The sequence below is a fragment of the Lactuca serriola genome, chromosome 4 (assembly GCF_051521515.1).
Source record: "Lactuca serriola cultivar US96UC23 chromosome 4, Lser_US96UC23_V15, whole genome shotgun sequence".
NCBI classification, from domain to species: Eukaryota; Viridiplantae; Streptophyta; class Magnoliopsida; order Asterales; family Asteraceae; genus Lactuca; species Lactuca serriola.
Genome location: NC_136411.1, coordinates 353,978,194 through 354,050,282, shown reverse-complemented (window position 1 = coordinate 354,050,282; position 72,089 = coordinate 353,978,194).

Below are 72,089 nucleotides of genomic sequence, written 5' to 3'. Positions count from 1 at the left end.
CAGACTACAATTGAACACATCAACTTAGTCCAGGCTTGGCCAAGCGCTTTAGGGGTGTCATCACTAAATCATCGAGGGGATAAACTTCGACTCAAATGCTCACTTGTACCAACTCATCAAATCACAGACAACAATATGTTTTATAACACCAAGTTACTGGTGTGTTTACATATGTCAATGTGCAACCGACTTGCAAACTACAACTCACGTGTCTCCGTTTCAAGAATATAAGATATTATCTTCTTGCTAATCACTCCTGATCAAATCCATGAAGTGATTCAAGTGAGCGTGGGTTTAATCCAATACTCAAATCTTATTTCAGGAGAACTCGTGAACACTGCAGCAGACTTTTGCTATGTCTAAAATGCTTTAGACAATCTATAGTCGGATTCATGACAGTCTTACCTCATTACCTACTTCAAAAGTATGACTGGCTGTGGATGGTTTGAATAATCTTATTATTTGGGAAGTCAAAACATGCAAAGTGAAACACAAGAATAATACTAATCCTATATGGCCCCAAACTTTTGAGTATAAATAAAACACCTTTATTTAATCACCATATTGATTACTCATTATTCATTGTATAATGTTTCGGATAATCAACTTATTAATTGAATTATAACAATAGTTGTCCCATGTTCCAAGAATGCACACTATGTTTACCTATGGTCCATACTTTGTGAAATATATCAATTGAACACATTTCCAATGATACTCATTTCACAACTCTTAATCCTTGTCATAAGTGTAAGAATACCAAATTCTTGTCACTATTAGAATATGTTAGATACTAACATTTTATGCAACGATCCTTTTTTAATGTCATAGCACCAAAGCCAACAAGACTTTTCCAATGATATTACAAAGTTCTCTATTGGAGATCGTTACAAGACAATTCCATAGATATGAAGTCTCAAATACAAATTACATTCCTTTGAACATCCTTCTTGCATAAAAGTTTCTAATCTAGACATAGATTCTCGATATCCAACTCCCAATATGGAAACATTTCCATATTTTCCATATGAAAAATCATTATTAATAGAATCATATCTAATCATAGTAATGTCATTATGGTCCATTCGTTACTATACTTCCAACTGCCCACAAATGACCAATCCTTGGTGAACCATAGATTGTCCTCGACTAACCAATTCAATTGCCCACAAGTGACCAATCCTTGCCGAACCTTAAATTGTCCTCGATAGTTATTTAATTATTTTAGTCATTTCTGCTTCTAGTCCTTTTTCCCTCTTAATGCCATAGGAATTTGGAAAGTTTAGAACACAGTCAAATATTACAACATATGCAATCGATCCTATACCAGAAGCATATGGGACACAATTCATGAAAATCGTGATACTTTACCAGTTTTTTGCTATAATATTGACATATATAGAATTCTTTTAAGTTGAACCTTTTCAACATAACATCCATATATTTCCTTTGACTAAGTTTAGTTAAAATTTCTCGATCCAATATTTTAGGTTTTTTTTTAAATTAAGTATAATATTCTCTCCGTTAATTATAGCAAAACAACTTTTCAACCCCTGGACTTTGCAAAGTGAAACATTTTTTTCTATAATTAATATTGTTAACTTGCATTACTTAAAATAATAATCATGCTCCGACTAACATGATAATTATATCCATACCAGCATAACATTTATGCTTCCATTAGCTTCAACATGTATTCAGAAAACAGTTGGACTTCTAGAAATCAATACTTACAACTGGACCACTTGCAACAAGACGACTTAGAAGAGGGAGTAAGAGACACCAAAATGTCTAAGATCCTTTTAGGAATACTTAGCCACGTTTTTGGACCCTTAGGGGTCCTTATATAGTTGAGGCTACTAGGGTTTTCAACTTGGAAACCCTAATCCAGTTGCTTAAGCCCTAAGTAGCCCAAAGATCCTTCCAGAAGTCCCCTTGGACGATTTCTATATGGACTCCCATATAGAATCCATCCCTTGCTTCCTAATGGATCTTAAGCCCAACTCTATAACTATCTTATAATTACAGTATCAGACCCCTTAATTTAATTAATCTCTTTTGACCATAAAATTAATTCTTGATCAATATTAATTACACAATATGATTTCTCCTTTAATATATTATTCATATAATATATTAATGAATCATAATTAATCCTCTTTCTCCTTAAGTCATCCTATCAGTTGCTATGGTGAAGGCAACCTGAAAGGACCGTGCTCATATTCGGGTCAAGTACGTACCAAAATAGTTATAGCCTTAGAAACCTAATCCAACAGTTAAAACTTTAAAAAAATTATGAGAAACTCCTGAGATGGAGATATAATTTTCCATAGTGGTGTTTTTGAATTCAGTTCCATGATTACTATGTAATTTCCTCACTTTGTGATCAAAGAGAACGTGCCGCTGCTTAATGAGGGCAGTCGTTTCTTCAACGACATGACACTTCTTTCTTAAAATGACTACCGATGTAAACCTTGAAAGTTTCTCCACAATGACGAGAGTGTATTTATTTCCAGCCCTTGACTTAAACCGGAACTGGTCCAAACAAATCCATGTGAAGAAGAATAAGAGGTTTGACAATAGAAGAACAGGACTTTGGCTTGAAGGAAGACTTGGTTTTCTTCCTTTTTCACACATTGAGCACAACTTATCTTTAAAAAACTGCATTTTAGGAAATCCTCTAATATGCTAATTCCCTACAATCTTTGAAATGTTCTTGAAGTTCAGATGCGATAGCGTCATGTGCCACAACCTATTTCAATAAGACAGAGCACGAGAGAAGAAACAACAACTAAGACTGTTGTCAGCAGAAATCATATCTAGAACATAGATGTCATTTTGTCGATTTGAAATAAGAACGTAACACTCTTTTGATCAACAACCTTTCCTTCTCTCTTGTTAAAGAGAACTTCATAGGTAGCGTCACACACTTGGCTGATAGATATAAGGTTATGCTAATGACCTTTCACATAAGAGACATTCTTGAAAGCAATAGAGTTACACTTGATGGATCCATATCCCTTTTGTAGCTCCCTTTCCATTATCTCTATATATAATAGTCGGACCATCGTTCTTTATGAAATCTTCCAGGAGAGACTTGAATCCTATCATATGTCTTGAGTAGCTGCTATCTAAATACCAAATATGCTCTTTACTTTGAAACTGAGATATATATACAGTAAGCCCTGACAAAAAGAAACAAAAAATATACACAATATACACTGACCCATTTGCAATAATCACTCAAGAAAAATATATTATGACAGTCATCAGGGAGAGAGTTCAGTGAGTTTCCCTTTTTGATCCACTTATTGTTACGAATCATGATGTTGTTAGTGTGAAAGAGGTTCTTTTCAAAAGTGCACTCATTGACTTTATAAAAATCATCAAGGCATTGATAATAAAATTTAATTCCATAATTCTTTCCTTTAACATTAGATTTTGATTTCTTTACAACTGTTGAATCTGAAGAACTTTGATTTTTTCATTTAGTTCCAGAACAAGAAATGTCATCGATGGTATGCTAATGATGCACTAAAGAGTCATCAGAAGGAGAAGACTTTGATTTATGTATAGGTTAAAAATTGCTAATTGAGCACCGAGGAAACATGCTAAGAATTTCGTTTACAGAATGAATTTCACCATTACATATAGGAACCTTTAGTAAATTCTTAGTGGATGGAAGAACATACTCACGCTAAGAGGGTTGGTGAGAAGGATCAAGAGCAGATAATTTAGAAACACATTTAGTTATGCCATTAGAATCAATAGAGCAATGAGTATCAATTAAACTTTGATTTATAAATAAGAACTCACAAGTCTACTCTTAAAATAATCTTTTAAAAAATCATCTTTATAGAAGGTTTGTTTAGTTTCAACAATTTCGGTTAAGGAAACAACACCTTCTATATCACCTCCAATAATTTTCTCACATCGATATAGGATATGAAAATTATAATTCTTGTGACATTGAAGTGAGAAGAGTCCTAGTTTTTCAAAATAAGTTGAATACTTTTAGCATAATCAACAACTTTTTCTTTTTCAGTGCGAAGAAAATTATTGGTCAAAGATATGCATGTGTTTTCCCTTTGTAATACATAAAAAGATTTTTTGATAAAAGAAGGTTTTTCTTTGAGTTTCTTAAACTCATGACTGAGTACATATTTATCTTTATTTGAGACAAATAATTCAAAACTTAAGTGATCGATTGTCTCATTTATTTTAATATTATCAACAAAGAAGAAATTAACTAGATTCTTTACCTGATACGCTAAGGTATCGTCTCATTCCGTCTTGAAGTCACTATCAGCGTGAGAAGGATCATCGCCGAGGGTCCCGACGTTGTCATGTGAAACGTCAGTGTGAGATTCAAAAATCTTTGCCATGAGACACTTATCTTCATTATCTGGGGAGTTTTTCTTTTTTAAAAGTAGATGATAAAGTGATCATCATCTCTTGAGTGGTTGAGTAGTTTTGAACCAAACGATAGATAGAAAAAGGAAGTGAGTTTCCAATAGCAGTTATCACCTTTACATCGAGACTTATCATCCTTTTTTTTTCCTTGTTATATTTGGGAACAGATTTTCCGTTCAACTTACTACCAGATGCACCATAATTGGATGATTTATGCATGGCAGCGATAGGATCTTTATCGATGACGTTGAGCATATCAAAGTCCATAAAATCGAGAGTTTACATGACCTTTGATTTCTTGGTAGAGAAGTTTTCTTTTTCAAACAGAGGGGTCTTATTTCAGGCGGTTTATTTTGGAGTAAAAGAGGTCATCATAATTACTTTGAGTATATCAAAAACCTGCTCTAATACTAATTAAAGGTTTTATCAATCGGATGCACTTCAAGTATTAAGAACAAATGTAAACTAATCTAAGAAAACTAAAGAATATAAAGTAAATAACACAATGAGTTCTCCAAATTGTTCTTTCACCAAGAAAGGGTTTTGTCTTCACCAAGAAGATGGGTTGTCACAAATACGATTGACAAAAATCCTAACTGACAACATTAGGTTTTACCCTAATGTTGTATATATACTAATTTATAAGAGTATATCCCTTGATTGAACAGATTGTGTGTAATCTATACTAATAACCGATCTTATCACAAAGATTCCTGATATGTGATCTATTATATACTTATATATTTCATTACCAAATATACAAAAGACTACATCGAATAACTATGCTATACAATGACGCTTATAAGCTCCATATGTTGGCGTTGTCGATGTAGAATACATGCTGACGCTGATGGATGTGTAGAGTGTTTGACTCATCAGATTATAAGGTGTTACCTTATAGATCAAGTATGGCCTTGATCTGTTCAGGGCTAGCTTTTATTCCTCTCTTGGGGTATGACAACCCAAAATTTTTATTTGTATAAACTCCGCAATTAAGCAATCCAAAAAATTAGCCAAATTTATTTCAAAACATTTTTGGCCGGATTTAATCTCGTTGGAATATTTTAAATAATATTCGTCTAGATAACCAAAAATAAGGAAGTATAAATTTAGAGTTACCGTGTTTGACGTAAGTCGCGAAACTCCAAAAATTTGGAGTTTATGGGAGAAAACTCAGAGTTTAGATTGTAAACCCCAATGACTATATATATGGCACTTAGCCATTTTCCCTCATTTTCTTCCAATTCAAGCTAGAGAAAACCCGATTTCCCTCCTAAGGATCTTCAAGTTTTTGTCCCAAACGTAAGTACTTCTATCCTAGAGTGTTTTAAGGCTTGTTACACTTCCTTATATCAAGAAATCACCCAAGAAACACCAAGAACAAGGTGTTTATGGTTCAAGGTGTTCTTGGACCGTAAACTCTAAAATGGGTGTCAAAGTGTGCCCTAGTTCACCTAATCCTTGACAACTAGCATAGATCCTTTCCTTGATAATTTTAGCACTTGAAAACACCAAAAATCCCTCAGGAACATGAGTTTACGGTTTGGGGACCTCCCAAAACTGTAAACACCTCCCAAAGGGTGTTTTGATACCTTTAACACCTTTTATGGCTTGTATATGGGACTAGAACTTTGCATGCTTAACCTAGAACCACCAAAACACAAGAGAAATGGACAAACATGGATTTACGGCCGTAGATCCATGTGTTTATGACCGTAAACACCCAAGGGAGTGGTCCAAGGACCGTAAACTCCATAAAGTGTCCATTTTGAGCCCTAGTCACTTCCATAGCCCTTGATTCGAGTCTAGCATAATTCCTTGAGTGAGATAAGACCTTTAAACACCCCATGGCACCACTACCATGAGTTTACGCTCGTAAACTCACGGGGGTTAGGGTCCAGAAACCGTAAACACCCCTAAGGGCCATCATTTGAAGAGTAAACTCCAATATGAGTCCATACACTCTTCATATGCAACCCTTGGTACTCCTAGCACTAGTAGCAAAGTGTTTTCATATATTAGGACATCTTTAATTGCTTAATTAGTTATTAAATGACTAATTAGATACATAAATGCATCATTGCTTGTTAAATAGGACCCGAGTGTGTGTTCAAGTCCCCAATTGACACATAGCATCCTATACCGTCCGTTCATCCGAATCACCCAAGTCAAGTGAGTTCATACCCCTGAATCATCCTTTTAAATGTTTTTAAAATGCTTTCATCGGGGGTAATACAAGTTAAACTGTAGAGTTATTATATCAATCACATGTGATTAATAACTGTATATCAAAATAGATTTTGCTTGTTAAGCTGCTTTATTCAGCTAAAGGTTTTTGACTCTCGTTTTCAAATCTCGTTTAAGGCATGAATATCACTTTTTAGATTATTATAGATTTTCCAAAGATTTTCAAATCTTGTTTTATAAACTGACATCAAGTCATAAGTTCTTACTGATAGATTTTCCAAAGGTTTTACCAAAAGTTCTTTTATGCTTGTATATTGTAAAGTGCATGCCTATATATGTATAGTTATATAAGCAATGTTTGAAGGACTTAGGAAGGCTAACTTTTCTTAAATTCCTTTTCCTTGTTTTCATGTGGTTTAGAGTATCGGTTATCCGTCCGAAGGTCGTCTAAACATTGGTTATATATCATGTATACATATGTAGTCATAAAAGTTCTCTCAGCTAGTTCATCTCCGTTTGGTAGCAAATGCATCCTTCAATTATTCATATGGCTAGAACACTAATAACTATTATAGGAACAGTTACGAGATTTTGTTTACTCTCTCTCACTCTCTCTCACTCACTCTCTCTCTCTCTCTCACTCTCTCTCTCACCCTCACTCTCTCTGTCTCTCTCTCTACTACGAAGAATTACTTAGGAGTCAGTTCATTTGTGAGTCTATACTATTATTATAATACTCTAAATAGAATGTGACACACTATTTCCCGATACGACGCTTCATAGCGCCATCGCCATGTAACCAGAGTCTCCTGGAGGGAGAGCTGACATCATGTTTATAGATCTATATGGGAGAGACACACCTGCATCCTAACTGCTAGCTACAGTCCGAGCCGGTAAGGCCCATGTGTGACATAATGTTACTAACTCTACGCGTGTAACACCCGTAGATCTGGGCTAGTCAATTTAGAGGCAATAGGGGTCGAAAACGACTTTTCCACAAAAGATTATTAAGAATAAATAACCTCAACCAAGTTTTAGTATATGTTACAAGGTTTCCGTACATATAAAGAGCGTCGAAATTCGAGTTATAACAAAAAAGTTATGACCCGTCGAAGTTTCGCGACGGAACCGACACGATACCAGGAGGCCTAAATAGTGAATTTATGATAGAGCGAGATTTAGCCTTAGCGATCTAAACGAAAGTTGTAGTATATATTAAACCGAAAGTGTGCATAAAAAGCACATCCATATCTGACTTCGTATGAGGAAGTTATGATTTTTCTAAGATTTAGCATAGCAGTGCACAGCCCGAAATCTAAATTTTAGATCGGTCGATTTTTAGCCAAAATAATCTAAACGATAAATGAAGATTTCGTTATTAGGAGTTAAAGGATAAAATGACAGTCGAAAACGGAGCTAGTATGCGAAAGATATGGACGAAGCTTAGTCCCTACTCTTCGAGCGTTGCGAATTCGATACAGTTTTGTAAATTTGAGATAGAGTGAGAATTAGCCAACGGGATCTAAATGAAAGATGTAGTACTCGTAAATACCAACGTGTGGATATAAAGAACGTTGATAATAGAGCTCGTATGCAAAACTTATGGACGAAGCTTAGTCCCTACTTTTCGAGCGCGGCGAATTCGATACAGTTTTGTAAGTCCGAGATAGAATGAGAATTAGCCAACGAGGTCTAAATGAGAGTTGAATATCTCATTAATAGGAACTCAACGGTAAAAATACAGACAAAAACAGAGCTCGTATGCGAAAGTTATGGACGAAGCTTAATCTCTACTTTTCGAGCGCGGCGAATTCGATACAGTTTTGGAAATCCGATATAGAATGAGAATTAGCCTACGAGGTCTAAATGAAAGTTGAAGATATTATTAATGGGAACTCAAAGGTAAAACGACAGAAAAAAATGGAGCTTGTATGCAAAAGTTACAGATGAAGCTTGGAGACTACTTTACTATACAATTCCTATAAATAAGAGATGAACTCTTCCTAATTTCCTCACATCTTCAAACCTTTCTTTCTCTCTCTAACTTCTCTCTAACCTCCCTAAACCACTCCCAAGTCTAGGGAACCTCCCTATCATGAGAAGAAAGCCCTGGAGCGCCCGACGACTCCGAGAAGAAAAGCTTTTGACTCGGAAACGTTGCTCCAGCGAAGCCCGGTTTTTAATAAAAACCCGTTGTAAGTGAGTTACGCATATACTATATTTAATATAGCTTTTATTTAATTATAGTAACATTATTAGGACCTTAAAATAATTATTTGGGCTATTATTATGAGTTATATTGAGTGTTATTTAACGCTTATATAATAGTAATAATAGCTAGACTATTAATTAGTCGCGATTAACGTTAAAACTAAACTCTAGTGGTATTAATACTAGGTTTTGGTCAAGGAAAAAAATTGTTTTAAGATAACGAAGTGCTGTTCAAGTACCGAGTCACCAGCGAATCAAGTGAGTGCATAGTTACTTTCAGCTTACACATAGATATGAAGTATTTTATATAAATTAGGTGCTATGTATGCATATTACCTGAATACTTGCTATCTATGCTGGATGAACATTTTTATACATGTTTTCAATGATTTAAACAGTATATGTATTTTATATCTACGAAAATGTTGGGGTAAAACATGGGTAGATGTATTAGTTTCTGTGTGACAAAATGAAATAATGAGAGGCCTCATTATATATGTTATTGATGATCTCGTCATCTTGCGGAGTATAGATGACGACCACAGACTATTCTAGATAGTTCAGTGGAACACTAGCAGGCTCGCAACCTGTAGGTGTTTATTTGAACTGTGTGTTTATTTGAACTGTGTGCTCACCAGATGTACTCCATCCCCCACATGGTTTCCTTAAGGCCATTTATTGCTGAGGAATCCCCTTACCAGTAGTTTCCATCCCGATGATAGTCCTTAGACTAGGTCCCTTGTGTTAGATGTTTTAGGGACGTAAAGTGAGGATAACGGGAACGGGTAATCGGGTTTGTTTGGTTTGATAAAGCTAATAACTTATTTATTGTGGGTTGAGAACCCTATGTGCTCACCAGGCTCCCAAGCGTGACCCACTCAGTTTCTTGTATTACAGGTAGTGGCGCATGAGCATAGATGTGATGTATTGGGATGAGAGATTAATGGATTTTAGGCCTGTAAATACGGAATAATGTAGTAAGGCCTATGTTGTATTGTTTATGCTTTTGATCTGTATCGAACATGACATCCGGAGTCTTTTTAAATGAAATACATTTCTACGGAAACGCTTTTGATAAATCTTTATCATATTTTGTTTTGGGAAAAATTCCGCAACACTTTTCTTTAAAATATTACTCTGATTTTTAAACAAAGCATAAACAAAATCGGTCTTTTCTGGCCGTGAAAATGGGGATGTCACAGTGCGTGACCTGGAGGGTCATCATTGATTCGATCGTCAATCAGCATGGTTACATACGAGTTCACATTCAACCCTTTTATTCCCTTTTAGACTGAGCCAGGTGTATCGTTCATTCGATACCCTCCTGGGGTCTATGCTTTACTCCCTTTAGACTGATCCAAGCGTATCGTTCATTCGATACCCTCCCGGAGTCTATGTTTTATTCACCTTTTAGACTGAGCCAGGCGTATTGTTCATTCGATACCCTCCTGGAGTCTATGTTTTATTTAGTTTAGCCAGCAGTATTACTGCTGAGGTATAATACTATTTTCCCCTATTGTTTCTACTTGTGATTTTTCTCATAACTCCTTTTAAGTAAAAACTATATTTTGATAATGATAGTATTTCTGTGGAAATTACTCCTTAAACATAAAACTGTCGGGTCTTAGTAGAAGACTGCTTTGGATAGAGATACTCCTTGGTTTAAACGTAGAGCGATTAGGGCTTGGTAGAAGACTTCTTTTAATTTGAAAATGTAGGGTTTTCTGGAAAGAATTCTAACACTCGGTAGATTCTAAATCACCACCTTTTCTGAGTTTATTTTGAAGAAAAACTTGTATTTATACTAATGTCATTAAATACTTATGAACTCACCAGCATTTAAAAATGTTGATACTCTCTTTCAAAATAACTTGTATTCTCAAGTCATCAATAGACATGTACACTCCGGGAGCTTTTGCGAAGACAGCCTTGTACCGAGCTGCACTCTATGTTATTCTTTGTATTTACTTTGATATTATTGTAAAATGTAACCTATGTAAATTATTACCATTAATGAAACGATTGTTGTACTTTGATTACTATACTGCATATGTTGTGTTACTTGACATGACATCCTCCACCCCAGAACGTGTCCGCCGTTCCGATTTTGGGGTGTGACAAATTGGTATCAGAGCATTGTTTATAGTGAGCTCAGTATATCAAATCATAAAAGATATACAACCTATAAATACATCTGGGATAAAACACTCTGACCAAGAATTATATTTTAAAATATAACCATATTTTAAAAAAGTATAAGAACATCCAAAATCTAAATACCCGAACAAAGTATCACAAGAAAAACAATAATAAAATCTTTGGATGTTGACCATTACGTCAAACCTGGGCAGTTATGTAATCGTAAGCTAGAATAAATGTAACCCGATCAACTACATTTATTCGAGAGGCGACTAATGTGTGCTTGGGAGTGATGGTGGTGTTGCAAAAAAATCTGAAACTTACCAAATAGGAATGCTAGAGCCAAACATAAAGTATAAAATACTATAGGAGTATTTTATAATAATAAAAGACTCACAATAAACCCAGAATCATGTCCAGGAGTTAAGAATCAAACCAGTAATTAAAATACCATAGGGGTATTTTAGGAACCATAAATAACCCTGTGGGAAGAACTAAGATCCTTATTGATATACCTACGATTACAAAGTGTGAACTCCCAAGGTTATATAAAGTGACCATCTCATAGGCTAAGAATGTATGGTTTCGCTCTACTTCCTTTTCCTTGTTTGGATGTGGATATAGAGTAGTATCACATATTTGAACGCCTATCAGATCTAAGTGATATATGATTTTTATACACTTTGGAATTGTAGCAGGACTCGATATGGATCACTTAGTGAAAAGTTTTAATAATCTCTTAGGATTCTTTAGACATTTCCATTCTCGCACGAAACCCTTTAAAAACCTTATCCACTTCAGTGATCGGTAGAGGAGTGGATTTAGACCCATAAGAGGTTCATTGAGAAGGTTTCCAATTTGGAAATAAATGAACCAGGATGAGACTACTGAAGCCCCATGTACCTAGACCTTTTAGGGACATCGGTGGGGAATTCGCCTGAATTTCTGAGATTCCAGTCATCTATCATGAGGTGATGACACTCAGGGCCAGAATCAGAAGCAGGGCAAAGTAGAGATTCAATATATCTACAAGAGAAGAGAACCCTAGGTAAGTACCCAAAGAAAACCAACGCCTATTCCAGTCAGGGATAAGAGGTGGACGGAGGGAGCCAATGCATGGAACCCAAGAAATTTCTTTTCCTCCTTATCGTCACGCTAATACATCCATAAAATAATGCAATTTAGTGAGTCAGTGATTACACTACTCATAATATGTGCTAGGCAAATCGTCTTTCCCGTCGCAAGTAATACGAATAGATCGGATCTCAAACCCTCGATCGAGTGTGTTTAGCCATAAGTCTCAATGAGCCTTTTCTTCTGTGATCTTCGTTTTGACCTTCTCTCAAATCTTTTCAAAACCAGAGAGTGAACCTCTCCAATATAAAGATAACCCAGTGAGAACGACACCCGTTTTATGGCTTTCTGATACACTCACTCCTACCCTGTTACCCGAACTGCATCATAGGGATGTAGGTCGACACACAGATTGCCATAACAAAGGCATGGGAAAATTTATCCCTATCATAGTAAAGAAAGATACGTCTAGGGTTAACCATCGCCTCACATCAGCTTGTTTTCTTTTTTGTGTAGGAAAAACCATCCCTCCGAAGAAACGTAACCAACCCACTGGTAAGACATCGACTCTCCTATTCGATGAAGCTACGTTTCAAGCTGCAGTCTCAGCAGCTGTAGCAGCTGTCATGGCTCATCTGAATGCTAACGACGCCAATGTTAGCAAGAGCCCTATCGGGAATCCCGATCCTAGCAATGGACAACAGCAACCAACACCAGAGTGTAAAGCCACCCAAGAACCCCAACCAAATCCACTGAAGAGAAAGTTTAAGAATGAGGAGGGAAGTACCTCGACTCAAGGACCATCCGAAGGGCAACGAGCTGAAGTGGTCAATGCCTCTGTCAACCCTTCCGTCTCGACTCCAAGAAGACCATACCTAGGAAACCTCCCCCGTTGCAACAAGTGTATCTACCATCATCATGGTATCTATCGAGAAATCTTTTGTGTTAGGTGCAATATGAAGGGGAATACCGCTCGCGTCTGTAGAACCCCAATTGAGTTAATTACATCAACCACCAATGTGGGGACCAGTCCAATGTGCCATGTATGTGGTGAAATTGGACACTTCAAAAGGGACTGCACAACTGAAAGAAACGACATGGGCGCAGGAGGAGGAGTCTAACCCTAATACCTAGGGAGAAGCATCAAGAAACCCGGTAGAATTTTGGTACGTCTCTAAATTCTAAGTAGCTAGCTGAAAACATTAATAAGTAAATTCTAATTGTAATTACTCTCTCGTTAAGGCGAAAGTCGTAGCACTGTAGTGAAAATTCAAAAATCCATCAGGTAAAGCAATAATGGATCCATATATACATTAAGGTCATGTATAATTAAGATAGATAGACCTCGAGTGAGTGATGCTGCTTTATTTCCTGTTCCTCGTTGGGTTGTGGATTTAGGGCGGAGTCACTCAGTCAACAATCCTTTTAACCTTAATTATCTATGACTAGTGTATACTAGGAGATTATAGAGAGGCCTTGTGAGAAATTCATTCATGAAAAGTACTTTATTACGAAACATCAGGACCCCCCTAGAGTTCCGCGTCCATTCCATCGGTCCAAATATCCGCGGCAGTGATGCCATGGACGAAAACCGAGACACCAAGAACTTGTGTGCCCATTAAGCACATGGTCCTATCGATCTTCATTCCATATCATGTCGATATTTGTTAAATTCGACACCACCGTCAATCATGGTTCGACTTGGTGCGACTATGTGAAAATTTCCTAGTGTTGTGTAAAGAGAACTTTCGCCATAGCCTCTTCGACAAATAAAGATTCTTTCGAACCAAATAAGAAAACCTAATGCGAACCGTCAGTCGTCTCTCTTATCTAAACCTTCCGAAGTACCCAGGAGAAGGGCACCATGTGTTGTTGACCAACCCCCTTAGACAAATAGAACCCGAAGCGAAAGGCACTGCAGGTATCCCAGAAGATGATAACCGCCCAAAGCCTACTCGGTTGATCCCTCCAAAAGACCCTTAGCACCTCTCAACCAGATTCGCGAATCAAGAGAAAGAACTCGTGGGATTAACTTGCTACTAATGAGTATATGCATTAGAGCGGTATATAATTTAGATCAATAAGATTTAAGATGTGTGCTTCCTCCCTACCCCCTGTTCCCTGTTTGGTTGTGGGTCTGGGTGTTGGATAAGGTGTCTAAGTCCATAACTATTTCTGGTTAGTACTTGACCCGACCCGGCATGGTCCATTTGGGTTTCATGGCACCATGCAATTGGATAGACTAAATGAGAGGAATAACACTTGGAGATTATTAATATATTATAAGTTCTAATATATTAATAATATTATTTGATTAGTTTGATCAAAGAATTAATTTGGAATTAATTAAGTGATCAAAAGATAACTAATTAAATATATGGGTTGATTATGTAAATCATTCATATCTTGTATAGTGGGCTAAGAGGCTCCATGGATTATCAAGTTGGGTTCTACCCATAGGATGCTCCATGGATGCTCCATGGGAGTTACAAACCCATGGGTCATGGAAATGAAGAGTCATGACACATTAGGGTTTACATGGTGTAACCCTAGATGTGTCAACACTATATAAGAGTCCCATTCTCCACCAAAATCGGCTACACATAAGAAACAAGAGGGCTAGGCCGATTTCAAGAAATGTGTGTTCTCTCAAAAGACTTTCCAAGAGCATTTGGTGTTGTGTGAAGCATTTGAGGCATCACATTTGGGGTGCTAGGCTCACAAGGTTTCAAGGAACATAAGCAACAACAAGGTAAGTTATTATATCTTTCATTCAAGTTAGAAATTGTTCCCCATGTATGCTAGATAGGAATATAACCTTGGAATTCAACTTTGCATGATAATTAGACAAACATAGATCCAAGGTTATTAGGGTTGCATGTACACTTAGGAAGTGTTAGAATGCTCAAAACCCATCAGTGGTATCAGAGCCTAGGCTTGTTTGTTTGTTATTTGTGCTTAAAAGTTGAAAAAAGTTGAAAAACTTGCTGTCTGCCTGATGAACTTGCCGAGTCCATGGGGAGACTCGCCGAGTTCACTTGTATCTTCAACCTACTCGCCGAGTAGGTTCCTACACTCGGCGAGTAGGAGCCACAGAGTGCAAATTTTCGACTTTAGTTGCTGGAAATGGACTAGAAACATTACCCTAAACTATTTTGGGACTTGAAAACTTGTTTTAGATGGTGTAATGTCTTTGCTATTCCATTTACAACAACTAGTTATCAAAATTACAAAGTTTTAAGTGTAGTTTTGATTCATGAAAGTGCTTATGTTCATGTTCTTGATCTTATGATGTTTAGATGATCATAGGAATTATTTGTAACCTATGTGGTAGTTTAATTCTTGATCATAATGTGTTTTAATGGAGTCCATAACTTGTCCTCAAGTTATGGAAAACCAAAAGTCACTTGAGTCAAAACCATTAAAAGAACATAAGAGTTAGAAAAATGAAGAGTCTTCATTTTTATTACTCTAATAAACTCATAAGTTACAAGAAATGAAAAGTTTTGAACGTTTACAAAACTTGCCCTCAAGTTTTGGAACAAGTAAAGTCATGTTAAAAACTTTAGTTCCAACCCTTATAATTTTAAAAGTTAAAATTCAACCCTTATACTTATATTATTATGATTTAATAATTATATATATATATATATATATATATATATATATATATATATATATATATATATATATGTATAAGAACAAAGTCGTCTTCCCGCTAGTACACCTCATTCACGAAGTCGGTCTATAAGGTGGGTATAAGGTTGTTGCCTATAAAATGGCAACTTAATGGGTGTCCACTCTCACCCACCGCTTGCTTGACCGGTGAAGGGTCGTTAGCCGAACGGGTAAGACAAGGACTTATAAATTCTCATTAAAAGTATGATGAATATTATAAAGTAACTAAATGTTTTATTAAATTCCCAATCTTAGTTACTTTAGGAAAAATGTGAATAAGGTGCTAATCCATGAAATTACACTTTACAATTTGTTTAAGTCGTTGGTGGAGCGTGTGTGGTTAACCGACACACTAACTTGGACTTAACAAGGTAGGTAAAGGGTGACTTAAAGTTTATTATAGTATCGGTGGAGCGTGTGTGGTTTACCGTCACATCGATTGAGTGATAAACTTTAAGGGTACCTAGTGATTTTCATGGTTACTTCACACCTCGTTTTGTGATCCTCGGTATCCCAGTCACAAAACTTGGAGGGTGCACTCGAGATTGAAACATGCTTTTGAAAAGTTCATTGAATCTCAAAGAATCTAGGAATTTCTAAGAACCAATCAAAAACCTAATATTTAATATTTCGGTTTTCGTGGTGGAAATTGGTGAATCGTCATTCACCTACCTTTCAAATATGTTATAGCTTGGATTGCGGCATACCTCTTCTAAGTTATAATATATTGTGATTGGGTCCTAGCCTTAATATTACATTTGGGTGTTTTATTAAGGACTCTCTAAATATCTAAACTAATCTTATCGTTTTTCCTCAAGATGTCTTCAAACAATGCTGCTTCTGGCTCTCATCCTAATGGCTCCTTTACCCTTATGAACTTGTGTGGGAAAGTCACTTTTGATGGATCCAACTTCAATGAGTGGATCAGAAACATCAGGATGATTACCCGCTACGAGGACAAAGAATATGTCCTTGACAAGGAGCTTAAGGAGATTGATGAGACCACTGCAACTCCTCAGGAGATCGCTGACTTTTAGGCACATGAAAGGGATGCTACGAAAGTGGCATGCATCATGATGGCCACGATGACAGCGGAACTCCAAAAGTCTTATGAGGATTTCTACCCTTATGAAATGCACCAAGATCTGATGGAAAGATACCATCAAAGTGCACGACAAGAGAGTTATGAAATCATCTGCTCCATGATAACAACCATGATGAAGGTCGGGGAAGCCGTCACGAGCCACATGCAGAAAATGCAAAGGTATGTGGATCGATTGTTGAAGCTTAATGTGAACTTCCCTGAGGAGCTTGAAATAGATATCATTTTGCACTCCTTACCATCATGCTATGATCAATTCCGCATGACATATCACATGAATAAGGAAGAGGTCACACTCAGCAAACTTCAGGGACTTCTCAAGACCGCAGAAACAGGTCTTAAGGGGAAGTCAGTTGTTAACACTCCTACTCCAAAGTTTACTCCGGTTTTGGCAATCGGGAAAAGTCGAGGGAATAAGAGAAAGAGTTCTTCTAAGGGTACCAAGGCTCGGACCCTTGATGGCTCTTCTTCAAGTGGAACCAAGAAAGGTTTCATCACCCCTTCTTCTGACCCAAAAAGAGGCTGAATGCTTCTATTGCCATGAAAAATCACATTGGAAGCGGAACTGCCCAAAATACCAGCAAAATGTGAAGGATGGGAAAGTTAAACCCAACCATGCAGGTATTTACACTATCATTTCTAATAACTCACACCATTCTAAATCTTGGGTCCTTGATACCGATTGTGGTATTCACATTTGTTGTGATTTGCAGGGACTAAGAAGAAGTGAGAATGTGGAGCAAGGAAGAATAAACTTAATCATGGGGAATAGGAAAGCTTTACCTGTCACCAAGATTGGAGTTTATACTTTATCGCTAAGTAGTGGGTTTAGTTTAGATTTGAATAAGTGTTGTTATTTGCCAGAAATGGCAAGTAATATTATTTCCTTTCATGCGTTGTATAAACAAGGTTTCACCTTTTCATTTGATAATGAAGTTGGTTCGATTAATGCTTTCTTTAATAATGTTCTTTATTTCAAAGCATTACCTTGTGATGGCGTGTATGAAACAGTATCTGTGGTTGATAACTTAGGAAATAATGTATTGTGTATTGATTCTGCTAATAATAATAACTTGGATAAAGCATCATTATGACATTGTCGTCTTGGACATATAAGCAAGAAACGCATAGGCCAACTCCAAAAGGATGGAGTCTTGGAGCCATTTAACCTAGAGTCAGATGATAGTTGCGAATCATGCTTACTTGGAAAAATGACAAAGTCACCCTTCACAGGCTCGTGTGAGAGGGGTGAAGGTTTGTTGGACCTTGTACACACGGATGTGTGTGGACCATTCAAACATGCCACAAGGGATGCTAATCGTTATTATTTGACTTTTAGTGATGATTACAGTAGATATGCATATGTCTACTTGATCAAGCATAAGTCAGAGACTTTCAAAAGGTTTAAGGAATTTAAACAGGAAGTCGAGAATCAATTGGGCAGGAACATTAAGATGCTTCGATCCGATCGTGGTGGTGAGTATCTTAGTTTCGAGTTCCTTTACTATCTAAGGGAATGTGGGATAGTCTCACAATTGACACCTCCCAGGACACCACAGTTGAATGGTGTGGCTGAGAGGCGTAATCGAACCTTGTTGGATATTGGTCGTTCCATGATGAGTCGAGCTTCGCTACCAATCTCATTCTGGGGGTATGCCTTAGAGACTTCCGCCCATATCCTTAATCTAGTCCCTACAAAGAAAGTTGCCAAAACTCCTCACTAGATGTGGACTGGTAAAGTATCTAAACTAGACCACATCAAGATTTGGGGTTGCAAGGCTTTCGTCAGACGTGAGACTCATGATAAGCTCAAACCCCGAAGTGAGAGGTGTATTTTCATTGGCTACCCAAACCAATCCTTTGGTTACCTCTTCTACACACCTAGTGAAAATGTGGTCTTTGTAGCTAGGAGGGCTTTCTTTTGAGAGAGAGAGAGTTCATAAGCCAAGGAAACAGTGGGAGGCAAGTTGATCTTGAAGAAATTCAAGAGTCAACTGGCGAAGGAACTTCAAACCCTAACACTCAACTTGAGGAGGAAACTCCTGTTGAGCCCATTGACAAGTCTATACCTCTGAGGCGGTCCACAAGGGTTAGGAATGCTCCTGAGCATTACTATGGATTCCATATTACTGTAGAAGGGGATACACTTATCAGTGATGAGACACTGATAGGTCTGGATGAACCTAGCAGTTACGCGGAAGCCATGGCAGGCCCTGAGTCAGCCAAGTGGAAAGAGGCAATGGACAGTGAAATACAGTCCATGTATGACAATCAAGTTTGGAACTTGGTTGAGAATGTACCAGGTCGTAAGACAGTAGGGTGCAAATGGGTCTTCAAGAAGAAGACCGACATGGATGGTAAAGTACAAACTTATAAGGCTAGACTGGTTGCAAAGGGCTTCTCTCAAATTCGTGGAGTGGACTATGATGAGACCTTTTCTCCAATAGCCAAGATTAAGTCTATTCGGGTTCTGTTGGCCATAGCTGCATTTCATGACTATGAAATATGGCAAATGGATGTCAAAACCGCTTTCCTTAATGGAAAGTTGGCTGAAGATGTTTACATGAGTCAGCCAGAGGGTTTTGTCAGCAACGAGTACCCTAATAGAGTGTGTAAGCTTGAGAAATCCATTTATGGATTGAAGCAAGCACCTCGCAGATGGAATCTTTGCTTTGATGAAAAGGTCAAGGAAAGCTTGAGAAATCCATTTATGGATTGAAGCAAGCACCTCGCAGATGGAATCTTTGCTTTGATGAAAAGGTCAAGGAATTTGGCTTTTCTAGGAGTGAAGATGATTCTTGCGTGTATGTCAAGGCTAGTGGGAGTATAGTTAGCTTTTTGGTATTGTATGTGGATGACATACTACTCATAGGAAATGACATCCCAACTCTGCAGGAAGTTAAGTCCTGGCTTGGGAAGTGTTTCTCTATGAAGGACCTAGGAGAAGCTGCCTATATTCTAGGGATAAGGATCTCGAGAGATCGGAGTAAAAGACTAATTGGACTTAGTCAAAGTACCTACTTGGATAAGGTGCTGAAGAGATTCAGCATGCAGGACTCCAAGAAAGGAGAGTTACCCATCCAGAGTAACACCAGATTGAGTAAGACACAAAGCCCTAGCACCGAGGCTGAGATAGCAGAAATGAGTCGAATACCTTATGCTTCGGCTGTAGGATCGATCGTGTATGCTATGACGTGTACTCGACCCGATGTAGCCTTTGCCCTGAGCATGGTTAGCAGGTATCAGGCGAACCCTGGCAAGGCACACTGGACTGCGGTAAAGAATATCCTCAAGTACCTACGGAGGACTAAGGACTGGGTCCTTACCCTCGGTGGGAGTGATGACTTGAGAGTTGTAGGGTATAGTGATGCTAGCTTTCAGACTGATAGGGATAATTTCCGCTCTCAGTCGGGCTGGGTCTTTACCCTAAATGGAGGAGCAATTTCTTGGAAGAGTTCCAAGCAAGAGACAGTGGCTGATTCAACTTGTGAATCAGAGTATATTGCAGCTAGCGAGGCCGCAAAGGAGGCGATATGGCTGAAGAACTTCATTGGAGACGTTGGAGTTGTACCAGCTATTAAAGAGCCAACGGAAATTTTCTATGATAGTGAAAGTGCTGTTGCCTTAGCCAAGGAACCAAGGGATCACGGGAGATCCAGACACATTGACAGAAAATACCATTTTGTCAGACATCGGATAGAAGAAGGAATCCTCGTGGCAAAGAGGGTATCATTGGATGAGAACCGAGCAGATCCCATCACGAAGGGACTGACTCGGGTTAAGCATCTCCAGCATGCTCGGAGCATAGGGATGAAGGATGATATTAGATTTAGTAGTTAGATAACCCAGAAATTTGTAAAGTGTAATTGACATTAGATGATGAATAAAAGGTGTTTTATTTATGAGTAAAGTGTTGCTATCTCTTGTCGATCGTTTACTATATTTCTTTTGCATGTTTTGACTTCCAGAATAATTTTGTTTGGTATAACATATTATTCAAACCTCCACAGTCGGTCATATGTCGGAAGTAGGTATGAATCAAGACTGTCATGATTGGTTGCAGAGGTCTAAGGTGTTGGACAAGGCTACAACAATCATGAGTGCTCATAAGTTCTGAGCATTGGACCCAACCCACGCTCACTGGAATCACTTCATGGAATTCTATCTCGAGTGATCGTGAGACGGTAATATCATATAAGTCTTCAAACCTAGAGATATGATTTGTTACTTACAAGTTGGTTATGCATTGATTGTACGAAAATGCATTGGTAACTCGATGTTATAAAACGTGCTTTTGTGTATAATTCAATGAGTGGTAGAACAAACATATGAGTCGAAGTTTATCTATTCCTTCTTGGATTAGAAGCTGATATCTGGGCCCCTCGATGATTTTGTTTTGACCTATGTACCGGGCCCGGTCAGAACTAAGTTGATGTGTTCAATTAATTTCTTTGTCAAACAAATCGGAAATCGAGAAACAAACTGCTGGACAATAAGTAAGACATTGTTCCATGTATTTGTCCGGCTGATATCTAGAACAGAGGATTATATGATCACTTATCTTAAATGGCATATCAACATCTTCTCAGTTACGAGAGACCTTGAAAGAGCTATGATTGTCGGTCGGTTCCTGAAGTACTGGAGTTATAGTTATTAGACTTATCCAAGTGGGAGACTGTTGGATAAGGTGTCTAAGTCCATAACTATTTCTGGTTAGTACTTGACCCGACCCGGCATGGTCCATTTGGGTTGCATGGCACCATGCAATTGGATAGACTAAATGAGAGGAATAACACTTGTAGATTATTAATATATTATAAGTTCTAATATATTAATAATATTATTTGATTAGTTTGATCAAAGAATTAATTTGGAATTAATTAAGTGATCAAAAGATAACTAATTCAATATATGGGTTGATTATGTAAATCATTCATATCTTGTATAGTGGGCTAAGAGGCTCCATGGATTATCAAGTTGGGTTCTACCCATAGGATGCTCCATGGATGCTCCATGGGAGTTACAAACCCATGGGTCATGGAAATGAAGAGTCATGACACATTAGGGTTTACATGGTGTAACCCTAGATGTGTCAACACTATATAAGAGTCCCATTCTCCACCAAAATCGGCTACACAAAAGAAACAAGAGGGATAGGCTGATTTCAAGAAGTGTGTGTTCTCTCAAAAGTCTTTCCAAGAGCATTTGGTGTTGTGTGAAGCATTTGAGGCATCACACTTGGGGTGCTAGGCTCACAAGGTTTCAAGGAACATAAGCAACAACAAGGTAAGTTATTCTATCTTTCATTCAAGTTAGAAATTGTTCCCCATGTATGCTAGATAGGAATATAACCTTGGAATTCAACTTTGCATGATAATTAGACAAATATAGATCCAAGGTTATTAGGGTTGCATGTACACTTAGGAAGTGTTAGAATGCTCAAAACCCATCACTGGGGTGGGGCGACACATCTGAACACCCCGTCAATCTCAATTATATACGACTTGCATACACCGAGTATTAGTGATTAAGCCGAGTATGAGGATTACCATGAACCTTATAATACGACCCTTCATCCTATCCCATAGAAAAGGAGCGGGAATCAAGAGAACGACTGTAGGTTGAGCTACTAAAATGACCACAAATTCGAAATTGTGTCATCCCAGTTGAGCCAACATAGTAGCTGCCACCCTCAGTTAGGAAAGTAACTCAAGTTATAAGAGTCAAGGACATTGACTACGACCACCCATTCGCGCCTAACCCCACGAATTAAGCATCTCAGCAGAGATCCTGAAAACCCGGGAGCTGTAATAGGTTAAACTCTGAGGAGAATGGATGAGGAAATTATTAGTCCCAAGTGACGGAACCCTACACTCTCTAGATTTAAATCTAGATCGAGAAAACTCAGAAACACCGGAAGAGTAGTTGCAAAGGATACTCGCACTACTCAGGCACTTCGTCCATCCCGTTGCAGACAAGTAGTGCCTAGGACACACCACCTTCTCATGCTAGAGAAGTCACCATCACCCTTTAGACGATCGACCGCATTCACCGAAGTGAATGCTAGAATGCCAAGAACCATAGGATAACCTTTGTGACCAAGAATACTTGAGTAAAGTAAGCGATAAGTTGTGTCAAACTATATAACCCAGGTCGAAAGGAGATTTTAGACTGGACACCGGTCTAGGTGCTAGTCGATGGGTTATACGAGAGCACGCACTTCATACGAACTGGAGAGAGTCCCGACACCTTATGTGGGCATGTCTTAGAGATTCGTTGGGGCTATTAGGTGTTCCAAATAATACTATCTCTAAAGAAATGGTAGAACCACCTCCTGAATTAGTCTAGCACTTCAAACAATCTCTAAGGGCTAAGTTAGCCCTGATCATAGACAGATATCGATGAAACAGTGAAGCAAGTAAGAGAATGATTCTTTCCAGTTAGGAATCATACTGTGAAAGCATCTATTAGACGATAAAGATAGTTAAAACCTTCTAAACATCGTCTTGTAAAACCCTATCCCACCGACTTTGAGAGTTTCCGTTAGAAACACATCGAGAGTTAAAAGTGCAGGTCCATTTTTGCACTAAATCGAGATAGATGTCCCGTAACCAATAGATGCCAGTGCGTAGCCAATACATCTGATGATCCAGAAAACCTCCGAAAGCCAATCAGTAGGGAATACGAATCCGAAGACGAGATGAGCCTTCTAAGAACCAACACAGGAACTACGCCCTCAGTAAAAGAGAACTCTTGGAAATTTAAAATGGCAATCACGCTAGTAATGATCTCACCATGGAAGTACTTTATGTTCTAAGTACTTAAAAGCTCTACCTTCCCAAAGAGCTTAGGACCATCCGAGATTCCATGCAAGAATCGGTCCAGTTTCCGTCAAACCTTGACTACTTTTGGAATTCCATAAATTCCACCCAAATCGATCCACGTCTTAGACTTGAAAAAGTACTTGTCCAACGTGACACTCGAAAACCCACTCGTCAAGATCAAAATCAAAGGGAACCCAACTTTGCGTAGAAGAACCTGTAGGAAATCATGAACTGGGAGATCAAGCGAGCGTAACGAATCCGCATCCCGTTAAGTGAAGGTTCGCTGGAACGCCACGCGAAGACCGGAATTCACTTGGGAGCGCGAGGACCAACTGAATAGGAAGTACCCTCATCTCATTACTCGATTGTTCATGCCTACTTCCTTGCCTAAACTCTAATTTCAGGACGAAATTCCATCTAACGGGGGGATGATGTCACAAACTGAAATTTTTATTTGTATAAACTTCGCAATTAAGCAATCCAAAAAATTAGCCAAATTTATTTCAAAACATTTTTGGCCGGATTTAATCCCGTTGGAATATTTTAAATAATATTCGTCTAGCGAACAAAAAATAAGGAAGTATAAATTTAGAGTTGTTGTGTTTAACGAAAGTTGCGAAACTCCATAAACCTCAATGACTATATATGTGGCACTTAGCCATTTTCCCTCATTTTCTCCCATTTCAAGCTAGAGAAAACCTGATTTCTCTCCCCAGGATCTTCAAGTTTTCATCCCAAACATAAGTACTTCTATCCTAGAGTGTTTTAAGGCTTGTTACACTTCCTTATATCAAGAAATCACCCAAGAAACACCAAGAACATGGTGTTTACGGACCAATGTGTTCTTGGACTGTAAACTCTAAAATGGGTGTCAAAGTGTGCCTTAGTTCATTCTAAGCCTTGACAACTAGCATAGATCCTTTCCATGATAAGTTTAGCACTTGAAAACACCAAAAATCCCTCAAGAACATGAGTTTATGGTTTGGGGACCTCCCAAAACCATAAACACCTCCCAAAGGGTGCTTTGATGCCCTTAACACCTTTTATGGCTTGTATATGGGACTAGAACTTTGCATGCTAAACCTAGAACCACCAAAACACAACAGAAATCGACAAACATGGGTTTACGGTCGTAAAACTAATTGTTTACGACCGTAAACACCCAGGGGAGTGGTCCAAGGGCCGTAAACTCCATAAAGTGTCCATTTTGAGCCCTAGTAACTTCCATAGCCCTTGATTCGAGTATAGCATAATTCCTTGAGTGAGATAAGACCTTTAAACACCCCATGGCACCACTACCATGAGTTTACGGCTATAAACTCATGGGGGTTATGGTCCAAAAACCGTAAACACCCCCAAGAGCCATCATTTGAAGAGTAAACTCCAATGTGAGTCCATACACTCTTCATATGCAACCCTTGGTACTCCTAGCACTTGTAGCAAAGTTTTTTCATGTATTAGGACATCCTTACTTACTTAATTAGTTATTAAATGACTAATTAGATACTTAAATGCATCATTGTTTGTTAAATAGGATTTGAGTGTGTGTTCAAGTCCCCAATTGACACATAGCATCCTATACTGTCCGTTCATCCGAATCAGCCAAGTCAAGTGAGTTCATACCCCTGAATCAATCTTTTAAATGTTTTTAAAAAGCTTTTATGGGGGGGGGAATACATGTTAAACATCTTTCAAATCTCGTTTAAGGCATGAATATCCCTTTTTAGATTATTAAAGATTTTCCAAAGATTTTCAAAGCTTGTTTTATAAACTGACATCAAGTCATAAGTTCTTATTGATATATTTTCCAAAGGTTTTACTAAAAGTTCTTTTATGCTTGTATATTGTAAAGTGTGTGCCTATATATGTATAGTTATATAAGCAATGTTTGAAGGACCTAGGAAGGCTAACTTCGCTTAAATTCCTTTTCCTTGTTTGGATGTGGTTTAGAGTATCGGTTATCCGTCTGAAGGTCGTCTAAACATTGGTCATATATCATGTATACATATGTAGTCATAAAAGTTCTCTCATCCAGTTCATCTGCGTTGGGTAGAAAATGCATCCTTCAATTATTCATATGTCTAGAACACCAGTAACCATTATAGGAATAGTTAGGAGATTCTATTTACTCTCTATCACTCTCTCACTCTCTCTCTCTCTCTCACTCTCTCTCTCTCTCTCTCTCTCTCTCTCTCTCTGTCGGTCTCTCTCTCTAGTACAAAGAATTACTCAGGAGTAAGTTCATTTGTGAGTCTATACTATTATTATAATACTTTAAATTGAATGTGACACACTATTTCCCGATATGACGCTTCATAGCGCTATCCCCGTGTAACCAGAGTCTCCTAGAGGGAGATCAGACATCATGTGTATAGATCTATATGTGAAAAACACTCCCGCATCCTGACTACTAGCTACAGTCCGAGTCGGTAAAGCCCATGGGTGACATAATGTTACTAACTCTACGCATGACTTGGAGGGTCATCAAGGATTCGATCGTCAATCAGCATGGTTACATACGAGTTCACATTCAACCCTTTTATTCCCTTTTTGACTGAGCCAGGCATATCGTTCATTCGATACCTTCCTGGAGTCTATGTTTTATTCACCTTTTAGTCTGAGCTAGGCGTATTGTTCATTCGATACCCTCCTGGAGTCTATGTTTTATTTACTTTAGCCAGCAGTATTACTGCTGAGGTATAATATTATTTTCCCCTATTGCTTCTACTTGTGATTTTTCTCATAACTCCTTTAAAGTAAAAACTATATTTTGATAATGATTGTATTTCTGGGGAAATTACTGCTTAAAACATAAAACCGTCGGGTCTTAATAGAAGACTGCTTTGCGTAGAGATACTCCTTGGTTTAAACATAGAATGATTGGGTCTTGGTAGAAGACTGCTTTTAATTTGAAAATGTAGGATTTTCTGGAAAGGATTCTAACACTTAGTAGATTCTAAATCACCACCTTTTCTGAGTTTATTTTGAAGAAAAACCTGCATTTATACTAATGTCATTAAATACTTATGAACTCACTAGCATTTAAAAATGCTGATACTCTCCTTCAAAATAAGTTGTATTCTCAGTGTTAGGTCCAGAAGGTGTTGCGTCTTGGGATCGATATTTAGTCCATTTAATCTCCGGTATGGGCCTGTCCATCCGTGAGTTATTTTGTAGGGTTTTATATTTATAGATGCTTGCATGCATCCTAGAACGTAAGATTTTGAGAGATAATTTAATAGCGTTCATTGTTCTTATCTTTTATAACCCTAATATCCTTTACAGCGGAAGTTCTTCATCGAGCTCTGCTGAGGATTGATTTAATTTGAATCATTCGACACATTCAGACTAAGAGTTTGACAAACTCATCAATTGGTATCAGAGCAGGAGGCTGTGTAATTCATACACATCTCTTCTGTGAAAGAAACGATTAGGGTTTATTCTGCATCAACGGATATTTATTGAGCCGTCACTCCATAATTGAAGTATCTCATTATTTATTCGTTTTGCCCTAATATTACGTATTACAAGTCTGATCTTGCAACAGGTTATCCGATCAAGCATGGACGATTCTCAATCCAATCCTATCAACATCTCAAACAGTATTGGATCTACAACAAAGATTCCAATTCTTTACACTCAAGATTATGAGGTTTGGGCGCATCATTTTGAAGACTACGTCATTGGATCTGAAGATAATGGGTATCTAATATGGGAAGCTATTGTGTCTGGACCATTTGCTTATTCAGGAACATCGAGAATCATTAAAAGTCAAAAGGAGTATAATGATTTGTTAAAAGATGTAAAAGACGTCGCTCAGGACGAAAAAGAGAAATTTCAGTGCAACATCAAAGCATTGAGGCTGATTCGATTCGCTCTTCAATCTGACACGTTTAGATTGGTGAGCTCACGCAATACTGCTAAAGAAATCTGGGATCGGCTGCGAGAGCTGTATTCCACAGATGAAGATTTAGAGCACTCAATTCAGACCATGCTTTTGTCTGAGTTTGGAGAGTTCAAGCAAAATCCTGATGAGTCCGTTACACAGACGTTTGATCGCTTCAATCATCTTCTCAGCAAGATGATCAAACATTATATCAAAAGGAAGCTTATTGAACAGAAGGTTACTTTTCTGAATGGCTTAAGATCCGAATGGAGAGCTGTTGTGTCTACAGTTAAAGCACACGAGCAATTCAAATCATATTCACTGGAGAAACTGGTGGGAATTCTAAAATCCCAAGAAAAGATAGTGATGCAAGAGAAGAGTGTGGTCTCAAACTTGGGGTCCTTGGCCCTCCTGTCTAGAAGTAAGAATGTAGTAGAAGACGAAGATCTAAACCTGGAGGACTATGATCTAACTTCAGAAGATTATGCTATGATGGTGTCCAATCCCAAAAGGTTCATCAAGAAGAATTTTCCTATCAATAAGAACCGAAATTGGCAGGGAAGCTACAGTTCTGAAAAAGTAAGGAAGGAGCCGAAGACTGAAGAACCAAAGAAAGAGGTGAAGGTTGAAGCAGATTCTGGTGTCAGCTGTTATTACTGTGGAGGAAAGAATCATTACGCCAAAGATTGTGTTCTGAAGAAAATGACAGAGAAAGATGAAGAGGCAATCCTGATGAAAAAGCTAGAAGAGATTAAAAGGAAGAAAGCTGCTAATAATCCTTCTATGAATGCTCTTATTATACAGGGTTCGGCAGAGGATGATGAGTTCGGTGGCATACAAGTTTGGTCGACCGACTCAGAAGATGATGAGGTGAGAAAGCCTTCTCATGGAAAGGCTTATGTCGCAAGAGGTGGTGAAAGCAGTGGAAAGTGTCTGATGGTAACTGACGTATCTCACATGAGGGGATATAATACTGATGGTGGAAATGAAGACGCCAAGGAGCGAGAGGACTTATGCTTCACAGCAAAACCTCTCAGTGTGCAGATCAGTGAACTTGATGAACTGATCAAGAAGGTACAATCTCTTTTTATTTCATTCAAAATTCCACAGAAATCATATGAAAAGGAATTAAATAACTTGAATTCAAGAATCTCAAATCTAGATAGTTATTTAACTCAAACACAGGTCACAAATTATAACCTGACTGACCAAATAAGCAGGGTGTCATCCAAGAGTGAGGAGCGAAAGATGTGGATTGAGCAGAAGGAGTTGGAGATCATTAAGACTAGAGATGAAAACATTTATTTGCAAAGAGACAATTTAAAATTGTTAAAACAAAAGAATGTTTTTTGTTTAATCGCTAAAAGGCTTTATGGTAACATTACTCAACTGCATCTGAATTGTGAAATAAGACAGAAGATACATCGCATGATTTTACCCTTCCTTGAGTTTAAGGAAAATGAAATCGATGCTGAAGCATATAACTGTGAAAGTGTTGTATCTTCCGATGATGTGAATCCTACCTATATGTATGGTCTAGACAAAATAGAATCTTTTATAAAGTCCAAAGACCATAAGGACATGCTTAAAGATCTTCTGGATGAAAATGATAAGCTGAAAGTCAAGACCAAAACTATACAAAAATTCGACTCATTGAGTGCCAACTTAAGTTCAGAAAACAAAATTGATGTTGAAAACGCATCTGAACTTAATGAGGACGATGATATGAGTGAAATTTCTGTAGAAGATGAAGTCGACTGTTTAGAAATTGTCAAGAGCGAATCTGAAAACCACAAAAACCTGATTTCTGAAAATTCTGTAGAATTCGCTTGCTTGTCCAAATCTAAGTCCCCAGTCCTTAGAGAAAAAGCTGTTGTGTTTCAGAAGTTTAGAACTACTCCAAATCAGGTATATAAAGTCACAGGAGTAACCGAACATCAAACAGCTGAACTCACCGCCATGGTGAATGAAGACAATGCTGATGGGTGTGATGAGTTTTTCTGCTCAGCTCCATAGACAATGCAGACGAAACAGTTGGTCTGTCAGAGCGAACATCATGGAAAACCAAAGGAAGATATGTGCCAGAGCTGCTGAATAAGGCTGCTAACTTTGACGTACCAAGTGCAAGTGGCACTAAAGAAATTCCTATAGAAGAAGTCACCTCCACAAACGAAACCTCATCTATGAAGGGCGAACCGGTTGCCAAGAAGCTGAAACAAACAACTAATATCCACAGGCAACCGAAACAGGTGAAAAATCAAAAGCAACAGAGAAACCTGAGATACAAAAAGAATCTCTCAGAGCGAAAGCAGTTTTGGCGCTCTCAAAATACTCATTTCTCTTATCCTGATAAAAATTCAAAGTCAGAGAAAAAGACTTTCGGGTCACATGAGGAACACAACCGAAAGGATAGGTTTGGTCCCGAAAGCACCAGCAACCGAAAGGATAGGTTCGGTCCCGAAAGCACGATCAACCAAAAGGATAGGTTCGGTCCGACCAACAACAATCAAAAATCCAAATTCGGCTCATCAGCTAACAGCTACCGAAGATCTAGGTTCGGTCTCTCTAATGACCATAAACAAAAGGGTCATTTCGAACCTCAAGTTAGGAAAAACTCCCATTCTAAATTATCTCTTTCTCATTCTTCTCATTCTCAATCCTCTTCTAAAACCAATTATGTTCCTGCACAAAATTCAAAATCATCAACGAACTTGAAAGGAAAATCGAAGATTTCCTCAGTCAAGGATGACCGAAAGAAGACTAATGCCCATACACCAGAACCTGAAACCAAAACAACTGTAGCTAACCCTAACAAAATCAAAGTGTTTACTATTAAAAGAAAAGATGAAACAACATTAATAAAAAGAACATATCTTGTTGAGATTTCTCTTACTATTCCTGTTCCTGTGAAAGGCTCACGTGAACCCAAGAAACTTTGGGTTCCTAAATCTGCTTAATTTTTGCAGGTTATAAGTGACGAGTAGTTCAACGAAGAATGGTACATTGATAGTGGCTGCTCACGTCACATGACAGGAAGGAAGGAAGAGCTAAGGGAGTTTCGATCTCTTCAAAATGGTGGCAATTTTAAGTTCGGTAACAACTCCTATGGAACTATAAAGGGTTATGGAATGATAACTAATGGAGATTTCACAATAAGAAAGGTCGCGTACGTTGAAGGGTTGTAGCATAATCTCATCAGTTTAACTCAACTGGTGGGTGGTACCGGTCTCAAAGTTTCATTCGACGACGAAGGTTCAGAGATTATAGAGAAGAAATCCAACAAAGTCATCCTCAAATCAGACCAAAAAGGCGAAATTTTTCCTCTAAATCTCAATCCAATCAAAGTAAATCCAACTATATGTCTTTTATCCAAAGTTCATTCTAACGAAAGCTGGTTGTGGTTCCGAAGGCTCTCACATCTCAACTTCATAGACATCAACAAGCTTGTCACCGGAGCTCATGTTCGGGGTCTTCCCTTGCTCAAGTTTGATCGAGAACACTTATGCGCTGCATGCGAAATGGGGAAACAAAGTCGTCAAAGTCACCCATCTATTATAAACACAAAAGTTGTTGAACCACTTGAGTTGCTTCACATCGACTTGTGTGGTCCATCATCAATCGAAAGCATTGGCGGTAGCAAGTATAGTCTTGTTATTTTTGATGATTCCTCACGTTTTACATGGGTGTTCTTTCTGAAGCACAAATTTGAAGCCACTCCTAAGCTAAAGATGTTCATCAAGCAGGTTGAAGTGCAGCTGAGAAAAGTCGTTCGAAACATTAGGAGCGACAATGGACTGGAATTCAAGAACAAAGAATTTGAAGACTTTTTGGCAGAAAAAGGAACCAGTCACAACTTCTCATCCCCTACACGCCTCAACAGAACGGTATTGTCGAAAGGCGAAACCGATCCTTGTGTGAGGCGGCCCAAACCATGCTAAGTTTCGCTTCTCTTCCCTTATATTTCTGGACTGATGCTATTGCTGCAACATGTTTTACGCAGAATAGGTCTTATCTCAACAAGCGTTTCTCTCTTACTCCTTATGAGATCATCAATAACAGGAAGTCGAACGTAAAATTCTTCCATGTGTTCGGTTCATGATGTTTCATCTTCAACTCCAAAGAACATCGTAACAAGTTTGACGTTAAAGCAGATGAAGGATTTTTTTTGGGATACTCTCTTACTTCAAAATCATACCATGTTTTAAATAAGCATTCTAGAAAGATTGAAGAAACATATTATGTGACTTTCGATGATAGCTATGTCAAGAAGCTAAAGACTACTGAAGGAGCAATTAGAGAGATTTTCTCTCAAACAGGTCAAGTCACAGCCACGATTGCTAATTTGTTCGATCAGTTTGTGGACTTATTCGATGAACCTGAGAAAGCCACTCTCTCGGAAGCCAAGGCAGCAGGCAACAAAATCGATCATCTGAAGAAAATTGTCGAAGATGCAGCCAAACAAATGGGTGAAGGAGAACAAGTTCCAAACGAACCTCCTCAGCACAGCGCTTCAGCTGAGGGGGAGATTCTATTTTCTTCAAATCAACTGAACTCACACTTTCATGGGAAGAATTCTATTCCAGTAGCACCCGAAAGCTCAGCTACACCCGAAAGTCCTGTAGCACCCGAAAGCTCAACTACACCCGAAAATCTTGTAGCACCTGAAAGCTCAGCTACACCCGAAAGTCCTGTAGCACCCGAAAGCTCAGCTACACCCGAAAGTCCTGTAGCACCTGAAAAACCAAATGATTCATCGTCTGTCGAGGGGGAGAATTCCGATATATTCTATGATGACGATAGTCAATCTGAATTGGAAGAAGTGGTGAACGCCGAATTGGATCCATCCTATGATCCAAACTATCCTCCCCTCATTAAATGGACCAGAGATCATCCTGTATCTCAGATAGTGGGTAATGTATCTGAAAAGGTCCTGACCCAATCTCAAGTGAAAGCAAAGCAATCCTCCCTATTTTCCAAAGTAGAGTTCTGCATGTATAATTCTTTCGTATCCAAAGTTGAACCGAAAACAGTCAATACTGCTCTTGATCATTCTGACTGGATTCAGGCTATGCAAGAAGAACTCAATGAGTTTGAAAGAAACAAGGTATGACGCCTCATTCCAACACCTAAAGATGCCTCTGTCGTTGGTCTCAAATGGGTATTCAGAAACAAAATGGACAAGGAGGGAAATGTGATTCGAAATAAAGCTCGCCTAGTGTTGAAAGGATACTGCCAGGAAGAAGGAATTGATTATGAAGAATCTTTTGCTCCGGTAGCAAGGCTGGAATCTGTTCGAATATTTCTTGCCTACGCTGCACACAAGAACTTCGAGGTCTACCAAATGGATGTAAAATGTGCTTTTTTGAATGCAGAACTTGAAGAAATGGTTTACGTAGAGCAACCTCTTGGTTTTTTGAATGAAAAGCACCCAAATCGCTGTTATATTCTAGACAATGCAGTTTATGGTCTGAAACAAGCGCCTAAGGCATGGTATGAAACGCTAACTAAGTTCTTAAAGATGTCTAAATTCAAACAAGGTTCGGTTGACCCAACCTTCTTTCGAAAGAAGGAAGGTAACCACCTTATGATAGTTCAAATCTATGTCAATGATATCATCTTTGGCTCAACGAATCCTAGCTTAACAGCTAAATTCAGAAAGCTGATGGAGACTAAATTTGAAATGAGCTCAATGGGTCCGATTAACTTTTTCCTTGGTTTAAACATTAGACAGGGACCCGAAGGCATCTTTATCAACCAGGAAGCATACACCAAGACTCTTCTTGCTAAATTCGGCATGATGGGAGAATCAAAGGTCAAAGTTCCAATGGCGTTCGGCACCAAGCTCACACCATCCTTGGAAAAACCGGCAGTCGATATAACGTTATACCGCCAGATGATTGGTTCCTTGATGTACCTCACAGCTAGCAGGCCCGATATAATGTTTTTTGTGTGTTATTGTGCTAGGTTTCAGGAGAATCCTCATGAACCACATATGCTAGCAGTGAAAAACATACTTCGGTATCTGAAACGAACCACCTCCCTTGGTCTATGGTATCCTTCAAACTCAGGTTTCTTTGTTCAAGCCTACTCAGATGCAGACCTTGGAGAATGTGGTTTAGACAGGAAAAGCACTACAGGAGGTTGTCAATTCCTCGACGGGAAGTTGGTGAGCTAGAAATCTAAGAAACAAACATTTGTTTCATTGTCTACAGCCGAAGCAGGATACATTGCAGCCGCTTCTTGCACATCTCAAGTGATTTGGATCCAAATTCAACTCCGTGATTATGGACTCAATATGAAAAAGATCCCACTATATTGCGATTCAGAAAGTGCAGTTAGGATCTGTCATAACCCAGTGCAACACTCCAAGACCAAGCATATAGCACTGAGGTATCACTTTATTAAGGATCATGTGGAAGATGGAAACGTCGAAATTCACTTTGTTCGAACCACTGATCAACTGGCCGATATCTTCACCAAAGCTCTTCCTGAAGCAAGTTTCAATAAAATTCTACAAGGGCTAGGTATGATGGAATCAGAGTCAGTACCAAAAATTACTTCTCCAATCTAAAAGTTAGAAGCGAAATGAACCGAAAGTTCGGGTTCGTTTCACGTGTGTGCCGAAATGAACCGAGCGCTTGGGTTTGGTCCTATTCTCTTTTCTTCGCTTATCACTTAAAGGTAGTCTCTTTGTTTGTAAACATTATGTATATTTTTTCTCGATTTCATCTCTCTTATTTTTCAAATTTTTTTTCTCAACCGAAATAGAACGAATGCTCGGGTTCGGTTCCAAATTTAATTTTTCTTTTTGTTTTTGTTTGTTTGTTTCCAAAATATATTATTTTTCTTTCTTTAAATTAAAAACTCCAAAAATATTTTTTTCTTTTGTTTGCGTTCGCTAATTTCTATGTGTGGACATTTGTGGGCGAATTCTTTTATTAGTTAAGTGTCCCTAGAAGCATGTTGTTGTATGTGTCCAAAGTCTCACCTGATTCTGAATAATAGCCTTATTGACTTGGTATATACAAACCTTGTCTTCCCAATTAGGCTTTTATATTTATTCTAATCATGAGCTACCTTACTCTATTCTCACATGAGATAAGAGTTTTCTGCTTGGTCCTTATTTTAACAGCAGAGGTACTTTGGTTTCCTTACACCATCTCAAATATTTTTCTCCATCATATTTCAATCTCATACACGTAACCTTTGAGACTCTCAGAAATTACCACTGAGGTTTATGGTTACACAATTTCTGTGTTCATGATCCTAGCTTCGTGCCACTACGTGCTAAGTGAAACCAAAAATTCACTACCTTCTATGCATCGACAGTGAACAATTAAAATTGCTCTAGTTTTCACTACAAAATTGACGAATTCACCATTGTGGTTGTACCTTGAAATATCTGAATTTTCTCTTTGTGTGATTCCTATGAAATTGTTAAATCCCATAACATTTCTTCCCCTGGAATCCAGTTTTAACTTTTTTTGAGATTTCACCTACAAATATTTTCACCATGCCACTTAAATTCTCTTCACACCTACTTGTTCAACAGACTGCATTGGTCTCACAAGTACTTCATTCGATTTCTGTCTTATGTCAAGATCAGGAATTGTGAACTGAAGCAAAAGCCACCCAAATTAGCCTGATTAAAAGATGCCTTTCAACACTTCTCAATAAGTGTCTGATCGTAATTCAACGGGAAACCAAACAAACACTTTAAGGTCTCTCTTGACCTTGAAGGAAGAGATTCGTGCCCGGGATCCATTGTTTTGTGTCTTTACTGACATCACAATTTCCCACATATGTGTTGCTTTATTTCTTTTTCTTTTACACACTAAGAACGTAAATCTTTTTTGAACCGAACGTTCGGGTTCGTTTCACGTGTGTGCCGAAATGAACCGAGCGCTCGGGTTTGGTCCTATTCTCTTGTCTTCGCTTATCACTTAAAGGTAGTCTCTTTGTTTGTAAACATTATGTATACTTTTTCTCGATTTCATCTCTCTTATTTTTCAAATTTTTTTTCTCAACCGAAATAGACCGAACGCTCGGGTTCGGTTCCAAATTTAATTTTTCTTTTTGTTTTTGTTTGTTTGTTTCCAAAATATATTATTTTTCTTTCTTTAAATCAAAAACTCCAAAAATATTTTTTTCTTTTGTTTGTGTTCGCTAATTTCTATGTGTGGACATTTGTGGGCGAATTCTTTTATTAGTTAAGTGTCCCTAGAAGCATGTTGTTGTATGTGTCCAAAGTCTCACCTGATTCTGAATAATAGCCTTATTGACTTGGTATATACAAACCTTGTCTTCCCAATTAGGCTTTTATATTTATTCTAATCATGAGCTACCTTACTCTATTCTCACATGAGATAAGAGTTTTCTGCTTGGTCCTTATTTTAACAGCAGAGGTACTTTGGTTTCCTTACACCATCTCAAATATTTTTCTCCATCATATTTCAATCTCATACACGTAACCTTTGAGACTCTCAGAAATTACCACTGAGGTTTATGGTTACACAATTTTTGTGTTCATGATCTTAGCTTCGTGCCACTACGTGCTAAGTGAAACCCAAAATTCACTACCTTCTATGCATCGACAGTGAACAATTAAAATTGCTCTAGTTTTCACTACAGAATTGACGAATTCACCATTGTGGTTGTACCTTGAAATATCTGAATTTTCTCTTTGTGTGATTCCTATGAAATTGTTAAATCCCATAACATTTCTTCCCCTGGACTCCAGTTTTAACTTTTTTTGAGATTTCACCTACAAATATTTTCACCATGCCACTTAAATTCTCTTCACACCTACTTGTTCAACAGACTGCATTGGTCTCACAAGTACTTCATTCGATTTCTGTCTTATGTCAAGATCAGGAATTCTGAACTGAAGCAAAAGCCACCCAAATTAGCCTGATTAAAAGATGCCTTTCAACACTTCTCAATAAGTGTCTGATCGTAATTCAACGGGAAACCAAACAAACACTTTAAGGTCTCTCTTGACCTTGAAGGAAGAGATTCATGCCCGGGATCCATTGTTTTGTGTCTTTACTGACATCACAATTTCCCACATATGTGTTGCTTTATTTCTTTTTCTTTTACACACTAAGAACGAAAATCTTTTTTGAACCGAACGTTCGGGTTCGTTTCACGTGTGTGCCGAAATGAACCGAGCGCTCGGGTTTGGTCCTATTCTCTTGTCTTCGCTTATCACTTAAAGGTAGTCTCTTTGTTTGTAAACATTATGTATACTTTTTCTCGATTTCATCTCTCTTATTTTTCAAATTTTTTTTCTCAACCGAAATAGACCGAACGCTCGGGTTCGGTTCCAAATTTAATTTTTCTTTTTGTTTTTGTTTGTTTGTTTCCAAAATATATTATTTTTCTTTCTTTAAATCAAAAACTCCAAAAATATTTTTTTCTTTTGTTTGTGTTCGCTAATTTCTATGTGTGGACATTTGTGGGCGAATTCTTTTATTAGTTAAGTGTCCCTAGAAGCATGTTGTTGTATGTGTCCAAAGTCTCACCTGATTCTGAATAATAGCCTTATTGACTTGGTATATACAAACCTTGTCTTCCCAATTAGGCTTTTATATTTATTCTAATCATGAGCTACCTTACTCTATTCTCACATGAGATAAGAGTTTTCTGCTTGGTCCTTATTTTAACAGCAGAGGTACTTTGGTTTCCTTACACCATCTCAAATATTTTTCTCCATCATATTTCAATCTCATACACGTAACCTTTGAGACTCTCAGAAATTACCACTGAGGTTTATGGTTACACAATTTTTGTGTTCATGATCTTAGCTTCGTGCCACTACGTGCTAAGTGAAACCCAAAATTCACTACCTTCTATGCATCGACAGTGAACAATTAAAATTGCTCTAGTTTTCACTACAGAATTGACGAATTCACCATTGTGGTTGTACCTTGAACTATATGAATTTTCTCTTTGTGTGATTCCTATGAAATTGTTAAATCCCATAACATTTCTTCCCCTGGACTCCAGTTTTAACTTTTTTTGAGATTTCACCTACAAATATTTTCACCATGCCACTTAAATTCTCTTCACACCTACTTGTTCAACAGACTGCATTGGTCTCACAAGTACTTCATTCGATTTCTGTCTTATGTCAAGATCAGGAATTCTGAACTGAAGCAAAAGCCACCCAAATTAGCCTGATTAAAAGATGCCTTTCAACACTTCTCAATAAGTGTCTGATCGTAATTCAACGGGAAACCAAACAAACACTTTAAGGTCTCTCTTGACCTTGAAGGAAGAGATTCATGCCCGGGATCCATTGTTTTGTGTCTTTACTGACATCACAATTTCCCACATATGTGTTGCTTTATTTCTTTTTCTTTTACACACTAAGAACGAAAATCTTTTTTGAACCGAACGTTCGGGTTCGTTTCACGTGTGTGCCGAAATGAACCGAGCGCTCGGGTTTGGTCCTATTCTCTTGTCTTCGCTTATCACTTAAAGGTAGTCTCTTTGTTTGTAAACATTATGTATACTTTTTCTCGATTTCATCTCTCTTATTTTTCAAATTTTTTTTCTCAACCGAAATAGACCGAACGCTCGGGTTCGGTTCCAAATTTAATTTTTCTTTTTGTTTTTGTTTGTTTGTTTCCAAAATATATTATTTTTCTTTCTTTAAATCAAAAACTCCAAAAATATTTTTTTCTTTTGTTTGTGTTCGCTAATTTCTATGTGTGGACATTTGTGGGCGAATTCTTTTATTAGTTAAGTGTCCCTAGAAGCATGTTGTTGTATGTGTCCAAAGTCTCACCTGATTCTGAATAATAGCCTTATTGACTTGGTATATAGAAACCTTGTCTTCCCAATTAGGCTTTTATATTTATTCTAATCATGAGCTACCTTACTCTATTCTCACATGAGATAAGAGTTTTCTGCTTGGTCCTTATTTTAACAGCAGAGGTACTTTGGTTTCCTTACACCATCTCAAATATTTTTCTCCATCATATTTCAATCTCATACACGTAACCCTTGAGACTCTCAGAAATTACCACTGAGGTTTATGGTTACACAATTTCTGTGTTCATGATCTTAGCTTCGTGCCACTACGTGCTAAGTGAAACCCAAAATTCACTACCTTCTATGCATCGACCGTGAACAATTAAAATTGCTCTAGTTTTCACTACAAAATTGACGAATTCACCATTGTGGTTGTACCTTGAAATATCTGAATTTTCTCTTTGTGTGATTCCTATGAAATTGTTAAATCCCATAACATTTCTTCCCCTGGAATCCAGTTTTAACTTTTTTTGAGATTTCACCTACAAATATTTTCACCATGCCACTTAAATTCTCTTCACACCTACTTGTTCAACAGACTGCATTGGTCTCACAAGTACTTCATTCGATTTCTGTCTTATGTCAAGATCAGGAATTCTGAACTGAAGCAAAAGCCACCCAAATTAGCCTGATTAAAAGATGCCTTTCAACACTTCTCAATAAATGTCTGATCATAATTCAACGGGAAACAAAACAAACACTTTAAGGTCTCTCTTGACCTTGAAGGAAGAGATTCGTGCCCGGGATCCATTGTTTTGTGTCTTTACTGACATCACAATTTCCCACATATGTGTTGCTTTATTTCTTTTTCTTTTACACACTAAGAACGAAAATCTTTTTTGATTTTCCACAATTCTGGTTTCATTCCTTACAAGGCATTTTTTTTCGCAATGGAATTTGAAGTAATAAGAGTGTTGTGGCTCACAATGTTACACGTGGTTATTCTACTTTATGATGACAGTTCACACTAAAGGGATAAGTTGCTGAATCAGCCGAAAATCCAATCGGTTTGACATTTCAAACGGCGCCTGATGGGAAGGCGTGTGAAACGGGACTGTTCTTCTCTCTCCTGCGTAATCATTGGGGCTCCCAAATGTCACGCGTCAATCACCTAAGGAAACTCTTCGTATTTCCCTTGAAGATTTGGGAATAGATTTTTCTCTCTCTTCTCACCAAGGTATACAAGGTAACTTCGACCATAATTTACCTCTTTACTGCACCTAATTTTTAGAGAGCAAGAAAAGCATTATTCCTTCTACTGTTCATCATCTCTCCCAAATTCTCTTCAATGGCGGACTCATCCTCAGTTCATGCAACTTCTCACATTCTGCCGATTCGTCCTCAACAAAGCCTGATCATCGATCTCACTCCACATGTTTACGATGCCTTTATGTTTCCGATCATCGAATGTCTCAAATATTCGCTGCTAGCTCCTGCTCTCACCAAAGTTGAAGCTGTTCCAATGGAGTGTTTGTCACAAATCTTCTCCACAGCCCACTATGATAAGTCTGTCGATCGAATCTTCTTCGACATTCTTGATCACAAGGCCTCCATCTCCAAGCAGCGATTATGTTCGCTTTTAGGGTTTCAACCTGATGAATCTAGGGTTAATCCTGAATCCATCCTGGTGGGACAGTTATTTTCCATGTTTTATAACATGGGATACACTGAGGTTCTGACGACGGTCACCAAATTCAAGAAATCGTGCTTGCCTCCTCAGTGGAACGGGTTCTTCACAGTGTTGTTCAAGGGATTATCAGAACGCAGTGCCGGGTCAGACGGAGCGAGTCGTCTGTTTATAACGATGCTTTATGGGGTATACCACGGCATCAACCTTGACTATGGGTCGGTTTTATGGCAGCAACTGATTCAGAGTCTTGCATCTACATCTCGCCATTCAGAGATCTCCTACGATCGCTTTTGGACGCTGATCACAAAATGGGTGATGGACAAGTATCACGTTCCAATTGTTGCTGATTCTCCACTCTCTTCGATAGGTACTTTCCACACTACGAAGATCATTGTGTCTGATTCTTCTAAGTTTCAGTTCATTGGCTTAATCCCTGAGTCGATGTTTGGAGACGTTCCAAGCGACAGCCGCATCATCGGAACCTACAAGGAGTTTCGTCGCTCTGGTCCTAGAGAGCTCACTCCTGATATGATTAAATCAATCCATGATGCTGATAGGTCCGCTCCGAGGGGAAAGAAAAATGAAAAGGGAAAATACAAGAAGGTTGTCAAGGGAGCGAAAGGCCCTTCTCCGAAGAAACGCAAACCTACCAAGGCGGCTCAATCTCATCCACTGAAGAAGAGGAAAACCCAACCTAGGCGAAAGCTGATACTTGCCTCCTCCTCCAGCGATTCTGAGGGACAAAGTTCCGACTCCGAAGAGTCCCCCCGTGGTAACACTACTCCTCGATCGCCTACCCTAGAGGTACAAGTTTCCACTTCACTTGTCTCTTTTCCACCAATCTCCATTTCTATTTCCATTCCCCCCATAACCTCCACTACTCAAATACCACCTACCTCTATCCCAGTACCCCCTCCCATTTTCACTGAAGCTACCACTACCACCGCTGAAGTAAGAACCAACATATCTGATACAGGGGCTCCTACTGAAGCACCTGAACCCACTCCTACTACCGAACATACATCAGCCCCCGAACCTACTTTCACAACCGAGCCTCCACCCTCACCTCCTCCCTCATCTCCTGCTCACTCCGTAGATAATGAAGAACCTTTTCTTGGTGGGGAGAACATGACATTTGACTCAGTATATTACAGTCCGTATCAGATGCAAAGTGATGATGAAGATGATGCTCCTATCACCAAGAAGCATCTCAAGGAGCTTCACGAGAAGATTGATTCTCTCATTGCTTCCTCCTCTTCTTCCTCACAGTCTACCATCTCTGAGGCTGCTATTCAGGGGATTATTGATGCTTTTACTAAGGCTCATGAAGCCTCCATCAGCTCAGCCACTGCCGCTATTGACGCCTCAACCAAGGCATGTGCTGCTGCGACCGAACATGTCGAAAAACTATTTGTTGACGCTTCTTCCATTTTGCAGTCTTTACAGGGAACTGCTGATTCCAACGCAGTGTGGCTTGACTCTATTGTCAACCAAATTGCCACCTCATTTGCCTCTGAACTGCAATCGTTCGCCAGTCTTCGTCAGGCTCTCGGTGATGGCCACTCATCGTTTACGGCGACTCTTTAGGAGCGCCTAACTCAGCTACAAGAAGATCTAGCTGCCGAGAACTCAGTCATGGACACTCTCACTCGAAAGACCACTGCTCTTAAGGTCAAGAATCTTCAGCTCTCCAATTCTCAAAAGGAAATTGAATCTCTTCGATCTGAACGAGAGATTGTTTCTTCATGTGTTTCGGATATCCACGCCACCCTTTCCAACCTCCTTGAAGCACATGATCCAATACTGAATTACTCAGTAAGGTGTTCTCTGGTAGAAAAGCTTGCTCCTGCCCTTTCTCTCCTAAGCAAAATTGAAGGGCTCCTTGAGTTCGTGTCCATTCCGAAACAAGGAGGATGTATCTCAACCGCCTCCCACTTCTACAGCAACAAAAACAACTAAACCTCCTTCAACAGGTCAAGCCTCAGGTTCGGGTATCAAAGACAAAGGGAAGAAAATTGTTGAAGATAGTGATGATGATAAAGAGACGATTGCAGATCTCTTAAAGAAGCAAGGCCGTGATAAAGATGCTGATATGAGCGCTCGCGTTGCCAGAGAGGTTGAGGCAACTGAAAGAAAAATGAAAGAGGCTCATGACCTTCTTGAGAGTAGGAAAACCATTTTTCCTCCGTGGACTCTTGAGAAGCTATTGAAAGAAGCGATTGAAACCCCTAGCATTTTGTGGCTTGAACCGGTGATTTCATTGGATCGCATCAACTCGGTCGATTCACAGTTTGACATGCCACTGACCCGAAAGGCCTTCATCTTCCATGCCTTTGATAACGTTGCTGGTATCCCTCATCCTCATCCAAAGGTTGATATGGATCTCGTCGAATTCTATCTGAAGTCTGCCCAACCACAGTATCAAACTTGGAGCGCTCAGAAGATTGTCAACGTTCGGGTCCTCAAGCCGTTTCGAGAGGGGAACTTCACGAACGTTCGGTTCAAGGTGCTGAGGGGTTCTGCTAAGACCGAACATGCCATATCGCTTGCTGATCTTCCCAACCTGAATCCACATGATTGGATTATTTTGCACAACATCCTGCTTACAAATGAAGCAGAGTATGGTCCGATTATTGATCACTTCAAAAGGATGCTTGTATGCTACATTATGGAAGTTGCCAAGATGGATTAGGAGATCGCTAGCATTTTCAAGAAAAAGCCCACTATCTCACCTGTCGGCTCAGCTAGTGATTTGAACATGATGCAGATGGGAAAGATTGACCCAAAACGAAATTATGTCATGTTTACAAGGAACGAAGGCGAAAAATGCATGTTCGCTTTGGCAGACAAACATCTATACACCATAGCATGCCTGGAACATGTTCTGGGAATCATTCATCGTTGCAAGCAGAATTCAGCAGACGACAAGAAGTACTTCGATGACATGATCCAGTGGTACATTCGCTTCAGACAGACAATCCTTGCTTTTATCCCACGTCCGTTTGAAACTACTAAGAAAGTTCCGGCAGCTGGACCCAGCAAGAAGAAGTGATAGTCTCGCTCCAATTGACGCAAAGGGGGAGATTGTTAGGTCCAGAAGGTGTTGCATCTTGGGCTCAATATTTAGTCCATTTAATCTCCAGTATGGGCTTGTCCATCCGTGAGTTATTTTGTAGGGTTTTATATTTATAGATGCTTGCATGCATCCTAGAACGTAAGATTTTGAGAGATAATTTAATAGCGTTCATTGTTGTTATCTTTTGTAACCCTAATATCATCTACAGCGGAAGTTCTTCATCGAGCTCTACTGAGGATTGATTTAATTTGAATCATTCGACACATTTAGATTCATTCTTGAGTTTTACATTACTGTTTTTGCTTTTTTGATTTACCTGTTATAAGATCTAAACGATCTAAGAGTTTGATAAACTCATCACTCAGGTCATCGATAGACAGGTACACTCCGGGAGCTTTTGCGAAGACAGCCTTGTACCGAGCTTCACTCTATGTTATTCTCAGTATTTTCTTTTATATTATTATTAAATGTAACCTTTGTAAATTATTACTATTAATGCAATGATTGTTGTACTTTGACTACTATACTGCATATGTTGTGATACTTGACATGACGTCGTCCACCCCAGAACATTTCCGTCGTTCCGGTTTTGGGGTGTGACATGGGGACCATATATCCATGAAAATTTGATGCCGTCATTCCAAAGTGGCATTTAGAGGGGTTCAGTTTCTTGTTGTATTCTTCGAAAAAGTCGAAGGCTCCTTGAACATCCTTGAGGGGATTTTCAACTCTCTTAGACATAACCATCATCTCATTATACCTCCATGATTTCCTTCAGTTTTTCCTTGAACATTCGATTCACTAGCCTCTCGTCTGTTTCCCCTGAACTTTTAATACCAAAATGGCAGGAAATATAACAATATATACCTATGGGGGTGTAACACTTATGTCCAGATTGGTTAAATTTATTTGTAGCATGGACCTAAGATGGAGTTTTGAAGGAAAATTTGTGCCATGACGTGGCTGACGAAGACCATAACTTGGAAATGGTTATTTGGTCAAGAGATATTCTTAGACCACTACGTCGTGGCCAAGGAAGGCCACGACGTGATAGCTGATCAGGCCCAAGCCCATGACTCTTTTAAGGGTCCTTTCATATTTAATCCCCTCTAAGTCGATTCTAGGGTTCATTTCTCAGCCTCTATCCCCCTCAACCTCATAAAAACCCTAATCCTTTCCCTTTTGGTGGTTTTTCCTCATTTTGGGTGGTTTTGGTGCTTTTGAAAGGAAGTGAGGAAGAATTTGAGCAAGGATCAAGCAAGCAACACCTTATCATCTTTGTTATCACCTTTTGGACCACTGGTTAGGAACCAAGTCTATACTCTTTGAGTAATTCTCTAAGATCTGGGTTGTTTTGGTCCCTTTTTGGTTCATTAAGTTGATTTGATTTTAAGGATGGAATAAATTTGGCAACCTTATTGCTTTCTAGTGTCCCTTAAGCATCATATTATATGGATATGAAGTTTGATTGTGATTTGTGAATCTTGCATGGGTTATAGATCATTTTCTTTCCATTTGACCTAAGTGGAGTTAAGAACATGCATGGGGGAATACATGTCCATCAAGTAATCACTTTTATGGACCTTTGGTGCCCCCTTTAGCTTCTGGAAGATTTGGGGTTAAGGACTTTTTGGATGAAGGGCTTAATGGTTAGGATATTATGGATTTTGGATTTATTTGAACCTAGGTTTTGAGATCTTGATCTATTTGGGTGTTTAAATGGATAAAGTTGGAAACTTTATTCAGTTAGACAATAGTTTAGACCAGATCTGAGCTTTAGAGCTCTTTGAATCAAGGAAAGCAACTTAATCTATTAAACTGGTGGGAACCCAATGCACACGATGTGGCCATTGGTCGCCCCGGCATGATGACTGGAATTCCCCATATATTTGGCTAGGTGAAGGCCACGACATGGCCAAGGAAGGCCATGACCTGGCGGTCAACTAAAGTCAACTTTGGCCGTTGACTTTGACCATTGACTTTTGGAAGGGGTAGCATTAGGTTTTTCCTTGTGTGGATTGTTAGGAGGTGTTTTGCACTCATCTTTTGGCGGTGAGAGCTGTTGGTTGTGATCGGTGCGCCGTTATGCGAGGTTTTAGTCAGCATCGTGATTTAGGTGAGTTTCGTTACAGTGTATGACAGGTCGAAGGCACCAATATTGGCTCGTAGATTACTGTTATTATTATGCTAGTTGTCTGTGTGACTCTTGCATGTGTTCTATGTACTGCTATGTATACCGCGCGAGGTTTGGTGAGTGTGTTGCACGGGGCCCACCACATGTTACTGATAGATCTGTACCGCCCAATTTCAATGGTTTTTGGGCAAGGCCCATTGTATCTATGGTATTTGGTATTTTAGGGAGCTCACTAAGCTTTGTGCTTACGGTTTATGTGACATCTCCAAAATCTCGGCCAGAAAAGACCGGTTTCATTTATGCTTTTTAAACATTTTCAAAGTAAATCCTTTTGATTTTTAAAAGAGATGCGGAATTTGTTCCCAAAAAGAAAACATGATAAAATAGATTTTTTTATCAAAACATTTCATAAAGAAATATGATTTCATTTCATAATCAAAAATCGTGTTGTCATGTTCCAATACAGATCATAAAGCATAAATGATAACATTACAAGTCATTCAACAAATATATACATATACAGACTTGTAAACAAAACAACTTGATGATTCATCCATCTTATGCCTTTGCGCCACTTCCTGTAATGAAAATAAACTGAGTGGGTCAGGCTTGGGAGCCATGTGAGCACACAGGGTTTTCAAACCGTAATAAATAATTATATTTAATTTCAACAATCAACAATAACCCGATCACTCATTCCCGTTATCCTCACTTTCCGTCCCTAAAACAACATCTATGATAAGGGACCTAATCTAGGATTTTTCATCGGGACGCACATTACTGCAAAGGGGCTTCCTTAGCAATAAATATCCTAAAGGCAACCATGAGGGGGGATAGAGTACACCAGTGAACACGTCATTCACAACACCTACATGTTAAGAGCCTGCTAGTGTTCCACAGGACTGTCTAGAATAGTTCGTGGTCGTCATCCATACTCTGCTGAATGACTAGAATAACACCAACAACATCGAGGCCTCTCATTTGTTTATTACACACCAATTATCTACCCATGTTCTTGTTGGGTTTTATGCATTCTAACACTCCTATGGTGTACATGCAACCCTATAAACCTTGGATCTATGTTTTCTCTATTATACATGCAAATAAGAACTTTCCAAGGCTTTAATCCTAACTAGCATATTATGAAGCTCTTATATTACAAGTACTAGTTAGATGACATACCTTTTTGATGTAGCTTGATGTCTTCAAGCTTTAAGAGCTTAGTCCCAATAGTGTGGAAGCCTCAAGTGGAATCACAAATCACCAAAAACACCTTGGAAGACTTTAGAGAATATGGATACTTAGTTCTCACTAGTGAAATCGGCTAGCCCTTTTTAGTGTACCACACTAGTGTCGGTTTCACCAACCAATGACATCTTTATATAGTATGCAGACTAGGGTTAAACCCATGACCTTTCATTTCATATGATCCATGGGTTAAACACTCCATGGACTATCCATGAAAGCTTAGCCCAACCTAAATGAACTTGGCCCATTCCATATATATAAGATTCCATATTTAATTAGTTCATTTTGATCACTTAATTAATTCTAAATTAATTCTTGATGAATACTAATTAAATAATATGATTCCATATTAATATATTAGAACTTATAATATATTAATATTAATCATAAATATACTATTCTCAAAAGATTATCCATATAAATTGTGTCGGTGAAGTGAAACCCAAATGGACCATGCCGGGTCGGGTCAAATACATACCAAATATAGTTATGGACGTAGACATTAATCCAACAGTCTCCCACTTGGATAAGTCTAAAACTATTATTAAGTATGACTTCAAAACCTAACTGGCACTCGTAGCTCTTAAAGCCGCTGTCGAACTCTGATCTTGTCAACGAACTTGTCCATTAGATAAGGGATCATATATTCCTCCATTCTAGATATCATATGGACTGAGATATGGATTATAATCATTCTCTCTGTCCATTTGTTGTTTCCCGATTTCCGATTCATGAGGACTGACTGATTGTACAAATCAAATCAGTTCTGGCTTGGCCTAGCACTCACATGTGTCATCGCTAAATCATCGAGGGGCCCACAGATATGGCTTTTATCCCGAAGGTAAAAGGAATGGATAAACTTCGACTTATATGGCTTATTCTACTACTTGTTGAATCATACACAAAGGCACGTTTTATAACACCGAGTTACCGAGTGCGTTTTCGTGCAATCAATGTACAACCAACTCATAGTAACAACTCATATCTCTAGGTTTGAAGAATATAAGATATTATCGTCTCATGATCACTCATGATTAAATCCATGAAGTGATTTCAATGAGCGCGGGTTGAATCCAATACTCAGAACTTATGAGCACTCATGAGTGTTGTAGCCCTTTGTCCAACACCTTAGACCTCTACAAGCCAACCCATGACAGTCTTAATTCATATCTACTTCTAACATATGACCGACTGTGGATGGTTTGAATAACTTAGTCATTCCGGAAGAATAACCTAGTTTATTCGGGAAGTCAAAACATGCAAAGTGAAACACAATAATAATTGAATCCAATATGGTCTCAGAACTTATGAATATAAATAAAACACCTTTTATTTATCACCATATGATTACACATTATTCATTGTATACTGTTTCAGCTATCAACTTTATTCTTGAATTTAAAACAATAGTTATCCCATGCTCCATGCATGTACACTATGTTTTCTAAACACTAGTCTTGCCACACACCAAGTATGCATACTATGTTTGTCTATGATCTTTACTTTGTTAACTAGATCAATTGAACATAACTTCAATGATTCTCTTTTCACGGACCCAAATCCTTACTGCAAATGCAAGAATTCCAAATTCATGCGATTTACTGAAATCTGTTAGATTCTAAACTTATATGCATTGATCCTCTTGTAATGATTATGCACGAACTCAGAAAGACTTGACAACAACCATTACAGAGCATTCCAAAGGAGATCAGCTCCTTAGAAACATCCTTCTTGCATTAAGTTTCCTAATCTTACACAAATTAAATAATTTCTAACTTTGAAACATTTCCAGATTCCATTTTGACTATCACTTCTGAACAAGAGTTGCCTCCTTACAGATTATGTCAATATGGTCCTTCCAGAATTATCACTATCTTTCCAACTGTCCTTGAGCAACCAATCTTTGGTAAACCTTAGATTGTCCTCGACAATTTCTTAATCCTTTTAGTCATATCCAGTTCTAAACCTTTTCCCTTCTTAATGTCCCAGGCAGTTGGAAAATTTTAGAAAGGATGAATATAGCACATGTAATCGATCCTATATCCAACGCATATGGGACACGACTCATGATGTCTCACATAAAGACTAAACCAATCTTTTGCTATAACATTTCAATTTCTATTTGCCAAATTCTCATAATTCAGATTATGAAAAGGGATGCCATAATCATAATCGAAATTTAGAACGCAAATAATAGACTCATATACAGAATTTCCTTATGTTGAGCCATTCCAACATGAAATTCATATATATCCTTGACTAAATGATTAAAACCTCACGATATACGCTTATAGATTTGAGATGAAGTATAATTTCCTCTCCCTTAATTATAGCAAAACAACTCTTTCCCAATTGAAACTTTTGTTTTCTATAATTAACATTGCTAACTTGCAATACTCATCATAATTATCATGCTCCCACTAACATGATGATTATTAGCATAACACTTATGCTCCCACTAGCTTTGACATATACTCAGAAAGCTCGACTTCTAGAAATCAATACTTTATTGACTTTCTTACCAAAGTTCAGATTTCTAATACTAGATTGCTTTGATAAAACTTTATCAAAATCATACACCTTGCCTTAGATAGCACACTTTTGTGTCTAAACAATTATGAAGAGGGATGACATAATCATAATGTTTAGACCTTTTTGCCACTTCTCAAAAGTCCAGGTTAGTGTGCCGGTAAACCACACACGCTCCACTAACGACTTTGAGAATGCAAATATCACAATTGCTATCTAGCTAAAATCTACTTAGTGGAAGTATTTCCTCACCATCATTTTCATGAATCGGAGAGAAACCTTATGACACTTAGATTTAATGGTGTATGTGTTCTTATCCATGTGAATTGTCAAAACCATAGTCACAAGACAAAGATAATGACAAATCCAATCTCATATGGACTGAACTCAATCTTAATTTCTTGCCACCTGGCAGCTCAAGGGCCTGCCATTGCTTCCAAGTTGTTGTGCAACCAATTGAGAACTCTAAGAACTCATATGCAAAACCAACTTTAACTGGAATGGGCACAGAATATGTCAACACGATAGATTATAAACCTCAAGTCATGTGCAAGTGAAGAACTTCATGTTTTATTCTTGTTTAGTTCTTGAGACTTTCAAGACCTTTAAGACTCCTACTGTCCTCTTGACATGTAAGACTTTCTTGTCAGATATTCAAGAGATAGTGTGGGTTCTAATCAAGACAAACACTTTCACAAAATTGGCCTAAGTTGGTCTTTGTTTTATCCAAAACATCACAACTTACCAATTTCAAATGTACAAGAGTAGAAAACTTTTACTCTTACATTTGACAAGTGTTTTAAACCTTCTTTAAGACATGTCACTCAAATTATAATCTTGGAGTATGACTCTAAGACTTATATTGGAACGAAGTATGAGTCATCTTCTTGATTTAACCATTTCAACAATTCAAGATTCCTCTTCTTAGTCATAAGAATGCACTAAGATTTCCATAGAGAAATAATTGTGCTATGGTTTCTTAATCATTAAGATCATCACAAAACTGATACTAAAGTACTTTCGTATCTTTTCAGATTTGAGAAACTTTTATCTTTCTGCCTAAGTTGATTCTTCTTATTCGCTCTGCCTTACATTGGAACCTTTTCCAATGTCTCAGAGTTACACTTAAGCTTGTAAGTATAACCATATTTACTGAGCTTTAGTAAACTATGACGAATAGTCTTATCAATCTTTTGTGGTGGACTTGACCAGTGCACAAGAATGTGTACTCGATCCCTTAGTCATTCACTTGACTCACACATCCATGTGAATAAGTAATTAGTCTTAATTTTCCAATACTTGAAAGTTCTCATTCATCATGCTATACGACTTGCATGATTCCAAGTTCCGGTCCAATTGAGACTTGGGTGATGAGAATCTTTCCTTATTTGGTAAATTTAGACATTACCACAAATGAAAGAATCAATTTTATATTTCCACTCTTGCTATTAATGGAATCATATAAGCAACAATTTTTCCTCAAATGCCATTGTAAGGATATTTTAAAATAAATAAAATCAAAAATTTTCTTTTATTTTAAAACTTTGAGGAAGAAGTTGTCCTTACAATCCATATGAAAACTTGTTGTTATCTATTCCTAAGCAATATCTCATAACTCCTAAGAAGTAGCTCAAGAATCCGATCTTCAAACTATGCGATAGAAATCCATCTACGCGATCAGATTCAGCATATTCTTTCTTTTAGTTTCTTCACTTTTCTTTGATTCTTAAAACATCATCATGTGACCCAGTCACATCATGTATCAAGAATCTCAGAATAGAAACTTAGCAGAGTTAGATAGTGGACTTTACCTGAAGTAGAGTCAAACTTATTGACTTTAACATCCTTAGGTAAATTTGGCAGCTTCGCAACTAATGCCCCTTTCTTTGGCAATATAAACATATGAACCCTTTGGTAATGGTACACGGGACTATCACAGACTTAGCTTTTCTCTTTACCATTTGGTCAACCGAGTTGACTATGGCCGATCCCTTTCCATTGGGAAAAGAATGCTTTTCTAGATTTCCTGTGTCACTATTGTCAATGTCCATCAAGTTTTTAGGAAGTTGATCTTAGCAAATAGATAAGATCATTAAGGGTCTTGTCATAGTCTGTTTCATAGGTGTCCCAAAGGAACTCACTATGTGACTTAAAAAGTGATTGAACCACCAACTTTCTCAGGACTTTGACACCCAACTCTCCCGACTTGTCAATATGTGACTACATCTCCAAGATGTGACCACACATAGACCTTTACTTGCCAATAGGGCTTGAGTGACCTTAAACTTTTCAAGAACTTGTGGGTTAGGGCGAATAATTGGAGGAGGTGAAAGAAGTATGATTTCCATGGGACATCATCTTCATTTAGGAAAGCTTGTTACAAGAGATTTGGGAAGATCATAAATGTCTAAACCATACATCTTTTTGGGAGATATTCAAGATAGTTGATCTAAAGTCCTTAATATAACACCCAATATGAAATATTAAGGCTAGGACCCAACAAACTATTTTATAACTTAGAAGAGGGATGCCATAATCCAAGCTATAAAATATTTGAAGGTAGGTGAATGACGATTCACCAATTTCCACCAAGATAAATGAAATGTATTATTAGGTTTTAATTGGATTTGAAACTCCTAGATCTTTGACATTCATTGAATTGTTCAATGGCATGTTTCAATCTCGAGTTTGCCCTTCAGGTTTTGTGACTGGGATGCCGAGGATCACAAAACAAGGTGTGAAGTAACCATGCAAATTACTGGGTACCCTTAAGTGTTTACCCCTCAATCGATGTGCCGGTTAACCACACACGCTACATCGATACTATGATAAACATTAAGTTACCCTTTGCCTACTTTGTTAAATATGAGTTAGTGTGTCGGTTAACCACACACGCTCCACTAACCTACTTAAACAAAGTGCAAAGTGTAATTTCATGGTGTTGGGCTGAAGTTTTTGTTAAGTGTTGCGTCGTTGGGCTCGTATGTTTATTTATTTATTTTGTATTCCGGTTTGGGCCTGTCCAACCGAGAGCCCGTTATGTTTAATATATAAGTATATGCTTGCATGCCTATTAGGTTAACGATTTTCAGTGATTAATCTAGAGCATAACGATAATATTTCCAGATTTCTTTAATCGTTCTTGTAACCTACCAATCCTCTACAGTTGATGTTCTTAATCGAGCTCTTCTGAGGATTTTGTTTTAATCATTCGACTTGTTTGATTCACTCTTGTCTCTTTCTTATTTTCGTGTTCTTACAGTTTTATATTTATTTGCCTGTTTGAGATCTAATCGATCTTCATAGATTTAAAGGTTTTAAATCTCATCAATTGGTATCAGAGCAGGAGGCTGTGTAATCGATACACATCTTTTCTGTGAAAAGGTTACAATTAGGGTTTTTCCGCAATTAATAATATTTATTGAGCCGTCATCTCATTATTGACGTATCTTGATATTTATTGTTTTGCCCTAATCTGAGTTATTACAAGTCTGATCTTTTAACAGGTTTTTTCGATCATAATGGACGAGTCGCAATCAAATTCTATTAATATCTCCAACAACATCGACTCGACGACAAAGATTCCAATCCTATATACCCATGACTATGAAGTCTGGGCGCATCACTTCGAAGACTACGTGATAGGATCTGAGGATAATGGATACCTCATATGGGAAGCTATAATTAATGGACCATTTTCTCATTCAGCAACGTCCAGAATTGTTAAAACTCAAAAGGAGTACAATGATCTGCTGAAGGACGTTAAAGATATTGTACAAGACGAAAAGGACAAATTCCAGTGTAATATCAAGGCGTTAAGGTTAATCAGATTCGCCCTTCAGTCCGACACCTTTAGATTGGTCAGCTCATGCACAACGGCAAAGGAAGTTTGGGATAGACTTCGCGAACTATACTCTACAGACGAGGATCTTGAACATTATATCCAAACCTTGCTCTTATCTGAGCTTGGAGAATTCAGGCATGGAGCCGAAGAAATGGTGACCCAGACGTTCGATCGCTTCAATCATCTTCTCAGCAAGATGATCAAACATGACATTGAAAGGAAGCTTATCGAGCAGAAGGTTACTTTCTTAAATGGTCTGAGGTCTGAATGGAGAGCAGTGGTGTCTACAGTCAAAGCCCATGAGCAGTTTAAATCTTACTCTTTGGCAAAACTGGTGGGTATTCTCAAGTCACAGGAGAAGATTGTACTGCAGGAGAAGAACGTTGTTTCAAGCCTTGGTTCGTTGGCCCTCCTGTCAAAGAGTAAAGCTGTGATGGAGGATGAAGACCTTAACTTGGAGGAGTATGACCTCACGTCTGAGGATTATGCTATGATGGTATCTAACCCCAAAAGGTTCATAAAGAAGAGATTCCCCAGCAATAAAAACCGAAACTGGCAGGGCAGTTACAGCTCAGAAAAGGTGAACAATGAACCGAAGGTTGAGGAGCCCAAGAAGGAACCGAAGGTGGATGGAGATTCCGGAGTAAGCTGCTACTACTGTGGTGGGAAAAACCACTATGCTAAAGACTGTGTGCTTAAGAAGATCGCTAAAAAGGATGATGAAAAGGATGAGGAAGCTGTGTTGCAGAAAAGGCTGGATGAATTGAGAAAGAAGAAGTCTACCGCTAACCCTTCTATTAATGCTCTTATTGTGCAGGGTTCAGTTGCTGATGACGAGTTCGATAGCACGGAAGTTTGGTCTACCGACTAAGAAGACGATGAAGTAAGGAAGCCTACTCATGGAAAGGCTTATGTGGCAAAGGAGGAGAGCAGTGGAGGAAGATGCTTCATGGTGTCTGACGTATCTCAAATGAGGGGATACAACACCGATGGTGGAAGTGATGGACCGAAGGTGCAGGAGGACATGTGCTTTACGGCCAAACCACTCAGCCAGCAGTTCAATGAGCTTGATGAACTGATAAAGAAGGTACAATCGGTTTTCATTTCATCTAAAGTACCACAATCCTCATATGAGAAAGAACTAAAAAACGTTAATACAAGAATTTCTCATCTAGATAGTAGCTTAACTCAAACTCGAGTCACCAATTCTAACCTAACTGATCAATTAAGCAGGGTGGCGTCGAAGAGTGAGGAGCGGCGAATGTGGATCGAGTTGAAGGAGTCTGAATTAGTTAAAGTTAAAGACGAAAACATTTACTTGCAAAGAGATAATTTAAAATTAGTAAAACAGCGGAATGTTTTTTGTTTAATTGCAAAACGTCTTTATTCTAATATTACTCAACTTCACTTAGATTGTGAACTAGGCCAAAAGATCCATCGCATGGTTTTGCCCTTCCTGGAGTTTGAGGAGGACGAAATTGATGCCGATGCTTATAACTGTGAGAGTGTGATATCGTCCGATGATGTCAATCTGACCTACATGTATGGACTGGACAAAATTGAGTCCTTCATTAAATCCAAGGACCACAAGGACAAGCTTAAAAATCTTTTGGATGAAAATGATAGACTTAAACTGAGAACCAAAACCATACAAAAATTTGACTCTTTAAACGCCAACGTAAGCACAGAAAACAAAATTGATGTTGAAAATGCATCTGAGCTTAACAAGGACGACAACATGAGTGAAATTTATGTAGAGGACACGGTTGACTGCTCAGAATTTGTTAAAAGCGAACCTGAAAACCACAAGAATCTAATTTCTGAAAATTCAGTGGAGTTCGCTCGATTGTCCCAACAAAAGTCCCCGATCTTAGTAGAGAAAGCAGTTGTGTATCAAAAGGTCAGGACCACTCCAAATCAAGTATACAAGGTCACTGGAGTAACCGAACATCAGACAGCTGAACTCACGTCTATTGTGAACGAAGACAATGCTGATGGTTGTGATGAGTTCTTCTGGACGTCTCCAATCGACAATGCTGATGAAACAGTAGGCCTGTCAGAAAGAACTTCCTGGATGAGTAAAGGTAGATACATACCTGAACCCTTGAATAAGCCAGATAATTTCGACGAGCCAAGCACCAGTGGTACGAAAGACATTCCTAAGGAGGATGAAAGTTCGGCAAAAGAAGACTTTCCCTCTACTCCCTCAGCTCAAAGCGAAACTCCTTCAGTTCAAAAGGAACCAGCCAAGGAGAAACCGAAAACAAAAGCTAATGTTCATCATCAACCAAAGCAGATGAGGAATAAGAAGAGAGAAAGGAACCAAAGATACAGGAAGAATCTCTCTGAAAGGAGACAATTCTGGCAATCCCAGAATGCATACTTCTCACATCAAGACAAGAATCTGAAGTATGAAAACAATCATGTCGGAAAGCCTGAGAGCCACAACAACCGAAAGCCAAGGTTCGGTTCACAAGAAAATACCAACCGAAAGCAAAGGTTCGGTTCTGAAAAAGACTTCAACAGAAACCAAAGGTTCGGTTCAAAGAAAGATTCCAACCGAACGCAAAGGTTCGGTTCTGAAGTCAAAAGAGAACAAAACTCTAAGGAATGTCCCTCCAATGATCAAAAGCAAAAGGGTCACCTAAAGTCTCCAGCCAGGAAGTCCTCTCAATCCAAACCCACTCATTCTAATTCTTCTAGTTCTTCTAATTCTTCTACTTCCACCAATTCATCTCCATCTTGCTCTAAAGCTAATTATGTTCGTTCTCAAAAATCTCATTCGTCAGCTGAACAAAAGGGCAAACAGAAGGTTAATGAATCCAAACCAGAGTCCAAACCGAACTCACCCAATCCTAACAAAATAAAAGTTTTTACCATTAAAAGGAAAGATGAAACAACACTTATAAAACGAACATATCTTGTTGACATCTCTCTTACTGTTCCTGTTCCCATGAAAAGCTCACATGGACCCAAGAAACTTTGGGTTCCTAAATCTGCTTAATTTTTGCAGGTTATAAGTGACGAGCAGTTTGACGAAGAATGGTATATCGATAGTGGCTGCTCACGTCACATGACAGGGAGGAAAGAGGAGCTCAGGGAGTACAGATCTCTTGCAAATGGTGGCAATGTCAAGTTTGGAAATAACTCTTTCGACACCATAAAGGGATACGGGATGATAACAAATGGCGACTTTACTATAAGGAAGGTGGCTTATGTAGAAGGACTCCAACACAACCTCATCAGTGTATCTCAGCTTGTTGGAGGTACAGGTCTCAAAGTCTCATTCGATGATGAAGGTTCTGAAATTATTGAGAAAAAGACAAAGAAGGTAATTCTCAAGTCCGAGCGAAAGGGTGAAATGTTTCCTCTAAACCTGAAACCCATCAAAGGAAACCCAGCTATATGCCTGTTATCAAAAGCTCAATCTAACGAAAGCTGGTTGTGGCACCGAAGACTCTCTCATCTCAACTTTAAAGATATCAACCGACTTGTCACTGGAGGTCATGCTAGGGGTCTTCCATTGCTCAAGTTCAACAGAGATCATTTGTGTGCTGCATGCGAAATGGGGAAGCAGAGTCGTCAAAGTCACCCATCTGTAATTAACACAAAAGTTGTTGAACCACTCGAATTACTTCATATCGATTTGTGTGGTCCTTCATCTATCGAAAGCATCGGTGGTAGCAAGTATATTCTTGTTATTGTTGATGACTTTTCACGATTCACATGGGTGTTCTTTCTAAAGCTCAAATCTGAAGCGACTCATAAGCTGAAAATGTTCATCAAGCAGATTGAAGTACAGCTCAAGAAGGTCGTTCGAAACATAAGAAGCGACAATGGTCTGGAATTCAAGAACAGGGAGTTTGAAGAGTATCTTGCAGAAAAGGGAATTAGTCACAACTTCTCAGCTCCCTACACACCACAACAGAACGGAATTGTCGAAAGACGAAACCGATCTTTGTGTGAAGCTGCCCGAACTATGCTAAGTTTCGCTTCCTTACCTCTTTATTTTTGGGCTAACGCTATTTCTGTTGCTTGTTTTACACAGAACAGATCTTATCTCAACAAGCGATTCACGCTCACACCTTATGAGATACTAAACAACAGAAAGCCCAATGTGAAATTTTTTCATGTGTTCGGCTCACGGTGTTTCATCTTTAACTCTAAAGAACACCGCAACAAATTCGATGTCAAAGCCGACGAGGGAATCTTTCTGGGCTACTCTCTCACATCCAAGGCATACAGGGTCCTAAACAAGCGGTCGAGAAGAATTGAAGAAACATACTATGTGACCTTTGACGATAGCTATGTCAAAAAGCTACAGGCTAAAGAAGAATCCGCTGGGGAAATCTTTCCTCAAACTGGTCAAGTCACAGTCTCGATCGCCAATTTATACGAGAAATTTCTGGAGCTCTTTGATGAACCAGAGAAAGCTTCTCTCTCAGAAGCAGGTGCAGCAGACAACAAGGTTGACCACATGAAGCAGATTGTCGAAGAAGCTGCACGGAGAATGCATCAAGGAGGATCGACTACTGATGACCCTCCATCTAAAATGCTTCAGTCGAGGGGGAGCCAAATTCTACAACTCCAACCGAAGGTACTTCTCCAACCGAAGGTACCTCTCCAACCGAAGGTGCTTCAACGCCTGAAAGCTCAGCACCACAACAAACCCCTGAACCTCAAGTTTCTCAAAGCTCCTCAATCGAGGGGGAGCATGATGATATGACGCTTGATTACGATAGCCAATCTGAGCGAGAAGAAATGATAAATGTTGAACTAGACCCAACCTTTGATCCGAATTACCCTCCTCTTACCAAATGGACCAGAGATCATCCTATCTCTCAAGTAGTTGGTGATGTATCTGAGAAGGTTCTGACCCGATCACAACTGAAGGCAAAACAGACATCCTTATTTTCAAAGATTGAATTTTGTATGTTTAACTCATTCGTATCAAAAGTTGAACCGAAGACAGTTAACACTGCCCTCGATCACTCTGATTGGGTACAAGCAATGCAAGACGAACTGAACGAATTTGAAAGGAACAAAGTCTGACGCCTCATTCCAACTCCTCCAGATGCTTCGGTTGTTGGTCTTAAATGGGTTTTTAGGAACAAATTGGACAAGGAAGGTAATGTTATAAGGAACAAGGCTCGTCTGGTGGTAAAGGGATACTGTCAGGAGGAAGGGATAGATTATGAAGAGACTTTCACTCCTGTAGCAAGGCTAGAATCTGTTAGAATATTTCTGGCTTATGCTGCTCACAAAAACTTTGAAGTTTTCCAAATGGACGTCAAGTGTGCATTTCTCAATGGAGAACTCGAAGAAACCGTGTATGTGGAGCAACCTCCTGGGTTCGTGAACGAAAAATATCCAAATCATTGTTACATTCTGGATAAAGCTGTGTATGGCCTTAAACAAGCTCCGAGAGCCTGGTATGAAACGCTAACTAAATTTTTAACGATGACTAAATTCAAACAAGGTTCGGTTGACCCAACCTTCTTTCGCAAAAAGGAAGGTAACCACCTTATGATAGTTCAAATTTATGTCGATGACATCATCTTTGGCTCTACGAATCCCAGTTTAACAGCTGAATTCAGAAAGTTGATGGAGACTAAGTTTGAAATGAGCTCAATGGGTCCTATTAACTTTTTCCTTGGTTTAAATATAAGACAGGGACCCGAAGGCATCTTTATCAATCAGGAAGCTTACACGAAGACTCTCCTAGCAAAGTTTGGTATGATGGAAGACTCCAAAGTCAAAGTCCCAATGGCATTCGGCACCAAGCTAACTCCATCTCTTGACAAACCGGTTGTCGACATCACGCTCTATCGTCAAATGATTGGCTCACTAATGTATCTAACTGCTAGCAGGCCTGACATCATGTTTTCTGTGTGTTACTGTGCTCGATTTCAGGCAAACCCACGCGAACCTCACATGCTTGCAGTGAAGAACATCTTACGCTATCTCAAGCGAACCACCTCCTTAGGTCTATGGTATCCTTCCAACTCAGGCTTCTTCGTTCAAGCCTATTCTGATGCTGACCTTGGAGGATGTGGACTCGACCGAAAAAGCACAACTGGTGGCTGTCAATTCCTTGACGGGAAGTTGGTCAGCTGGCAATCCAAGAAACAAACGTGTGCGTCGCTGTCTACTGCCGAAGCGGAATACATTGCCGCTGCATCCTGCACATCTCAAGTGATTTGGATCCAGAGTCAACTTCGCGACTATGGACTCAATATGAAGAAGATCCCACTATATTGTGACTCTGAAAGTGCAATTAGGATCTGTCATAACCCAGTGCAACACTCTAAAACCAAACACATAGCACTGAGGTATCACTTTATCAAAGATCACGTGGAAGATGGAAACGTCGAAGTTCACTTCGTAAGAACCACTGATCAACTGGCTGACGTCTTTACCAAAGCTCTTCCTGAAGCATCATTCAACAGAATACTGCAAGGGCTAGGTATGATGGAATCAGAGTCAGTACCTCACACTACCTCTCAACCTCAAACGTAAGAAGCGAAACCAACCGAAAGTTCGGGATCGGTTAAACCATCTGACTCGCTCATTACTTCAAAGGTAGTTTTTCTTGGTTGTATATTTCTTGTACAAAATTTGTTTTTCTTAATATTAAAAGTTTTTCCACTTGCATGTCTAAATCCATTGGTTTCTCAAAATTTTCCAAAACCGAAACCTACCGAAGGTTCGGATTCGGTTTTTCAAAATTTCGTTGAACCGAAACCAACCGAAGGTTCGGGTTCGGTTTTTCAAAATTTTGTTAAACCGAAACCAACCGAACGCTCGGGTTCGGTTTTTCAAAATTTTCAGGAACCGAAACCAACCGAACGTTCGGGTTCGGTTTTTCAATTTTTCCTTTTTTTTTTTTCTTTCCCAAAGTTTTTTTTAAGTCTTATTTTTTTCTTACTTATTTTTTTATTTTATTTTATTCCTTGACATGAAACTCAAAAACTCCAAAAATATTTTTCTCTTTTATTTTTTTGTGTGTTCGTTCGTTTATAGGGATATAATTGATGAATTACTTAAGTGTCCCTAGAAGCATGCTGTTGTATGTGTCCCAAGCCTCATAAGATTTTGAATAATAGTCTTCATGACCTGGAATACACAAACCTTGTCTTCCCAATAAGGCTAACTCATTTATTCTAATCGTGAGCTACCTCATTCTCTTCTCACATGAGTTAAGAGTTTTTCTGCTTGGTCCTTATTTTCGCAGCAGAGGTACTATTATCTTCTTACCCCATCTCTATTACACTTCTCCATCAGATTCATTTGATCATCGTAACCCTTGAGACTCTCGGACATTACCACTGAGGTTTATGGTTACACAACATCTGTGTTTATGATCTTAGTTTCGTGTCACTACGAGCTGAGTGAAACCCAAAATTCAACACCTAATGAATTGACGGTGAACAATTAATTTGCTCAAGCTTTCACCAAAGAATTGACGAATGTACCCTCATGAAATCTCAAATTCTCTTTTGTGTGATTCCTATGAAATTGTTAAACACCATAACATTTCGTCCCATGGGATCCAATTTTAAATTTTTTTTATGAGATTTTATATTTTATCCAAGCCAATTTAAAATAAATTCCTACCTACTTGTTCAACAGACTACACCGGTCTCACAAGTACTTTGTTCACTTTCTTTCTTATTTCAAGAATAGAATTGCTGAATCAAAGCGAAAGTCACCCTTAATTAGCCTAATTAAAAGAAGCCTTTCAACATTTATTAATAAGTGTTTGATCGTAATTCAACGGGAATCCACACTAACACTTTAAGGTCTCTCTTGACCTTGAAGGAAGAGATTCGTGCCCGGGATCATCCGTTTCGTGTCATTATTGACATCACAGTTAATCCTAAAAAGAGTTGCTTTATTTCTTTTCTTTTTACACTCTTTTGCACGAAAATCTTTGATTTTCCAAAATTCCGTTACTAATTATTACAGGCTGTATAATTACTTTGGTGGTTAATTATGAAGCTGTGGTCAAAAAACAATCCACGTGGGTATTTAATTCAAAAGATACCATTTAAAAAGATAAGACGAAAGGTTGCTGACTCGGCGGGAGTTAAACGGATTAAAATTCAAACGACGGTAAAAAGGGGGCGCGTTTGAATTTGAAACGCCCATACTTTTACTGACATTATGGACGCGTGTGCGAAATCCAAGCGACATCCTTCTGGCATTTAAAGGCACGTGAGGATTTGAACCGGTTTTCTTCTGAAACGACGCTTGTTGGGTAGCGTGATCCTAGGATTCTGACACTCTCTCTCCTACGTGATCATCGCATAGAAGATACAAAACGATTTTTCTCTCTCCAATCCCTCACTATAAAAGGCAGTATACACTCTCATTTACCTTTTTACTGCTTCCGGATTTTCTACAGAGCAAAAACTCCCAAAAGCTTCACTGTTCATCTTCTTCTTCTACTTCATTCAACAATGGCGGAATCATCCTCAGTGCATGCTACCTCACAAATACTTCCTATTCGTCCGCAACAATGCCTGGTGATCGATCTAAACCCCCTGGCGTATGACTCCTACATGTCGCCGATCATCGAGTGCCTTAAGTACTCACAAATCGCACCGGCTCTATCCAGGATCGAGTCCGTGCCCATGGCATCTCTCTCGCAGGTTTATGCGACTGCTTATTACGACAAAGCAGTTGAGCGGGTGTTCTTCGACATTGCTGAACACAAGACCTCCATATCTCGACAACGTTTCAGCACAATGCTAGGGTTGGCTGTTGACCCATCGAGAATAAATCCGGAGACGATTCCGGTTGGGTATCTGTATAACATGTTTTACAACATGGGGTACACGGAGGTTCTCACCTCAGTCTCCAAGTTCAAAAAGTCCTGCTTGCCGCCACAGTGGAACGGCTTGTTTACTGTCCTCTTCAAGGGCTTGTCGGAACGGAGCTCAGGATCCGACGATGCCAGTCGACTTTTCTTGTAGATCATGTACGCAATCTACAACGGGGTCAACTTGGACTTTGGGTTGGTCCTCTGGCAACAGCTCGTCCAGAGCCTTTCTTCATCATCACGACACTCTGAGGTGTCGTTGGCCCGGTTCTGGATTTTGATCACAAAGTGGGCGATGGACAAGTTCGACATTCCCACTCCTGAATGTGCATCGATGTCTCCTATTGGTACGTTTCATACCAAGAAGATCATCGTCTCGGATGCATCCAAATTCTCCTTCATTGGCTCTATTCCGGAGACAATGTATGGCGTCGTCCCTTCTGACAGCAGACTCATTCGGACGATCAAGGAATTCAGGGCAACTGGTCCTAGGGAACTTACACCGGAGATGCTCAGGTCTATCCACGATGCAGACAAACCGGTAAACAGAGGCAAAAAGGCGGACAAAGGGAAGCAAGCGACCAAAGCTACTAAGGGTCCTTCTCCCAAGAAGAGGAAACAACCTAAAGCTGCACAGTCCCCACAACCGAAGAGGAGGAAGACTCAACAGAAGCGAAAGCTTTTTATTCCCTCTTCTTCGAGTGAATCAGAAAACGAGGGTTCAGGTTCGGACGGCTCTCAAGGAGGCGAAACCCCTCAACGAGGCAACACACCACCTCGTTCACCTACCCCAGAAATGGAAACCCACAACTCTCCCATCCCTTCACCCACTCAAACCATTCCTAGTTCCATTCCGACCATAATCCCCACTACCACTATTCCTCCAACCTCTTTCCCTATACCACCACCCATTTTCACAACTGCAACCGAAACACCACCAGTAACCGAAACCCCACCCGTAACCGAACCACCACAAACCGAAACCCATACAACCGAACCTACCCACACTCAACCACCACCCAAAACTACCCCACCCAATACTCAACCTCAACATACCCCAACCACAACACCCCCAGCTTCACCACCCCCTCCATCTCTAGAAAATGCCTCTGATGGAGACAACCCTTACCTTGGTGGTGAACACATGAACTTTGATTCGGTCTACTATAGTCCGTTTCAGGTTCAGAGTGATGAGGAGGATGATGCTCCAGTGACAAAGAAGCATCTTAAAGAGCTTAACGAGAAGGTTGATCTACTTCTCGCCTCCTCTTCCAACCAGCAGTCCTCTCTCTCTGAAGCTGCGCTTCAGAAAATTGTTGATGCCTTCTCCAGGGCTCAACATGATTCGGTGGCCTCCGCAACTGCTGCTATTGACGCCTCAACCAGAGCCTGTGAGGTTGCGACCGAAAAAGTCAATAAACTATTCTCCGACGCTTCTATCCTGTTGAAGTCCTTACAGGAAAGCGCCGACGCCACCAAGACAACTTTGGAACCGATTGTTCAGCAATTGGCCAAGTTTGTCTCAACGGAGTTGACTTCGTTTGCTGCCCTTCGCCAAACCCTAAGCGACGACAACTCGGCCCTTCGTGCCTCCATCGATGAACGCCTTGCTAAGCTACAAGAGGATCTTGCGGCTGAAAACTCTTTGATGGACGTTATCGCGAGCAAAACAACCGCCCTCAAGATCAAGACCACTCAGCTATCCAACTCTCAACAACAGCTGGAAGCTCTTCGATCCGAAAGAGAGGTCATCAAGACATGTGTTTCGGATGTACACGCTGTCTTATCCAACATCCTGGAAGCACATGATCCGATCCTAAACCATTCGGTGAGGCGAACCCTCGCTGAAAAGCTCTCTCCGGCCATGGACCTTCTCAGCAAAATCGAAGGCCTTCCGAGTTTCGTGTCCATTCCGAAACAAGGGGGAGATGAGAAGAAGAACGGATCGAAACCACCTCCTTCCTCCAAAGCTACTCACACAAACGAACCACCTACGACTGGTCAAGCTTCGGGTTCGGGTGTGAAGGACAAAGGGAAAAACATAGCTGAAGATGAAGATGAAGATGAAGATGAAGACAGGGAGACCATTGCTGACATGTTGAAACGAAAGAACAGTCGCAATGTGAATGAAGATGTAACTCGTGTGGCGCGAGAGGCTGAAGAAGCCGAATGCAAGCAAAAGGAAGCCCACGATCTCCTCGAGAGCAGGAAGACTCTATTCCCTGCATGGACTCGGGAGAGAATGTTTAAAGAGGCCATAGACACTCCCAGCATATTATGGCTCGAGCCGGTTATCTCGTTCGACTGCAATAATACTGTCAACTCGCAGTTCGACATGCCGCTGACTCGAAAGGCGTTTATCTTCCACGCCTTCTCAAACATCTTTGAAGTCCCTCATCCGAACGCTGAGCTTGACAGGGAGCTCATCGACTTCTATCTGGCGGCTGCTCGTCCTCAGTACCTAACTTGGAGCGCCTAGAAGATTGTGAACGTTCGGGTACTGAAGCCTTACACCGAAGGTCGTTTTATAAACGTTCGGTTCAAGGTGATTCGGGGATCTGCAAGAACTGCTCATCTTATCTCCCTAGCAGATCTACTGAACTTAAATCCTCATGATTGGATTGTACTGTATAATATCCTTTTGACTAATGAAGCCGAATATGGTCCCGTTATAGACCATATCAAAAGGATGTTAGCCTACTACATCATGGAGGTTGCCCTAATGGATCAGGAGGTTGCCACAGTCTTCAAGAAGAAACCGAAGATAGCTCCTGTGGGATCGGCCAGTGATGTCAACCAAATGCAAATGGGCAAGATCGACCCGAGACGCAACTCGGTTATGTTCACTAGAGTAGAAGGACAGAAATGTCTCTTTGCTTTAGCTGACAAACACCTTTATACCACTGCTTGTCTGGAGCACGTATTATCAATCATCAAGAGGTGTAAAGAGAATTCAGCTGATGACATCAAGTACTTCAACGATATGATCCAATGGTACATCCGGTTTAGACAGACGATTCTCTCGCTCACCAAATGTCTGTTTAACACTGTGAAGAAGAAGGTACCTACTTCAGCTGCTGGCCCAAGTAACAAGTGAAGGTCTCGCTCCAAGTGACGCAAAGGGGGAGATTGTTGGGCTGAAGTTTTGGTTAAGTGTTGCGTTGTTGGGCTCGTATGTTTATTTATTTATTTTGTATTCTGGTTTGGGCCTGTCCAACCGAGAGCCCATTATGTTTAATATATAAGTATATGCTTGCATGCATATTAGGTTAACGATTTTCAGTGATTAATCTAGAGCATAACGATAGTATTTCCAGATTTCTTTAATCGTTCTTGTAACCAACCAATCCTCTACAGTTGATGTTCTTAATCGAGCTCTTCTGAGGATTTTGTTTTAATCATTCGACTCGTTTGATTCACTCTTGTCTCTTTCTTATTTTCGTGTTCTTACAGTTTTATATTTATTTGCCTGTTTGAGATCTAATCGATCTTCATAGATTTAAAGGTTTTAAATCTCATCACATGGATTAACACCTTATTCACATTTTCCTAAGTAACTAAGATTGGGTATTAATAAAAGGTTTAGTTACTTAGTATTTATCATTAATACTTTTAATGAAGGGAGAATTCTAGTTTTGTCAAACCCGTTCGGCTAACGACCCTCCACCAGTCAAGCAAGCGGTGGGTGAGAGTGGACACGCATTAAGTTGCCATTTTATAGGTAACAACCTTATACCCACCTTATAGACCGGCTTCGTGAATGAGGCGTACTAGCGGTAAGACTGACTTTACTCTTATACATATATATATATATATATATATATATATATATATATATATATATATTATTAACTTATAATATTATAAAGTATAAGGGTTGAATTTTAACTTTTAAAATTCTAAGGGCTAACTTGGAATTAAAGTATTCATAAGAGAAAACTTTTCAAATTCCAAAACTTGAGGGTAAGTTTTGAAACTATTCAAAACTAATTAATTCCATAACTTATGTTTTTAAAGTAGTTTTAATCCAAAAACTCTTCAAGTTCCATAACTTGAGGACAAGTTATGGAAGACTTTAAATTATTAAAGAATTAACTTTTCTTTATTTTATAACTTATGGAATTAATTAAGCTTACACTTTATTTATTTATTATTTAATGAAGAGACTCTTGGTTCTCCATAACTTGAGGACAAGTTATGGAGTCATAAAACCATTTAATTAGAACTAGACTCTTCATTTTGTAACCTTTGCCAACTTTTATGAATTTTATGAAACTTAAATGTGACTTTTCATATAACTTGAGGACAAGTTACAAAATCACATTTTAGAATCAACTCCTAGATTAATTTGGATTGAAAACAACTATTTCACTCAACTTTTCTATTAATCTAAGCAACTCATAAGAACAAGATAATTCAAATCAAACTTTTTCATGTAATTAGTCTAACCTTAAACTAATACAAAACATGAATCTATTGACAATTATCTTTGAAATTGGATTAGCATGAACATCACCACATCAAAAACAAGTTTATAAGTCCAAAAACATCTTAGGGTAATGTTCCTAATCCAATTCCAGCCAAAAAAGTTGATTTTATGTTGTCTGGGTTTCCAACTCGTCGAGTGCACGAACCAACTTGGTGAGTTGGATGCATTCTGTCTTGGACTCGGCGAGTCCATTCATGGACTCGGCGAGTCTGCTGGGCAGACAACATCAAAACTCGATTTTTCAGCTTCTATTGCAAGTATAACAAGAAAACAAGCCTAGACTCTGGTACCACTGTTTGGTTTTATGCATTCTAACACTCTTATAGTGTACATGCAACCCTATAAACCTTGGATCTATGTTTTCTCTATTATACATGCAAATAAGAACTTTCCAAGGCTTTAATCCTAACTAGCATATTATGAAGTTCTTATATACAAGTACTAGTTAGATGACATAGCTTTTTGATGTAGTTTGATGTCTTCAAGCTTTAAGATCTTAGCCCCAATAGTGTGGAAGCCTCAAGTGGAATCACAAATCACCAAAAACACCTTGGAATACTTTAGAGAATATGGATACTTAGTTCTCACTAGTGAAATCGGCTAGCCCTTCTTAGTGTACCACACTAGTGTCGGTTTCACCAACCAATGACATCTTTATATAGTATGGAGACTAGGATTAAACCCATGACCTTTCATTTCATATGATCCATGGGTTAAACACTCCATGGACTATCCATGAAAGCTTAGCCCAACCTAAATGAACTTGGCCCATTCCATATATATAAGATTCCATATTTAATTAGTTCATTTTGATCACTTAATTAATTCTAAATTAATTCTTGATCAATACTAATTAAATAATATGATTCAATATTAATATATTAGAACTTATAATATATTAATATCAATCATAAATATACTATTCTCAAAAGATTATCCATATAAATTGTGTCGGTGAAGTGCAACCCAAATGAACCATGTTGGGTCGGGTCAAGTACATACCAAATATAGTTATGGACTTAGACATTAATCCAACAGTTCTACCCAACATATTAGTAGATAAAAATATACATTTTTATACAAAGTTTAAAACCTGTATAGCATGCTCGATCAATAGACTTTTCCACATAACAGATGAGGCATACACACATAACACGTATTTCATAGAGAATAAATCAGATCTATGAGATAGAAGAAAGTGAATATACATTCACACATATAATCAACAAAGTATACACGTAACACATATTTCGTATAAAATACTTCATAATAATGTGTTACAAGAAAATGACTACACACTCACTTGATAAGAAGATGATCGGACAACACTACCACTTGCAGAAGTAGTGTTTCTCCGTAGATCTGGAAGATCTTCAAAAAAACCGGGCTCCTCGCGGGCAGGGCTTCGGCTCGGAAATCTCACCTCTCGGAATCCTCGGGGCTCGGGAATAATACCGGGGCTTCGGGGTATAAATGGCATGCAAATCGAGGCAAAACTTAGAGAGAAAGGAAGAAGTTTGTAAAAGAAAGAAGTTGCCCTCATATGCCCATTTTATAGGGTTGAACCCTCGAATTACGTTGGGCGTACTGCTTCGGTACGCTGGGCGTAATGCCAAAACGTCATTGCCTGCGTCATCGGAGTACTCGAGTGCGAGGCTTCGACACGCTTCGCTGTACGCTGGGCGTACAACATTACGTTGGGCGTACAACATTACGCTGGGCGTAACCCGGATAAGTCCGGTGACTCCCCTTCGGATAATATCGGATTTATTAATTAAATTTATATTTTAATTATTTAGTAAACTTCAAAAATTCATATCTACTTCATACAAACTTCGTTTTCGACGTTCTTTATATCCACGCGTAGGTGAGACTACGCTCTACAACTTTCGTTTTTACTCTTTCGACTAACTTTGATTTATTTTTATTATTTATTTTTAGTAGGCCGGAACAAGAAAAATTCGTTATAAATTCATAACTTCTTCATCCGACGTCTGTTCTCGCCTAACTTTTCATCGTTTCGCTACTAACAACGAGATCTTCGATTCTCATTTAGATTGTTTTGGCTAAAAACCGCTCGATCTCAAATCGAGTATTCGGGCTGCATACTGCCAAGTCGAAACTTTAGAAAATCATAAATTCCTCATACGAAGTCAGATTTGGGCGTTCTATATATATCCGGAAACCTCGTTTCGGCCACTACAACTTCGTGCATCAATATCGGGCATATCTCACACTTTAATTTTGACGCTTATTTTATTCTTAATTCATCAAATTATAATAATTAAGAAAATAAACACATAATTCACATAATTCATATAATTCACAAATAATACATTCTTATTATTTCAAATTGGGTTGCAAAGGTTAACCTAGACTATTACATTGCTAAAAATGGCAAGCCCAGAAACACGGGCGTTACATTTCTCCCCACCTTAGGATGATTCCGTCCCCGAAATCACACATCAGCAAACAAATGCGGATAGCAACTCATCATGTCACTCTCCGTCTCCCAGGTGAGATTTGGCGCATTCGCATGTTTCCAATGGACAAGCACTAACTCAACCATCTTTCGTCGTAAATTCTTAGTCTTTTAGTCAATGATTGCTTCTGGTTCTTCAATCAACCTTTTGTTCTCATCGATTCTCAACTCCGAAAGTGGAATCATGTCGGGAACTTCCGTGAACCTCCTCAAGTAACACACATGAAAAGTGTTATGAATTCCATTCAGTTCTTCTGGTAGTTCGAGTTTGTAATCTTGGTGCCCAATTCTCTGAATAACTTTAAACGGTCCAATAAACCTTGGACTTAACTTTCCCCTTTTACCAAATCTTATAAGTCCCTTCTACGACGAGACTTTAAGCAAAACCGAATCTCCAACATCAAAATTGATCGGTCTTCGCTTTTTGTCAGCATAGCTCTTTTGATGATCCTGAGCTGCTAACATTCTCTCCATAATTATTTTCAACTTTTCAGCAGTTTGATGTACTATCTCTGGTCCCATAAACTGCTTTTCACCAGCCTCAAGCCAACAAGACAGCGTACGACACTTCTGTCCGTACAAAGCTTGATAAGGTGCCATCTTAATGCTCGAGTAGAAACTATTATTGTAGGAAAATTCTACCAAAGATAAATGTTCATCCCAGTTACCTTGGAATTCTAAGGTACATGCTCTTAGCATATCTTCAACTATTTGTATCGTCCATTCGCTCTGACCATCAGTCTGCAGATGGTAAGCTGTACTTAAACACAACTTGGTACCCAATTCCTCTTGTAGACTTTTCGAAAATCGCGAGGTGAAATGGCTATCACGATCCGACACAATCGTTAACGGCACACCGTGAAGCCTGACAATTTCCTTCACGTGAGAATTCGCAAGCTTTTCCATAGACCATTTCTCATTGGCTGCTATGAAATGCGCACTCTTATGGAATCGATCAACGGCCACCCAAATCATGTAGTGACCATTCTTTGTTCTGGGCAGTTTAGTGACAAAATCCATAGCAATGTCTTCCCACTTACCCATAGGTACAGGTAAAGGTTCTAAACTCCCGTACGGTTTCTGATGTTGTGTCTTGACTCTCGCGCAAGTCACACAATCCACCACATACTTCGCAATGTCGAGCTTCATTGTTGGCCACCAGTAATAGGGTTTCAGGTCCCTATACATTTTTGTGCTACCGGGATGAATAGAGTACATGGTTTTGTGAGCTTCTTCCATCAGAAGATCTCTTATTCCTCCTGACTTAGGTATCCAAATCTGATCTTGGAACACCTTCAGTCCATGACTGTTTATACCGAACACCAACGTTTTGCCCAAACATTCCTCCTTTCAGTCATTCTTCTCAGAAGCTTCCTCTTGAGCTTTCTTTATACTTTCCACAATGGTCGAGACAACTTCAATTCTCAACGCTCTTGGCCTTGTTCTTCCAAGATTGACCTTACGACTGAGAGCATCAGCAACAACATTTGCTTTACCTGGGTGGTAAAGTATCTCACAGTCGTAGTCTTTAAGTAACTCTAGCCAGTGTCGTTGTCTCATATTCAATTCCTTCTGACTAAAGAGATATTGGATACTCTTATGATCAGTGAAAAGTTTGCACTTTGTGCCATAGAGGTAATGCCTCCATATTTTCAGAGCGAAAACTACCGCTACCAACTCCAAATCATGAGTCAGGTAGTTCTTTTCATGCTCTTTTAGTTGTCGAGATGCATACGCGATCACCTTATCTCTTTGGTTCAAAACGCAACCCAATCCAACACCAGACGCATCGCTATAAACAGCGAAGTCTTCAACTCCATCGGGAAGAGAAATAATTGGTGCCTCGCATAGCTTCTTCTTTAGTTTCTCGAATGCTTCTTTATGCTTATCACTCCAAGCATAAGTAGCTCCTTTGTGGGTCAAAGCTGTCAATGGACTAGCGATCAAAGAAAAGCCTTGGATAAACCTTCAGTAATATCCGGCTAATCCTAAAAAGCTTCGGATCTCCGTGGGACTTTTCGGTTGTTCCCACTTTATTATAGCTTCAATCTTTGCTAGATCAACCATTATCCCTTCTTGGTTGACCACGTGACCCAAGAATTGGACTTCTCGAATCCAAAAATCACATTTGGAGAACTTAGCATACAGCTTCTCCTTCTTCAAGACTTCTAACACTTCTCGCAAGTGTCTGCCATGCTCCTCTTGGCTCTTTGAGTAAATCTGAATGTCATCTATGAACACTATCACAGATTTATCAAGGAACGGATTACAAATCCTATTCATTAAATCCATGAATGTTGCTGGAGCATTGGTTAGTCCAAACGACATAACCAAAAACTCGTAGTGTCCATATCGTGTTCTGAATGCAGTCTTCTCTATATCCTGCTCTCTTACTTTTTGCTGATGATATCCTGACCTCAGGTCGATCTTTGAAAAATAACTTGAACCTTGTAGTTGATCGAATAGGTCACCAATCCTCGGCAACGGATATCTATTCTTTATTGTTGCCTTGTTCAGTTCTTTGTAATCGATGCACATTCTCATACTTCCATCTTTCTTCTTCACGAATAACACCGGAGCTCCCCAGGGCGATGAACTAGGTCTTATGAAACCTTTGTCCAATAACTCCTGAAGTTGCATCATCAGCTCCTTCATCTCCGTCGGTGCTAGTCGATAAGGTGCTTTTACTATAGGCATCATTCCGGGCAACAAGTCGATACGAAATTCTACTTGCCGATCGGACAGTAATCCAGGAAGATCTTCGGGAAATACTTCCGGATAATCACATACGACAGGAATATTCTGCATCACCTTCTTTTCCTTCTTAGCATCAATCACGAATGCTAAATATGATGTACACCCCTTGGTCAAACACTTTCTGGATTTCATTAGGGAAATGATCCCAGAACTTACTCTGCGTTTGTCCCCATACACCATAAATGTCTCTTTCCCTGGTGGTTTTACCTTGACTATCTTCTTTCTGCACAATATCTCGGTGTCATTGGCGCTAAGCCAATCCATTCCCAACACGATGTCGAAACCATTAAGTTCTATAGGCAATAATTCCTCGTGGAACTTATTCCCATTCAAGTCAGTTAAGATGTTTTGTGTACGATGGCTAACAGGTACAAACTTGCCACTAGCAACTTTGACTAATAAATCATTATCTAGTCTATCGACAGGAAAAGCTAGTTTTCTACCAAATTCATGCGAAATAAAGGAGTAGTTGGCTCCAGAATCAAATAAAATTTGGGCAGGCAATTTGTTTACGAGAAAGGTACCTTTGGCGGAATGTTGGGTTTTGCTGCCTCCTTCTTCTTCGGACAATCTCTTGAGATGTGCCCTTCCTCACCACAACCATAACAAAAATTCTTGGTGAGGGTGCAGTCGTTGGCATAATGCCCTGGCTTTCCACATTTGAAGCATGTGGCTTCCCTGCCACACTTCCCATGATGCTTCTTCTTGCATTTGTCGCACCATTTCGCTTCGCCTCCTCCACCT